Source organism: Sceloporus occidentalis, unplaced genomic scaffold (genome assembly GCF_023333645.1).
Source record: "Sceloporus occidentalis isolate IW3139 unplaced genomic scaffold, rSceOcc1.0.p SCAF_23, whole genome shotgun sequence".
In the NCBI taxonomy this organism is placed as follows: Eukaryota; Metazoa; Chordata; class Lepidosauria; order Squamata; family Phrynosomatidae; genus Sceloporus; species Sceloporus occidentalis.
The window spans coordinates 14,290,659-14,354,875 of record NW_028317003.1 but is presented as its reverse complement, the minus strand read 5'-3'; the positions used below and the strand labels follow the sequence as shown (position 1 = coordinate 14,354,875).

The following is a 64,217-nucleotide window of genomic DNA, read 5'->3' as shown; positions in this document are numbered from 1 at the left end:
TCATCGGTCTATGTTATGTTAGGTTATTGAATCCATCCGACCGTAACGGTGCTGCTATTCACTGCGTTAATGTGCAGACACTCCAGCTAGAAATCAGTTGGTTCATAGGAAAGCATTACTTCTGGTTTCTTCACAGCAGATCTTAATGACAGCATTGATAAAGAAACCAAAAAGTTGGTTTAAATGACATACCCAAAACTGACATTTTTCAAAAAAAAAATTAGCGTATTCGTACACTGCGCAACTTAATTAAATAACACAACTGCCAATATTCTGCCATAGCCCAATAGGGGAGAACGCGGACACGTGGGTGGGAAGTAATTTTGTTTTGGTCACGGCCAATATTAATAAATCTTATTTTGACCAAGCATCTTGTATCGTACTCTTTACTTAAAAAATGGTTCAGGGGATTCTTCTGGAGACAAATGGTAAAAGAAATCAAAGTTTAAAAATAAGGGGACCAACCACAGAAAGCAGGGACACTTGGCCCACATACTAATGGTGTCTATTTTGGCCATAGTTAAGCCCTTAAATGGCTGAATATCTAGTTGATTGAAGCCTAGAGCTCCTTTAGATTTAGAGCAAACATGTTTAAGAGTAAGACTGTTAAGCTATCCCCAGGATAGTGTTGGAATTGGTAGCTGTTCGATCCATTAAAACATTGTAAGAATGCATTTACTACAACAGCATCTAAGCTTTTGGTGACATTAAATGTGAAGGAAATTGGGTGCTTCAAAGAATTTGTCGCTCTAAATGTGTAAGCGTCAGCACTTTTTTTGTCAAAGCCTTAAACTACATTTTGTGTGATGTGGCCTGGTCATATTCTTTTATGACAATCCAAGTACACTGCGGGTACACCGGAAAAAGCCAACAAAAATGCTCTTAGGACACCGTCGAATTGCCTTAAAGTCTTCCTATTTATTCCATGACCATTCCAGACTAGTTATGAAAGTTTATTCCAGTGGTCAAGGATGCAAGAATACATGGGGTAATATAGAAAATCATTTTCGTCCCATTAATAAAAGGAGACACTATAGATTTGGCTGCGTAACACCTCAAGATTGTAATAATTTAAATCTTTTTTTACTATTTATGATTTATTATTGTGTAGTTGTATGAAAAGTACAAACCATCTTTGTGTTCCTTTTGTAATAATGATCACTGTGGTATCAGTTGATTGCCATTTTTTTTTTCCAAAGCTTATTTTTTTTAGAGTATTTATTTCAAGGAAAACAGGTTTTTGAGAGGATGACTGGTGTGCCAAATCTACACATTATGCATTGTAAAGAGCAACTGTAACCAAAGAAACTTCATCATTAAAGTATTTATTTAAACTAGCCATACTGTGTGCTTTTTTGTTTCAGTCTATTCAGCTTACACCTAAGAGGAGAGTTAACTTAATGACAAGGAATGTTTATGAAAGTTCTGAAAGGACTGCTTTTAGGTGGGAGTATCCTATGGGAGGCTAACCGGAGCTCTTCCTCTTTGTGTGGTTTTGTAAGAGTCGCTTTGTATGGCGTGAAGTTAGCCATGTTTAGGTATTGGGCTTTTTCCAGACATCTAGTGAAAGGAAAGCAGGCAGGACCCAGAAAAAAGCAGAAAGTGACTTGGGGAAGCAGAGCTTCTCCCAGAGACTCCAGGCTACACCAGCAGAGTTCCCAGATATGAGGTGGGGTGCTAACACATATATATATTCATTGCCGCGATCTTTAAAAAGTCTTACCTCACTCTTTCAACAGAACTGGAAATGCCGGGTTTGTGACAGATCCTATATTTATTATTTTTGAACTTTTGTATGGTGCCCTCATTACTTTTGGAGAAACAGAAAGGGCATTCTAGAGGGGGACTTAGCTAAGTTTCTTGGAACAAAGCACTTGAATTAGGACGAGTCATTGCTCTTAACTGTTCTATGCCCAAGCGGCGGCCTCCCAGGGGCTACACCTGTCTGAGGGTCGTCGTCGCTCTCATCCCCACCGCTCCCCGGCCACCGGGGGTCACTGCTTGGGGGGTGGGGACGGTCAGATGGACTGTTTTCCAGATACGTGTATAAAAGACAGTACTACAGATGAAGTGAAAGGCATTTATACATTTGGAAAAGATCACATTTCGTCTCAGGAAGCCCGGCTGGTCTTGGCGAAACGCGTTGGGGATTGGGACATTTTTGGTGAAAGCATTGATATGATTTATGTGCTGTTATCGGCTCTTGTTGCCAGAAATTCCTGTGAGTACATCTGCATTCTACTATGATCTCTCTCATTGTGCTACTGTGCCAGTAGTGTGTCTTCTTTGGTTTTTGATCATTAAAGAAAATACCTGAAAGACCCCTCTACGGGCCTGCGTACTACTTTCAAGATGTCAATTCATTATAAGCATAACCCACTTGATTGATATATTACGCTATTGTTTATTTTCTTCTATATTCTGTGGATCTCCATTTTGGCTGATTATATAATTATACTTGAATATGTTTTTATTGCAACATCTAATTAATTCTCTATTAACAATTTATATTCCACTTTTATTCATCCAAGTGTAGCACAGTAGCCTAATACAAATGCCATGTTACCCCGACAAGCTGTGAGATCATTCACACCCTTGTCTGCATCCTGATTTTTGTGATATAAAATTTGGTGTCTTAGTTCACTGCTGCACTCATTTTCTAAAATATAATATATGATGTGCTAACAAACACTTACCACATGGCTGCTATTAATAACTAGAGTTGGAAATCTTTGTTGTTTAAATGTTTTCTTCACTTCCTACTTGTGGCTAATGGATTTGTGTGTTTTAACATTTCTAAAATCCTATTTATACTTGACTATGATCTTTCTCAGCCAATCAGCACTGCCCGGGGGTGTGTCTTATTCTACTAGCAATCATTCACTAAGGCGCTGAGACAGCAGGCTTGCTAACGCAACCTTACAGAGATCATGACCTCACTTAACCTCTGCAGTAAACTCTGGATTCCCTCCAGCACTTCTCTTCTCTACAACAATTATTATTTCCTTTTTACGTTTGACACAGTAAAGGATGTCTTTCATATTTACTGCTAATCAGGCCAGTGTTCTCAGAGCTATCTGTCAGAGATAATCATACCATAAAATAGTGTAACATATTAATCACGCTAGCATTTTAATATATCACCTTATAGATCACACTTTTGTTCTCCCCAGGGGTTTCTAATCACATATTTAATATGTAAGAGACAAAATCCTAAAAACATTCACAAATACCTCAGGGGTACACGACTATTATCAGATGGTTAGAAACAGATTCATGTAACAGAGAATCTATAAGGCACAGGGCTGGATCGGGGAAGAAATGTAGCATGTTAAGGTATATAAGAGAGCCGTGCATATACACCTGACAGCCGCACACTATGATCTTACACTAATGTGGAGTGCAGCCGTGTGTCCATCCCGCAGCAGGTCATTAGAGCGCAGGATTAGGTGCATAAGTGACAGCAAAGGAGAGTGGGCTGTGCGGGATATAAGAGTACTTCCGGCTCTCCTATGTCAGCAAAAGCCAGCATCACTGTGATCGTGTGATCAGGCAATCAGTCATTCCCTATTGGTAATGGCATGGCTGACAAAAAAGAGTAGAGACCCTGCTGGTCTCCATGGTAAAACTGGTAAAATAACCCTTGGTGCTGAAGAGATTAAAATACATTATTAAATCTATAAGTGCCTTAGCTAAATGAACAGTCATGATGAACAAGCTACATTACAACAGTAACATGAAAAAAGCCCTAACAGAAGGAGAAATCAAATGAAAGGGCAGCTTGACTATGGGCGGGAACAGGCATACCTTCCTTCCTGGGCTATACAGCCCCCTTCACTTCTGCTGTTTGGGGCCAACTCTTTGGGAACAATTGACTTGGAGGATATAAAAGATGGGTGCTTGGCTTGGTACTTTAGTAATCTAAAGTCTGGGCTATTCTCTCCCTCTCAGATTAAAGTTGGTCTGTTTATTTGGTGCATTATGGTCACAAGGTTTTGGTGACTTTATGTGTCAGTATAGCGCTGGAGTAGGCCATCTTAGATATGACTTACTCATCGGGAAACAAACCTGAAAGCAAGGACACTCCCTGGTGCTTGAGCTCAGGTGATTGTATTCTTGTGGTTTGTTCAGTTTGCAGGAAAGATTTGGCCAGAAGATGCAGCTGGAAATTAGATCACACCTGTACCATGTGTGGTTTTCTTTAAGTGGTACCTGATTCAAGTTCATTTAAATTGGTTTGGAACCGTATATGTTGGTGTGGTAGTGTGCGGCTCTTCATACATTGGAAGCTGTAAAGCTCACTTCTATTGGGAATGCATCAGGTGGCACCCAGTCCCAGCCTGGAGACTTCTCACACCGGCCTCTCCCACAGGATTAAATCTGCCGCACTTTTTAAACTCAAGTGATTGGCATCCAACCTGTGTCTTGTAGGCAGAATTTTAAAGGCCTGACTCTCCACTCTTGTTTGGAGGCTTTAATCCCTTGGTGCTTAGTTTGGGGGAAGGGTTAATACACTCCATCACAGTTGGGATATGACTCTAACTACCCTCCCTAAACCAAAAGTGTCCCACTTTGTCAATTTGTAATGTTGGCAGATATTACAAAGTCAATTTTCTTGTGTTTGCTGTAGGAAGCGTTGTTAAAATGTTGTTTCCATGCTGTGTCCACTAACCAGTACATATAGGCACATTGGGAAAATTGTGCAATTGGATTAACGTTTAGGGACAGCAGTTTGTCAGGAGCCTCCGACCGTAGCTCTGCTGGCAGCCACCAGAACAAATCCTTTAAGAGTCACTGACTGACAGGGAAACTGTCCATGAAACTGGGTGCGTCATCGCATATCGCGTGCACTCTGATTCATAAAAGTCTGGTTAGAGAAGTGGAGATCTGTTGCACTGTTAATGAATAACCAACGTTTGAACGTTCAGATGGTGTACAGTATAAAAATTAACCACCTAGTTAGTAACACTGAACAATAATCTAAACACAAAACAATACTAACTAACTAACAAAAAAAAAGTACACTGTCAAATAGTATAATGTAAGCAGAGTGATATGTATAATCTAATTAACAATTATTACAAGTGTAATTATGAAAAAAAGGACAATGAGACTAGGATTGTACGTACATTTTTTTTCCTTCATTTTATGATTATCACACTTTATGGAATCAGTAACATTCTGGAGTCTGTTTACTAAATGTTTGTTTTTTAATTATTTATCATATTTTATATTGTATTGATTAATATTATTTATTTTTCACATTGAACCCATGTGCTGCGCCACAGCAGTAAGCTTCAGGCCCACATTAGGTGGCCCTAGGGCCACATACACATCTGCACGGCTCCAGTGCTGCTCGGCCTCCCCCCGAACCAGTGAAAGTTGCAGGTGAGGTAAGCAGGTGCAGGAGGTTGAATGGATGAGTGAGTGAATGTATACGTGTTTAGGGGCGGAAATGATACAGGCAGGTTGTTAAGGGGGCAGCGGTGGCAAGGGGAGGATTTGGCACAGGCAGGCTGCTTAAGTTGCAGATGGGGCACAGGCAGGTTGTTTCGGGGGGGTAGCACAGGCATGCTGCTTCAAGGGCAGAAGTGGCACAGGCAGGCTACCTCAGGGCATGGGTGGCGCAGGCAGGCTGCTTCAGTGGCAAAGGTGGCACAAGCAGGTTGTTTCAGGGGCAGAGGTGGCACAGTCAGGGTGCTTCAGGGGTAGAAATGGCACAGGCAGGCTGCTTCAAGGGCAGAGGTGACACAGGCAGGCTGTTTCAGGGGCAGAGGCCTACCATGTCAATGTCTGGCTTAGTATATAGTGATGGGGGTTATGCTACCCTACCATCAATGTCTGGCTCGGTAAATAATGATAGGAGTTATGCTGTACCATATCTGTTCAGTAAATGTTATTTATTTAAATCTCTGAATACTCTAGGTATGCCCCTGCACTAATGTCAAAAATTAAATCAATGGACCAATATATTCATTAAATAAGTAGAATAGAATCCACTTTTTTACGAGAATTTTTTTTACGAGTCTGCATGCTATTTTATGAATATGTTCATCAGTTAAGAGTTCTGCAGGCTTTATGACAATGCAGCAATGTCCATATATATTTATTTTCAATATATATTTATTTGCAATAAATATATACAGTTTAGACAAAATTTGGTGAAATAAATCATGATTGGCTAAAATAGTGACAGACCACCAGGCTTTAGTTTTTACTTATGACATCATGTTCTCTTTATCCATGTTGCTGTCTCTAAATAAATGTACTTCAATTTAATAAGTGAATTTTTTTAATTTAAAGAAACAGTAAAGCATAGAACAACGTGGAAAATGTAAAATATCACACAAAAAATGACCTCAACAATGAAAAAAGTGCACACAGCAAAAAAGACTGCAATGAATTGCGCAACACTGACTTTTATGCAACTGCTATGACTCATGAATGGTTTACTCATTCTGAGATATGAAGGAGGTTCAGTGATCGAGGACAGACATACTTTCTGGAAACAGGTCAGTAAAGAATGCTCTTAGCACCTTCCCTTCTTATAATCTATATATATATATGTTCTGAGCCTGTATTATTAAACTAAATAATAACCAAACCATTTTAATTCAATGGATTTATTTTTTCTCACATATGTTATTTTAACCAAGTACACCAAAGTAAAACATTTTTCTAGATTTTCAGAATTTTAACTTCTCTTTCACGCGCACAAAATGCCAGCCTTCAGTGCTCCCCAGAATAATGAAAACATACAAAATATTTTTTTTCTTTCTCTAGTAAATATAAATTTCTATTTTTTGTTTTCCTTAGATTTTCCAAAGAAAGAAATCTAACTTCACAAGATTAATATATATTACACTATGTAGTATTTAAAATAGACAAGAGCACTAATTTCCTGCATACATAATAAAATTTTTTTGGGGGGTTGGCTTCAATTATTTTATAATGTTCATATAATTTGTTTTTGTGTTCCAATACCATTTTGGAACAGAATTGGGATACAATGAATAATGCAAAAGAAAAAACATATTATATAATATAATTTTGAAAATATGTCCACGTCTTCCAAACAAAAATATGCAGAAATGTGACTAATCAATGTGACATTGTCTTGAAGCCGGTACACAGTGAAGGACAAAGTGGTCAGAAAGCAAGAGGACCAATATTAACATTATGGTTAATATGTATGCAGGGTCTATCATTATTGTATATTGACTGTAAATTAAATAGGGGATACCGAGCATTAAAATACGATTGATATATTTTTTAACAGACTTGTATTAACCTGGAAATAATCATTTTCCTTAGGCCTTTGAATTTCATATTAAGTCATTTGTCTGTCATTGCTGTTGCCAGGTTCAGATTACACATGACAGACACCGATGTGGATGCGACTTATACCTCAATGGATAAAATGCAAGAGAGCACGTATGTGATGTTTTCTAGCTGTGGGCTTTAATATGATATTGTAAATGTACTGCATATAAAACATGTGTTAAAAAAGTGTATAGAACATACACAATCAAAAAAAATATTGAGAGATAAAAAGCTACAAGTGACTGATTTTTTATTTTTTTAAATATATCTTAAGGCAACTATATATATAATGTGTGTATGTATGTATGTATATATATATATATATATATATATATATATATACAATACCTTTCAAACCTTTCGGGTCACTAAGCTGTTCATGGAAAACAACATGGAGGACATTTCTAGCTGTAACATAACTGCAAAAAGGCTTTCTAATGATCAATGTTTAAAATCAGCCTTTTAAACTTCAACTTGGATTAGTGAACACAACGTGCCATTGGAACACAGGAGTGATGGCTGCTGATAAAGGGCCTCTGTATGCAGGGCCGGCCCAAGACAAAATGCCGCCTGGGGCGAAGTTTAAAATGTCGCCCCCCCACCATTATCTACCCCCCCCCCCCGTACTTACCTTTCAGCAGTCCTACGCGAGTCTCCCTGTTCGGTCTCGGTAACGGCTTGTAATGCTGGGCGCCGGAAATGACGTCATCTTCCGGCGCTCAGCATTACAAGCCGGCACCGAGACCGAACAGGGAGACTCGCCGCAGAGGAGAGAGAGAGGGGCACCGAGCGGGTACTGACAACTTGGTAAGCGAAAACCACTCGGTGCCCCTCTCTCCTCCGCTTAAAAAAAAAAAAAAAAGGGCCCCTTCAAAAGTGCTGCCTGGAGCAGTTGCCCCACTCGGCTCCATTGTCGGGGCGGCCCTGTCTGTACGCCTATGAAGATGTTCCATTAAAAATCCGCCGTTTCCAGCTATAATAGTCAATTACAACATTAACATTGTCTGCACTGTACGTCTGATTCATTTGATGTTATTTAACGGCCAGCTTCTACTGTTAAAAATATATCCCTGATAATAGAATAGTAATTATTCATTCACATTCACGTACATTCATGTACATTGAAGTAGCTGGTCCCTGTAACAAATATTTTATATATATATATATATACGGTATATATGTTTCAAATGTATACTAAGCAACTACTTACTGTTTTATGAATTATTTTTCCAAGGGAAAACAATGTAATAATGGAAGAAAAACCAAAAGCAGTTGGACCAATTCAAATTGTAAGTTTCCTTCTTTCATTTGTTTGTTCTTTCTCTTTTGTTATTATTTATTGATATTGAATGCGATAAGCACAGCCATGTCAGTTTAAAGAAAGCTGGACATTTATCATGATAATTTTTTTTTAAATACAAAATTCAGCTCTACAGTGGTTAAAATGAAGCCACTTACAATCTAGAACTCTAGATTGTAAGCTTGCGAGCAGGGCTCTCTCCACCAAATGTATCGGTTTGTCTTAGTCTGTCAATTCTTGTCTTGTCATATCCCTTGAATTTATGTATTGTATTAAGCGCTGCGTAAACTGTTGGCGCTATATAAATAAAGGATAATAATAATAATAGAACTATATGCTGATAGAAACCTTTTACGATGTGTTGGCCTGAATAAAACAATCCATTTCAGAGAATTAGGCACTATTTATATTTATTATAACATTTTGTGCTTTGAGTTTTCTGTTATGATCCATTAATTGACTATTTTGATTTACAAGTTTCGATTCGCAGATAAACTGGATGTTTTTTATATGGTTATCGGATTTCTTGGAGCAATAGGACATGGTATCTTAAATCCAATGATGTTCATCATATTTGGCGGCATGGTTGACAGTTTTTTGTGCTTTAACTCATCATTGCAGAACTCAAGTGAGTAGCCCAAATCTATTGCCAATGAAAAGGTCAATTTGCCTGATCAACTGTACATGGCTGTGCAATGTGAGAAATAAAATTAAGTGGAGGTGATTGGTAGATAAGTGGAACAGCCTTCCAGCAGAATACTGTATTGGATGAAGACAATTACATAAGTTATGGTGGGTAAAGGTGATGGAAAACGCTTCCACTAAAATTTAAGGGTATGTAGAAGCATTATGAAACTCTCATCTCCAGACACCAGACAAGCCAGAAGGCTTGTTGTTGCCTCAGAAATCTCAGGGTGCTGCCAAACTACAAGGGATTCTGGGTAGACGCATGCAAATGAGGTCAACAATTATGACCTTTGCCTCTATATCTACTTTATACATGGGATCCCTCAAAAGTAATTGCCCGCTGTACAAGATAGCCTTTAGACAAAACTCAGGTAAGAGGTGCAGTAGCCAGATCACCACTCATGGACAGCTGTTTTTTTTTTTTGTTTTTTTTTTGGAAGCCCGAGGTGAGTGCTCCATTGGGTGCCGCATTCTGTGCACAAGGCAGCAGAAGCCAGACTACGATACCTCACAGAGAACTCGGACAAATTCCAACCCCCCCCATGGGAAGGTCGGATCTTGAGTCTCACCCCGAAGAGTGAGACTCCTTGCTGGTTTTGTGAAGAGAGGAAGGGGCCAGAAGGCTCCCAATCCTCCTCCAGCAAAGTCCAGGCTTCACTGCCTCTTAAAAAGAAAACAGTGTCCAAAACGTGGTACAAAAACGTGTGCCATAGAATTGTGAGGGCCAAGCCGTGAAATTTTAAGCCGTGAATCAAAAGGGGGACAAATTAATAGGCACTCGTGAAACGAAGTGAATTAAATAAATAAAAAAATTAAAAACTCATGGACAGCTGTTTTGTCCTTAATGGGACTCGTCAGCATGAGATTACAATACTTGCTTAATAGTTGAGGCATGGGGTAGCTAATAAATACCATTACATAAGTTATGGTGGATAAAGGTGATGGAAATCCTTCCACTTAAATTTAAGGGGTAGTAGAAGTATTATTAAACACTCATCTACAGACACCAGACAAGCCAGAAGGCTTGTTGTTCCCTCAGAATTGTCATGGTGTAGCCACAAATACAAGGGATGCTGGGTAGGCGCATGCAAATAAGGTCAACAATTATCACATTTTGCCCCTATATCCACTTTATACATGGATCCCTTGAAAGTAATTGCCCGCTGTACAGGACAGCCTTTGACAAAACTCAGGTAAGAGGTGCAGTTGCCAGATCACCACTCATGAGATTTCTCAGGGAAATACAAGCCTTCTGGCTTGTCTGGTGTCTGTAGATGAGTGTTTAATTATGCTTCTACATGGATGAAAACAAGTAAGACACAGAAAATGTTTTATCATTGCAGTCTGTTGCAAGTGTTAATCTTTTTCCCTGTAGTCATGGATGGTCTATAGTCATAAATTCAGTTATTCAGTGGATTTTGTAAATATCTCAGTATTCATCAACATTAAAAAATAATATTATGCCTTTGGTGTATTATGTGGTGATGAATATAGCAGTTTTTTTTAACAAATCGTTGATTTTATTATTTGCATGTTTTCTATAATTTGAAACAATCCTGAGACACATGATTGACAAATAATAAAATATTACTGAACGTTGGTCAAACTTACATTCAGTGCTCATAGTCAAGAAATATTCAAACCGACCTGTTAACACTTGATTAACAAGAAGATGTTGTTATTTACAGCTACATGCGCTCAGTTCAAACCATTATCAGAACAGATGACACTGTAAGTACATGTGACCAGCTTTAAAAAATGTAATCTAGTATATTACTGTTTCTACTTAAATGTGCAAAAATTTCATGAGTATCTTTTTAAAAAAAAAAAATTGTGTCAGTTGGTTTTCTTTCCTATTGCAATATTCTTATAAAGAGCCCCTAAGGCTGGATTATTTTATTTTTCATTTACATTAGTCTGAAAGATGAAATGTCCATAAACCTAGTACAAAAACACTCATGGAAACTACCTATGATTACATGCAGAAGCAATAACAATATGTGCATTTGGATTTGTACAAATTGGAAATTTACCACATTTTGGTAACTTTGGTGATTCGTACAAAGCCCCCCAAAAAAGGCCAGACCCCCCACAAATCGGACGGAAATTAAGCAAAAAGCTCTGAATTTTCTTCCGAAAATTGTAGGTTCACATTCACTAATAACTCTCTCACACGATCACTCACTCTCTCACACTCGCATTCTTGTTCACTTTCTCTCACAATCTCTAAATGTTTCCCTTCCTTCTCTGTCGACCACTTCCAATTCTGCCAACCACTTCTTTTACTGCATCTTCTTAATCTTCTATCTTCTCCCTTCTCCTCTTTATCATATCTTTAATCTGCTATCATCTTTGTTCGTCCACATTTCCGCGGACATAACCTGTGACCCGGCATAAATTTCCGCCAAAATGGCGGAGCTGTGATTATCCTCCAATCAGGGGGAGGGATGTCACCGAAGAAAAAAGATGAAGAAGATGCGGAAGAAGGTGCAGAAGCAGAATTGTTAGCAACAAGTTAAGAAATAGCCCAAACTCTCAGTGTAGATTGTAAGCTTGCAAGAGCAAGGCTCTCTTCTCATTCTGTGCTAGTATATCCTCAAAGCCTCAATTCAAAATTGGCCTCATTGTGAAAAGAGTTACATTCCAATAATTAAAAACACAACCGATCAAACATTTAACATTATTTTACAATAATTTTTTTAATCGCTGACATTATGCAATGAGAACTCATTACCTTTTCCATGCCTGTAGGAAGGAAAAATAAGGCACAGTGTTTGGGATACATTAAATTTCATTCTGACAAAAAAATGGCGGGATATTATTCATAAAGACATTTAATTAACATTAACATTTAACTAAATAATTTAACTACCCTTGATTTATTTATTTCTCTGAAATATTTTGATTTTCCTAGGTTCTCCTTGTATTATGTGGCCGTAGGAGTAGGTGTTCTAATATGTGGATATATACAGGTTTCATTCTGGGTTCTAGCCGCTGCAAGACAAACCCGAAAAATGCGGCAAATGTTCTTTCACTCAGTACTGGCACAAGAAATGAGCTGGTTTGATGTTGCCAAATCTGGAGAACTCAACACCCGTCTCACTGAGTAAGTGATTGCTGTTTTTTTTTATTCTAGAAAAAAAACTATATATTATATGGATCATTTTAATTATGGGGTCTTTTTTCCTAGAGACATCAATAAAATTAATGATGGAATAGGGGACAAAGTTGGCCACCTCTTCCAAAATGTTTCAACTTTTATAACTGGGTTAGCAATGGGTCTAATTAAAGGATGGCAGCTTGCATTAGTCATCATGGCTACAAGTCCTCTGGTCGCTATATCTACAGCAATCTCCTCTAAGGTAAGTTACCATCTTGTGTAAGGCAGACTGTTTGGGGGGCAAATATGTCAGTATGGGGCAAAGATGGCACATACATGCTGTTTGGGGACATTGACTAGTTGTTTAGGACAAAGATGGTGCAGCTCTTTTGGGGCACTGAAAAGCTGTTTGGGGACAAAGATGGCACAGACAAGCTTTTTGGGGCTTAAATAGCACTCATAAGATGTTTGGGGGCAAAGCTAAGACTGTGGGACATGATGCTTGGGGAGATAGGGGGTGCCCAGAGCAATTTTTGCATCAGTGCCCTGTGGTTTCTAGTTATGCCCCTGATCTCTTTCCTTAATTAATGTTCACAACTGTATCCTCAGGTAGGACTATATATGCCCTCTTTTTGATGCCTTTACGATGGATGCTCCCAGTGGAATAAGAATAAAATGTGGTTTTATATATACAATATACCGTATGTGACAGAGGTTTATTTAGTGTATAAAAATTTAGGAAAGTGACAGTTTTGCTTTAAGTTATTGATGATGCCAGGCATGCCAGCATTGGTAAAATTTTAACAAAGAATTTGGAATTTTTGCAACAAATAGGTAAAACATTAATGTAAGTCGTGTTTCCATTTATTGCATAGCAGTCTGTAGTTGAAATTGATACTTTGTATTGGGACAATGTAGCAAATAAACTTTGAAGACCTCAGAGGTCTCTTCATCACTTAGCATAAAATGTTTGGCAATACAATTGTAAAATTTCAAAATTCTTTTATAATGTTTTATGCATAAATTAGTTCCTAGTTTCCCTAACCAGCAAGGAGCTCTCAGCATATGCAAAAGCAGGTGCAGTGGCTGAAGAAGTCCTCTCATCAATAAGGACTGTTGTGGCCTTCGGAGGTCAAGAAAAAGGAATAAAAAGGTATTTCATTTACTGTTCATCTGTTTTATACATGTACTTGTGTGTTCTTTTTATAGCACCCATACACCTTCCGGTATACAGCAAGCTTTTTACAACTGGAGCCACATTCCCCTTAACCAGTCTTAACTTTTGTATCTATGTCTGGACATTTTTTGCAGATACACAAAGAATTTGGGAGAAGCCAAAATAATTGGGATAAAAAAGCAGATTGCTTCTCAGCTAGCACTTGGCGTGATGTATTTTATTATTTATGCTTCCTATGGGCTTGGTTTTTGGTACGGCACAAGCTTAGTTTTGGGAGGAAATGGATACACCATCGGTGATGTTTTTTTGGTAGGTTGGATTGCTTGAAACATTTGAATGAAGGTTTAGAATTTTCATATACGGTATTTTGTATTTTAAAATGTGGGTTTAAATAGTTTAGTATACTAATATTTAATAGCATTCACAAAAACAGAAAACATATTTAAGAACTTAAGACCTAACTGTCCCTCTAGAAGGGGGTCTTCTTCTAAATATGTGCAGGGATATTTCAGATATTTACTGTTCGTAAATTTTATTTATTAATTCAATTTTTCCCTTAACAGGTTTTCTTTAGTGTTGTGTTCAGTAGTTACTGCATTGGTCAGGCATCTTCTCACCTGGAAGCGTTTTCTGTTGCAAGAGGTGCTGCCTATAATATATTCAAGGTTATCAACCAGGTAATACAAGAGCATACAAAAATATTTCAGGCATCCCACGACATGTAAAAAAAATAAATCATAATTTACAAAAGGAGGTGCAGTTTTTAAAATCTTTACATTACATGTTTTATAGATTATGTGCTTATGCTTCTGAGAGGCTGGTATGGATGTTATATGATGATATGTGTGTTTGATAGCTACATAGAATATGATGGCAGATACAAGTCATTTGGCCCATCTAGTCTGTCCTTTTTCTGATAGAAAGACTCAGACCTTGACTAGTCATTGATTTCATCTTCTGCTGGGAGGATGTTCCACTTACCTACCACCCTCGCAGTAAAGTAAAACCTACTAATAAAATTCAGGAGCATAGGCATGTTGCCTCACAGATTAATATTCATGTTTCCTGTTGTCATAGAGCTGCACCATGTTAGTGATGAAAAGAAAATAATTTTCATTTGGAAAATGTTGATGCCATTATTGGCTGAACTGAATTCCATTAGATTCCAAGCTTTAGAGAATACGTAGGTCTCTTTTTTAGACATATTGGGTTTCCTATTGTCATTGTGATGCTGTTTCATTTTATCTTATTAACTCAGGTTTCTACGATTGACAGCTTTTCAAATGAGGGTTATAAACCTGATAACATAAGTGGAAATGTGGAATTTAAAAATGTTAATTTCTCCTATCCTTCAAGACCAGATGTTCAGGTAAAATTAAATCCGTAGCAGGATCATGTAACTAATTATTGTATGTAAAAAAATTTGCTATTAGAAGCTGATGTTTATAATTAAACTGAAATTATAATTTTAATTATTTCTTATTTATAAATAACCAAGTTATTAGTCACTTAACAGGGCTTTAACAAGCCTATTTTAAAGGGCATAATAGGGTTTAGAGATAAAATGTGGTAACAGTTCTAACCTTACCTTTGTGAGATTTACAAAGGTTTGCAATACAGCATTAAAACTTAAAAAAAATGTAAAACTTTGCAATCCAGCAATGGCAAGGTTAACTTCACATATGGAAGTTTTACACTCAGACACTTAAGAAATTACTACACACTTCCTCATCAGAGGTGAAGGGGACACTCCAGCCATCATATGCACTTTAATGCATGGGATAGCTGCGTGGTCCCTTTAGATTTACATGATGCCCCCCATCCAGTCAGTTCCAACACTGGCTCAGCAATCGCTCTGGGCTGGGGTCTCTTCAGAACCCCATGCGCATACATGGAAAGAGTGCCTATTGATTCAAATGGGAACACTTTCCTACCACATATATGTTTACACCTTTCCCCACCAACCCAGCTATTTTCCATACAGGAGATGTATGTGATGCACGTGATATATTTAAAACCATTCAGCTACAATACCGTTTGTGCCCCTTTGTTCCCTTTAAATATAACAGTGTTATGTACCAGCACTGTCACATTGTGTCTGGAAAGCCACTTTAAGCCTTCCTTACTCTAGACATCTTGACTATATGTAGATTTGGTAGAGGTCCAGATTCTTTATATCAAGCCACATAAGGATGTAGAAATGTTTTAAAATGCATTTACCATTTTCCTCACCAGTTTAGGAAAAATCTCCTCAACTTTCTACTGCTTAATTAACATCCCCATTAAACTGAGATGATGTAAGTCTGCATAAATGTAAAATGTAAGAAAATATGACACTTTCATTTTTTTTAATTAAACAGGTTTTAAAGGGTCTTAATCTAAATGTAAAATCCGGGCAGACCATGGCATTGGTCGGACAAAGTGGATGTGGAAAAAGCACAATAGTGCAGCTCTTGCAACGCCTGTATGATCCACAAGAGGGCACGGTAACAGTATTATTAATCCATCCACAGATTTCATAGTAATAAAATAAAAGCATGATAACAAATATAATGAATGTCGCATATACAGTATCTACTTTCTTTCTAAAAGATAGATTAATATATTATATTAAACCTCACAGGTGTTCCTCCTTATAAATGACTCTTTCTGGGACCCACATCCCTCTATCCTTAAGTGTTTATAGATTACATTGTGTAAATTATTCTTCATTTATGTACTCAAATACATAAATATTGCTATGCAATAAAGCCACTATATAGTATCTGTAAAGATCTCCCATAAGCACCACTTCTAACCACATGTGTGTAAGGGCAGTGTATGTGTATATATGGGCAGGCGCGTGTTAGGGCAGTGTATGTGTGTGGGTAGGCATTGGGCAGTATATGTATGTATGTGTGGGCAGGCATGTGTAAGGGCAGTGTATGTGTATATATGTGTATGTATGGATATGAGGCTGTAGCAGTACAACTAGATGAACAGGGACATGGTGGATGGGGGGGGGGCAAAATTGTATTCTGCCCTGGATGATTGTTACTCGTTACTCTGGTTACCCCACTTAAAATGACCCTTGCTGAGTTAAAGTTATTTAAATCGGAAACTCATTGGAGCTTTTCCCTTCATAATGTATAGGGATATCTGGGAATGAAAATCACATTTTCATGAATATGCCCTAAAGTGTGATGAAAAAGAAGAATTGTCTACAAATTAGCTACTTAATTATTTACTGGCTAGTTTTATACACCTTTTATTGTGTCATTTAAATTCTGAATCTAATTCCAAGTGTTTTGTCTTTAGATTTTTATTGATGGCCATGATATTAGATCCTTGAATGTGAGGCATTACAGGGAATTCATTGGCGTTGTCAGCCAAGAGCCTGTATTGTTTGGAACAACAATTAAAAATAATATTAAATATGGACGAGAAAATTTAACTGATGAAGAAATTGAAAGGGCTGTTAAGGAAGCTAATGCGTATGACTTCATCATGGCACTTCCCGATGTGAGTATGGACTACTGCAGATATAGAGATTACATTTAAAGAGGCATATTTTCACAAAACATGCAAACACCGCTTACCTGTGTTAAATATACAATATATTTTTAATGGTATTGTCACTTTAAGTGATTTATACAAGTACTACACAAAATGTGACGCTAACTTACACAAAAAACATACCTTTCTAAGTAACTGTGGTTCATGTGTAAAGTGCTTGTAAGTTTGTAACAGCCATTTTTAAATGTTACTGTTAAATACATAAATACATACATAATTTAACTTTCTGTCCACGCTGAAACATATGGTTAATCACATTCTCTCTGTGTATATTGCATGTGAAAATTTGCTATCTTTACAAAACCAGTTTTTCCTGCAAAGCCTTCTCTGCAGAAGACTTTCTCCAAACTTTCGTGTTGGACTGTGGATAATAGGAGTGATATGCTGCCACCTAGTGGCAGAAGTGTGCTGGTCAGAAATTTCATTAACCAGATTATTCTTATTGGTACTTTTATTTGCCTTAGAAATATGAAACTCTGGTTGGAGAAAGAGGAGCCCAGCTAAGTGGGGGGCAGAAACAAAGAATAGCCATTGCTAGGGCCTTGGTGAGAAATCCTAAAATTCTTCTACTGGATGAAGCCACATCTGCTTTGGATACTGGGAGTGAGTCTATTGTACAGGCTGCTTTAGATAAGGTACTACTACTACTACTACTACTACTAATAATAATAATAATAATAATAATGTATTAACTGAAAAACAACACATGCATTGTATACTACACACACTATGATCCTTGATGATTGAATGAAGTCCCCATCTGCCACGGTGTAAGACTAAAATGAGGTCCTGACCTAAGGGAGAATTGATATAAGTTGATTGCTGCCTGATACTGCTATGTGGACCTCATATTATTATTGTCTTTTTTCAGCTAATTTACATAGGGCTTGTTACATTAAAACAGTATAACAACACTAGGACTGGCAGACATCACGTAAAAAGGGCCCTGCTTGCAAGCTTACAATCTAGACGGGATGGGGTGTAGGAAGACACCAGATGTATGCCGCTCATATATCCTTGTTGAAGATATATATATTTATAGAGTATATGATGGTCTAAATGTTCTGGAAAAAGAACATTCTTCCCTTGTTATTGATATTGCTGAATGATTTGAAATCATGTGTTGAATATATAGTGAATATAGTAATCACCTCCAAACATTTAAGGATAAGTGCTTGTGTATTTAGGCTTTAGTAAAATTTTAATAGTAGCATTGTCATTATCTTTTTAATTTTTACCCAGGCCCGAGAAGGACGCACTACCATTGTGATAGCCCATCGTCTCAGCACAGTGTGGACAGCAGATGTTATTGTCGTAATAGAAAATGGAGCTGTGGTTGAACAAGGAACACATTCTGAGCTAATGGAGAAGAAAGGAATATACCATTCACTTGCAACTGCACAGGTACCATTCTTTCAGAAACACATTCAAGACTAAAATGATAAATAATTCACACATGGTGGATCTTACACCTTTCCTTTTCTTCAAACGTCCCGTAATAAACTGTACATCCTGAGATCCTAAGTAGCATGAGCTCAATGTAATATATGTTACAAGATTGATAACTATGTTTACAAATGTACTTTTATATATTGAATACTGCATATGCCAGTGTTTTACAATGGATTTTACTACTCGTTCCAGTAGAAGGTACAGGCAAACCGCATTTGAAAGATCGGGGCAGCTCCTATACTCTGAAACCATGCTAGCACATATTCATCTTAGGAACTGTCCTTGGTCTATTTCATGTGATCAGTAGGATAAACCAACCAGTGCCCAAAGACCTTCATGGGCTCCTTCTCACTTATGCTTCCAAAGGATGTCTTTGGCTCCTAGTCTCAAGCTTAGCAAAAGTGGCTTCACGATGATCATTTGAACTTGCAGTCTTTGCATTACCTGGTGCTATATTGAACATAGAAAAATGTTCTCCTATCGGTGATAATGCTAATATTTATTTTTGAAAATGTATAAAAAGTTATAAAGCAAACATCTGTGTGAGGGGACAGTAAAAATGCTGTTCTCGCTCCCCCAAATATAGTTCACACATATGACATGAAGTCTGCACTGTATAAATTGAGAACAGGTCTAAAATGGGGTCTATCGTGAGGGTATATGTAAACTGATGACTGTGTGTCTATCATGAATATATATTTCTGCATTGGACCAAAAGCAAAAACGCATGGCTCTAAAAGGATGAACGGATGAAATGACTTAAACTCCAATTTTTAACCTTGCTAAGACTTGTGAGAATGCGTAGATTCAATTGTGAACGTACTGAGCCTGTGGGCTCCATGGTCCACCATGGTGGGAGATTGTAATGGACCCTGGTGAACGTTGCTCCCAAGCTGAGTTGCCACAACAAAAGTGAATTTCTGGAGCTGAAAAGTTGTTTCTCCAGTCTCTTCTCTGGTGAACCCTTTAGGAAATAAACTCTAACAAGTGAAAGAAGAAAGAGGAGACATTGGTTTGCCTGTGCTTGACACATTTTAACGTAAAGTCTTATATTTCAAACTGCCTTCTAGACCATACAAGTAACAGAAAAGGATGACAAACCTATGCAAATAACAAGTCCTGAGATACACAGAAGGCCATCTCTCATGCGTTTGAATTCAAAGACTTTGTCTTTAAAATATGAAGGCATTGCAGATGCCAAGGGCATAGAAGAAGAAGAAGAGCTAAAAGCTGAAATTGAGGTAAACATTTGTAAATACTGTGGACTATTTTAGAAATGTTGCTAAAAACCTGAGACATATTATCAAAATGCTTATAAATGGATATATTGCTGCAATAAGAGTGGCTTTTTAACTGTTTCATGTATGAAGTCTGCCGAAAATCTCCAGTAACAATAATGAGTGGAAATTTGGCTAGTTCCCACTGTAGGTGTTGTAAGAGTCTATGGCCAACCAGATTCTAGGTATACTAGTCTTAAAATGTCAAAACCTATGTAAAAAACATTTTGATTATTTTTTAAAGACTAAATACCACTTGTCTGGTTTGGTTGATCTGTAAAGTGGTCCTTGAGCTGTCATCCATTAATGTATAAATGACAATGTCGACTTCAGGTATGGAACACAATTTTATTTATTCATTGTTCTAATAAAACAGTACTGTGTTAGCCACAGAAAGAGCGAAAGCAAATTTAGTAAATAATTAATAAAACCTTTACATACAATATGTATCTAGGCAAAATCCCAATGCTAGTATTTCAACTAGATAGTCTTGAAAGCTTGCAATCCATTATACATCACGTAGCTAATAAAGGAATCATCTTTACTAAATTTGAGATTATTTTAGCATCGGTGAAGGCATAATCTACATTTTATTAAAGACAGGAGGCGAATAATTTGCATAAACCTTCTTTACTGTACCACCAACAGCAGCAAAGAAAACTCAAAACAACAAAGAAATATAGCCAATGAATGACCAACATAACATATATAATGTCCCAACTGTCACTCCTCTTCCTCTTCTTTGATGCAAAAACCACAGTCAAATGGAACGTGAAAATCCAACGAATCAGCCGCAGCCGAACACGAACAGCTAAACAGCCGCCGGAAACTCTAGAAACCAGCCGGATGATGGCCATTAAACTGAAAGAAAGAGAAGCTATAACAGTAACTGAAGATAAGGAAATGTCAAAATATTCAGTTGTCAACAATGCAGAAATTACCAGTTGTTAACAATACAGTAAGAGCGCACAAATAATGGAACAATGTAATATAGGCAGAAAAACACCAAAATGAGTAAAAGAAAAGACCAAAACCTGACACAGCAGAAATAAATAGACTGAAGAAAGGTTACCCCAGAAAAGATATCAGGGAAAGGGAGGGGGGGGAATTATTCGCCTCCTGTCTTTAATAAAATTTAGATTATGCCTTCACCGAGGCTAAAATAATCTCACATTTTACCACAAGACAGGAGGCTTCATAATTTGCAGTTTTAATGCTCAATTAAAGAGGACGCGGCATGTGAAACCGGACGAAAGTAAAAGGAGCGAAAAGTAGATGCTCTGGACCAATCTGCCGATCGTAAGACATCAGTCAAGGAGGCACAAAGTGAGATAGCACCAGAGGCCACTGCCCCCCTGACAGAGTGAGCCCCGGACCTAGAATCAATGCCTGCCAGGTGTAACAGCCAACGCACCCACCTGGCGATAGTAGGAGAAGAAACAGGTTGGAATGGAGGGGCATAGGACAACAGGAGCTGACGACAGCTCGAAGAACGATGACTAGCCGTAGCCGAAAGGTACTGCTGAGTACAACGAGCCACACACAAAAGAGGATGGGAGGGAAAGTAGGGGTAAGAAACTTGAGAAATGAAAGTCTTGGTACGACGAGAGATGGAAAAAACTACCCCCTCGGGAGAGAAAGAAACCGCATCAGCATCAAACGCTCTGACATCTGAGACACGACGGAAGTAGAGGAGACAGAGGAGCAGCGCGAGCTTGGCAGACAGTTGTTTGCGAGATAACAGAGGGTTGTCGGGCCAGGAGCCCAGAAAATCCAACACCTTCTGGACATCCCAGAGATATAGGTATCTAGGGGCCGGAGGGCGAGAGAGACGGACGCCGCGCATGAGACGACAAACAAGAGGATGCCGGCCGAGAGGAACACCCTCGACTAAGGCATGAGAGGCCGAAATAGCCGAGCGAAAAACATTAAGGGTTCGATAAGATTTCCCCTGAGAAAAAAGATGGGATAAAAAATTAAGGATCATCCTGCCGTTCCACACACCAAGACACCCAAGATCGCCATGCACAGGCATATGTCCTTCTGGTGCCTGGGGCATCTTGTAACAATGTTCGAGCGTCCTCTGAAAGTCGTGACATATCCTGGGGACGCCGGAAAGGCTCCAGGCTATTAAAACCAGACGTTGCTGGAGAATGAGGGGGTGACACTGCCCGGTCGGGTCCAGGAGGAGGTGAGGGAATGATGGAAGTGTTAGTGGAGTCTCTGCAGACAACTCCAGAAGGGATGGGAACCAGGGTTGAGCCGGCCAAGAAGGGGTGATGAGCATCACCGACACCTGCTGCAGACGAATCATGTGAAGCGTTCTTAGGATCAGTGCAAAGGGGGGGGAAGCATATGATCCGGTCGGGGGCCAAACCTGAAGAAAGGCGTTGACTGCCGAACAGCCCGGGTCTGGAAGCCAGCTGAAGAAGTTCGGGAGTTGAGCGTTCAGTCTGGAGGCAAACAGATCCAAGATGAATGGACCCCTTAGGTTGAATAAACGTTGAAACACCCCACTGTCCAGCTTCCAGTCGCTGATGTCTCTCCAGTGGCGAAGTACTTTGCGAATCTCCTTCTTGATTGCTGTAATTTTTGAAAGCGGGAGCTTTAGAACTGCCGCTACGGAATCTATCTCGAATCCCAGGAACTGGATCACCTGAGTTCTGACTTCTCTTTGTTGATCACAAAATGCAACGCTTGGAGCCACGAGGTGACGAACGCCGTGTGTTGAAGAGAGAGGGAATCGATCTTGTGAGAAGAGGAGAATGTTGTCTAGATAGACGATTGATTGAATTCCGTGGGATCGAAAGAAAGCCATGACGGGTTTCATAAGTTTGGTGAAGCACCACGGGGAGGAGCTGAGGCCGAAGGGTAGGCAGGTGAACTGCCACAGAGTGTCGTTCCAGAAGAATTGGAGGAACTGGCGATGGCTTTTGTGGATCGGTACCGTCAGATAGGCGTCCTTGAGGTCCAGGCGCGTGAGCCAGTCTCCTTCTAACAGAAGATCTCTGAGAAGATGGATGCCCTCCATCTTGAAGTGCCGGTATGAAACGAATGCGTTGAGGTTCCTTAAATTGATGACTGGACGGAACTCTCCTGATTTCTTGCGGACTAGGATGGCGGTCCTGTGACGGGTTCTATGGCGCCTTTCTGGAGGAGGAGTTGCAATTCGGACTCCACTAGGGCCTGTTGAGAGAGAGAAAGGCGGAGGGGTTCGGGAAGAAACAGTTGGACCGGCGGCATGACAAAGTCGATCATGAAACCTAGGACAGATTAAAGAACCCATGGGTCTTGTGAAATGAGGTGCCAGTTGTGGGAAAAGAGAGATAATCTGCTCGCAATCTTTAAGGGGAAAGAGAGATTTGAAAGTAAAGGACTTACATTTAGAAGCTCTTCCCCGGGAGGAACTGGTGAAACCTCTCCTGAAGGCGCCTCTGGATGATGGAAAAAGAGCCCGTATTTGGTAGGCGGGTTGATGAGTCTGGTAGAAAGCTCGGGAGCCTCTGGTGGCGGAATGGCTGGCGGCCCGGCTCCTCGGTCGTCCAGCCATGCCATAAAAACGTTGGCCCGATGAAAATGCCTTCCTGATAGAGGTCTGAGCCTTATTGAAGGATGTAAAAATATATTGTTAAGCTCTTTGATGAACGCATCACCAAAGAGGAGGCCTTCGGCAGAAGGACCCATTTCCTTGCTCCCGAGGTCCATGAGGCGTAGATCCAGTCGAAGGAGGGCAGCACGGCGACGTTCCGTGGACAAAGCCACGTTGGCGTTGCCCACTAAGATAACACACCGTTGTATCCATTCTCTGGCTAATGGTGCATCCATTGGGGTACCTGACATAACTGCTTTGTCAGCCATGAGATATAGTTGTGTCAGAGGACCTGCAATGTCCAACAATTTGTCTTGGGCCCCTTTTAATCCACGTTCTGCCCCTTTCTTAGGGTCCCGACCTGTTTTGGCCATATAAGTTGCCATGGTGGGATCGAATTCAGGTGTCTTTAACACCTTGTGTGGAATAATCGGTCTTGGGCATTCCGCCCGAAGCTTATTTCGTACCTCCCTCTCCACAGGCTTCTGAATCCACTTCACAAGGAAATTGGATATGTGCTCCGGGGGCGTCCATTCTGCGGAGCGAGGATGTCGGATTAGTTCTGGGTCAAACCAGGGTTCGCTTGCAGCATCCAAGTTGGCGGAGTCTCCTGTGACCGTAGGATTGCCTGTATTGGATGAGAGAGCCGTCTCGCCGAACATGCGAGAGGTAGGGAGGTCAGGGGCATCGTATTCAGATTCGGAGTCGTGTGAGTCTCCTTGCCACTCGTCTACTAGGGCATAGGAGCCAGCAGCCTCGTCATCCTCAGATGAGGAACTATGATTAACAAAATAATAATGAATAGAATAGAGACCAAATATATAGGAAAAATATATAAGAAAGAAATAAAATAGAGAAAATGGACAAATTAAAGTAATAAATTGTGAATATATATATGTTATGTTGGTCATTCATTTGTTGTTTTGAGTTTTCTTTGCTGCTGTTGGTGGTACAGTAAAGAAGGTTTATGCAAATTATGAAGCCTCCTGTCTTGTGGTAAAATTAGCTTTCTTGCTTAAAGATAACCTTTTGGTGCCACCTATTGGTCGATATGTTCATGTGCGATCTGAAAGTCCCATCTAATTTGGTCCAAAGTGTAGCTCATGCGCTTGATTTCGCATACCTAGTTGACTAAACAACATAGCTGCATCTCTGTACAAACTGCAATGTCATAAAAGAATATTACCACTTTGCTCATAATTGAATATATACAATATCTTACATCACTGAACAGTGTTTTTCCCAAGTTTATTTGTTTTTTACAGTAATCGCTGTTCTTTTTTTTTTTATTTTTTTAGAAAGATCTTCCTAAAGTTTCCTTTTACAGACTCTTGAAATTAAATAAATCGGAATGGCCGTATATTCTCTTGGGAACGCTTGCAGCAATAATTAATGGAGCTGCTCACCCTGCTTTTAGCATAATGTTTGCCAAAATTATAGCAGTAAGTATGTAATATATAGAAAAATAATCACAGTGATAGATGACATACCTGATGAATTAATTTTCATTGCATTGGTTTGACAGATTTTTGGCACAAATGACCCAGAGAAAATTAGACAAGAAAATAATTTGTATGCCATCATTACTGTTCTCATTGGAGTGATGTCTCTCTTTTCATATTTTACACAGGTAATCATTTCTACATATTTCTGTTATCATTCACACACACAGGTCTTCCACATACAAGAGCAGCTAAAGCTAATCAATAACTGTGGTACAAGGAAATTGAATTGTGTTGGCTGTTAAGAAAACAGCATTTTGTTTTGCAGGAAGTAAAAAAAAAACCCAAAACAACAAGTCTATAGATTATATTATTATTATTATTATTATTATATTTTTAAGAGCTATCATATTCCTTAGTACAATTTAAATATGAGATGCTTAACAACTACGTAAGATTCATTTACTCATACAATACCAACAGAAGCTGACGACCCTTCATGTGACCTTGCAATCTAGCTTTGTGGTACTTTCATACAAAGCTCAAAAGTAAAAATATATTACAGATGACTGCTGCTAGTTATGTGCTTGGAGTAGCAACTCATCCCATATGAAGTCATCTAACCAAAAGTACCACTGATTTAGGGATATGGAGGCTTATTCTCTGTCAGAGCATAGCTAGTGCCCTCAGCCCATCTTGACATACCTTCTCTATAGAGCACTGGCTGAAGTCAGTGATGTATTTACTTTTGGTGCTGTCCTAAGACTGACCCTGGACAGTGCCCTCAGCCACCCCCTCTGCATGTCTGTGTGGGATAAACAAAAATCATAAAGATCATAAATAAGCTTGTAACCCCAGTGGCTATGTGCGGAACTGCAAGAAGACTTAAAGCAATGGCCCCAACTCCTCAAATCAGAGTACCCCATGGGACTATTGTCCTTACATCTCTTGCCCCCCCTTTTCTGGGACTTATCTCACCCTGTTTTTCTAGAAATGATGTCTAAGTATATCATCACAACACCAGGAAAGAATGGTTTCTCACAGAAACATCATTTTATCTATTAAATACCATGATGGCCCAAATGCTCAAACAGTTATACCCTTAAGTAATTAACAATAATACTACAAAAATACAAATTAAATAACAACTTTTGCTCACCATGTTAAATTTATATTTTGAAAACTGATGATTTGATTCTGTTTATCTAGTTATTACACTGCTTTCTTGTTTCTACCTATTCTTCCAGGGATTTATGTTTGGCCGATCGGGTGAAGTGCTTACAATGAGATTAAGACAAATGGCATTTAAGGCAATGTTGTGGCAGGTAAGATGGAAACCATATTCTTGCAAACTATATAATGATGTATGTATTTTTAAGAATGACATTATTATTTTTCAATACTCTAGGACATCTCCTGGTTCGATGATAAGAAAAATAATACAGGCGCTCTAACAACCAGACTCGCTACAGATGCTTCCCAAATACAGACAGTACTTACTTTTTCTGTTTATTTTCATTCTTTTAAATGAAATGTCTTTGCTTATCTCAGGATATTTAATAAGTTGCAGGAAAGCTAGTATATCCAAAACATTGAGGACTATCAAAGACAGATATGATTTGTACAGGGTGGCAAATATGTCAGTTTTAAACCATGGCATTATATGTAAAACTTCACTTGACTTCTTAGTGAATACTATATGACCTGAAGAGTGGGAACATCTCTATATAAAAAGTAGCATCAGAAATATTTAGCACTCATGGTCCAGGTTGCCTCTGAAATTGACCAAACTATCAACTCTGCTTAAAAATCAACCCTCTATATATCATGTGCAAGCAGCCCACTGATAACACATTATTTTATTCTTTCTGTTTGACTTTAGGCAACGGGGTCCCGGCTTGGTTTAATTGCACAGAATTTGTCCACTATAGTATTGGCAATCGTAATTGCATTTGTCTTTGGCTGGGAGATGTCGCTGTTGATTCTTCTCTTGGCTCCCATCCTTGTTTTTACTGGTTTGCTAGAGACGAGGGCACTTGCTGGGTTTGCTAATCGTGATAAGAAAGAGCTTCAATATGCTGGAAAGGTATATATAATATATATTTTAAACAAATCCTGTCCCATCCCTATTCTCTCTCTCTCTCTCTCTCTCTCTATATATATAATATTGATTTTAATATTGCACAAAATACAGTGTATTTTTAATTATTATTTTCAATGCCGTGCCATATACTAAATAGAACTACACATTTTAAATATAATAACTGATGGGGAAGTGAATGGTCCCTTTGTTGAAATAGAAACAATGATGTAATATTATGGCTTTATTGTAGATTTACAGAAGTCCTCCTCCAAAGTACAAGAGGAATTAATTTATACTGGACCTGTCACTTTCCTTTAACCCACTTGTTATAATTGTATCAATTAAATAAACATATACAATGTTTTTTCAAAATTAAAATAGAATATATATATATATCTATATAGCTATATCTATATATATAGATATATAGATATATATATGCCATATATATGCCCACCTCTCCCTAACTTTATGCTAGAAAGTTTCTCTGGGAACTGAAACCCTGAGCAGGACAGGGACAGATCATAATGCAGTACACTAGGGGAGAGAACTCTCAGAGGAGCTAGTGGTGGTCAACCCTTGGAAGTTCAACATTATGTTCGTGAGCTTTCACTCGGCTTGTTATCTGCCATATTTGACATTCGCAAAATAAAACAAATGCATCCGTTTTGGTTTGAATATATTTTTTTATTTCTTTAAAAAATGGATAGATTGCAACAGAAGCTGTGGATAACATCCGAACCGTTGTGTCATTAACTCTGGAAGGAAAATTTGAAAAAATGTACAGTGAGAGTTTACAGAAACCATACAGGTCAGATTTAACTCCCTACCGAACACAGTAGGGATTATTTCTTAAGAGCATTTCTAGTGGTCTTATCCCTGCAGCTACCAGTGGAGTGTTGCTGGTTGGACAGTTCCATGGGTTTTCAAACTTTTTAAGAGAATTGCTCTTTATAAGTAAGCTCTTTATCGTGCAAGCTAACAGTGGGTTAACACATTATTTACAATAACATAATCATTCATTAGCGCCAAGAAGCTACATAGCAATGGAAATGAATTCACATACATACACCATACAATATGGAAGACAATTAATATTATAAGACATATGATATGATAACATAAGCATGTATATGCAACCATATATTAAATGCTCCATAATTGATTATATGTTAAGCGTTATATGCACATTGGGCTGGATTCTGTTAGATAAAATGTATAATATTTATTTTTTTATTTTTTTTCTATTGGATTCAGAGAAATAATTGATATTCTATTACCTGAGAAGTGTATTTCCAGTAATAGACTATGGCCTAAGACTCTTGATGTGGTAATTATGCTCTTTGCCTGGATATGACACACTGGGTCTGGGCCCAATAGCTTCCCCCATCTACCATTATTGCCACTTATGCAGACAATTCAATGTATAAGTGCTGCCTGCTGCCAAGTACACGTGGCTGCATGCTGCCAAGATTTAGTAGTGCGATGTGTGGCCGCCTGTATATAGTACACCTATAATAAAAAGCTACAGCCTCAGTAGACATTGCTACAGTTTTCTCATAGTTGTTTAGGTAGAATAATTAATGTCATCATATTTCTATTTAAAACAAATAGGTCAACCCAGCACATTTTCCGTTATAAAACAAAACCAAATAATGGGTGATACAACATAGCAATCAACATATTATCGCAGCCAATTGTTTCTTTATCTCCCCCTTTGACTTCCTATTCTTGGGGATTATGTAATCCAGAAAAACAACCCCCAAAGTCAACAGCCTGTGTGGCAATAAATTAAACAATTTTAATTTTCCTACCAACACTTGTCAAGTGGTTTCTTAAATCTGTATGTTTCAGAAATTCCCAGCGCAAAGCTCAGGTGTATGGCATTTGTTTTGCATTCAGCCAGTCATTCATACACTTTACCTATGCTATATGTTATCGTTTTGGGGCATATATGATTGAAATTGGAAGGATGAGTCAGGAGGAAACATTTCTGTAAGTATTAAGATCCCTTTCTCATTACCTATTGAATTCAATTACACACAGATGTGAATTCTATTACACACGGGATAATTGATTACCATACGTAACACTAATCACGTGTGTCTTAAGTTCAAACACGTGGACCACGTTAAAAGAAGGAGAAGAGAGATCTAAGAAAGTGGTATGAACCAGCCAAGGCTCTGGCATTTTTAGGTGACAGGGCTGCATAATATGATCTATTATATGTCTGCCCACTAGCTGAGTTAGAAAGGAATTGAATCGACCAATACATTTCTTTGCATCACTATACGTGTTTATTTTTTCCCCAAAAGTGTATTTTCCCTGCTAGCATATGGAGCTATCTCAGTTGGGCAGACCTTGTCCTTTGTGCCTGACTACGCCAAAGCCAAATCTGCAGCATCCCATCTTTTTCACTTGTTTGAAAGAAAGCCAGTTATTGACAGCTACAGCCAGCAAGGACAGAAACCAGTAAGTGAATCTGTCTAGTCTACTAAGAAGTAGTTTTCTGCTAGAAAATGTAACATACCTGCTTTAAAGGGGTTTTTACAACTAAATGCAGCATTAGAAACATCATTCCTAGTACTGCTGGATGTCCAAATCCTTTCCAGAAATAATTGCATAAAGCTGTAAAATTTGGCCTACATAGTTGTTTACCAGTGGAACATATTGTCATAAAAGAACTAATAAAAGAGCAGTATATGTATGTATATAAACTTTTTATAAAATTTAAAAAGTGCTATAGAATGATTGAACGTTTAATGGGTAAACTAATCTAAAACAGTGTTTTTTTCACTAATAGTAAAAGTGTCCCTACTTTGAGAATGTATTTATATTTCTAGGATAAATTCCAAGGACACTTAGAATTCCGTGACGTTTGCTTCAATTATCCATCCCGCCCAGATGTCCCTGTGCTCGAAGATCTGTCTCTTAAAATCAAGAAGGGGCAAACAGTAGCATTTGTGGGCAGCAGCGGATGTGGCAAGAGTACGTCTATTCAGCTGATCCAGAGGTTCTATGACCCACGCCAGGGAGAAGTGGTAAGAGCAGCCTGCATATTTTTTGCTTCTGTGATACATTTTCATGCAAGCAAAATCTGTCTGATCTGGCTTATTGTAGCGTTTTACTACCTTTGGGCCTGCAGTGAAGCACCTTCATTATGTTTTGGCCTAATGGTTGCATTGTGGTTTTAAGGATCATAAACATGGTGCAAGTGAAGAAGAACTGAATGTCAGCTAACAAAACGGTAGTCACACTGGTGTAGCCATTGGCAGAAGGTTAGGGTATATATAGTGTATGAAGTGTAAATATATATATAAACATATATATATATATTATACACTTATGATTCTCTGCGTTAATATTCCTCATCTTTGACACTTTGCAGTTATTTGATAACATGGATGCTAAAAGTCTGAACGTACAATGGCTTCGTTCTCAAATGGGAATTGTGTCCCAAGAGCCCGTCCTGTTTAACTGCAGTATTGCTGAAAACATCGCTTATGGAGACAATACCCGCGCTGTGTCTATGGATGAGATACAGCGAGCCGCTAAAGCAGCCAATATTCATTCTTTCATTGAAGGTCTTCCAGAGGTTAGAATCAATACTTTTTAAAATAAACATTCTAATGTTTTTTACGGAATTGATATAGATTGATATGGCTGCCAGCTTCAAGTAGCTCTTGTTTTAGCCTTTTCCAGGTGAGTACCCCTAAATTGATTGCTTAATGGTTTTGTTTTTACATGTTTATAGACTGATTAATTGATTGACTGATCAAATAGGTAGATAGACAGCATTACTATTTATAACAGTTTAAAATAAATTAATAACTATTCCTAATGCAAGGCTACTGGCTTCTTCAATGTAATCTTTTTTTAATACTAGAAATACAACACATCTGTGGGTGGAAAAGGAACGCAGCTTTCTGGGGGTCAGAAGCAGAGAATAGCAATTGCCAGGGCGCTTGTACGTGCACCCAAACTGCTTCTTCTGGATGAAGCCACTTCCGCATTGGATAATGAGAGTGAGAAGGTAAACATATCATTAACCAAACACAAGTTATGTGTTTTGGAGGTTATTTGTCATGTAATTTGCAAATTTAAAGTTTCTAATCTAAGCATATTTTGAACAAATTTTAGCTTGTACAAGAAGCCCTTGACCAAGCAAGAGAAGGCAGAACCTGCATTATGATCGCACACAGACTGTCCACAGTACAGAATGCTGATGTTATCATTGTCATGAAGAACGGGAAGATAATTGAACATGGGAATCATCAGCAGCTTCTAGCAAATCGGGGAACTTACTATCACTTAGTGAATGCACAAACGATAACCTAATATAACTAGTAGAATGAAGTTAGTTGATGAAACCTAAAGTCCTTAAAACCAGTTAAGGTACTTGAAACAAAGCATATAACAGAACAAGGGCACTATAGTTTATAGAGTTTTCTGTGAAACGTTTGCAAGAACAAGATCTGGCTTAGTGAAGGAAAAAATGAGGTTATGTTTTGGACTTTGAGATAGATACATGGTAGATATCTTGGAACAACCTTATGCTGAGGAGTATGTTCCTTTCGTGATATCTGGGCTTAATACGTCCATGAGTGTGTGACTTCTAAACACACATCATTTTTTCTAATGAGTAAATGGGTATTTGCAAATCTACCTTAACCCAGCTCTAAACCAAGTCTAGTAGTTGAATATCAGACATGTTTAAAGCAAATGAGGTACTTGGAAAGATCAGAGTCACCATGCATTTGCTGCTATGTCACTTGAATAAGTATATAACAAATCAGCTATGATTTTTTAATAATTTTTTTTTAAAAAGCTGATTTATGCAATATATATTTTTACTTAAAGTGAATCTCACAATGGTTGTCCTTAAAGTGAATCTCACAATTATATTTTTTAATAAATACACTTCCCAGACTTATAAATATAATAAAACATTTAGGGCAAAGTATCGAAATGTGTTTTCTCACCAACACATTTATAACTGGTAAATATTTCAGAATAAAAATATTAACATTTACAATATATTTTAATGTAACAAGATTAGGTTGTAATTTTATGAACCATATAATCAGTTTTTCTCGATGAATTTTCAATTTCTATATTCAAAGTAATGCAAATTAATTCTACATTTGTTGTTATCATTTAAATACTATTAATATGTTTTATTGATTGGTGGTTTAACACTCATGATCGACTTATTGCACATCAATTAATATTGTTGTGGTTGAACAAAATTGTGGTATTTTGGATCCATGTGATATACATTTGCACCTCTCTCATTGCACAGCTCACTTACTGTATGGGAACTTAGGCATCACTGAGCAGAGCTGAGTGTAGCCACGGTAGGTATACATGCAGCAAGAGTAGTGCACTTAATACACAATATAAACACAATATAAAACCTCACCTCACACTGTTTTTTCCCCCTGTACATGGCATATTAGTATTGTGAGTAAGGTACCAAGTAAAGTGTGATAGGTAGGTTTCTGTTACTTGAAGTAGAAGGGTGGCAAAAACTTGCATAAAGTTTGCATGTTCCTGTTTTTCCACACAGTACATTTGATGCCATTTGGGGAGCATATTTGTGTAAGGACATTTGATGCCATTTGCAGCATAAATATTTGCACCATCATATTCTTTCTATGTAACTCATCTATAGTGTGTTCCCTTCTCCAAGAAGCTTTCCAGTCTGAGAGAACTAGCACAGGATCAAGGGTGAGTGATAACTCATGAAACACAGTTCAGCCTTTTTAAAAACAAAAAATACATATATATTATTTACATCCATAGACTAATAATAATAAAAGCATGGTCGAGTTCCTCTTTAAAACAAGATCCTAGGTTTCAGCTAGACTTGTGCATTCGTCTTCGGGCGAACATGAAAACGAACACGAAGAGTCAGTTTTTTTGTTCGTTCCGAAGAAACGTAGAAGAGAATACAGTGCCGGTAAAACGTAGGCGAAGACGAAGACACACACAAAGAATCTTCGTTATCGTCTTCGTCTACTAATCTCCCCGGTCCCTTCCCCATCTAGCCTACCTTATCTTCATGGCATCGCGGGAGTCGACCGAAGCGGAAATCCGCAGGTTCGCCATCAGGGGTTACAGGGCAGTGCGAGTGAGCCTATTGGTCAACTGCAGGGTCTTCCTCTGGCATCAACCAATTGGTTGATGCCAGGGGAAGACCCTGCAGGTGACCAACAGGCCCACTCGCACGGCCTTTTTAACCCCTGCGATGCTGCGTTGGATAACGGGAGCAGAAATCCGTAGGTTAAAGGGCCGTGCAAGCTACCAATAGGCTTACTCGCACGGCCCCTTACCACTAGTTGCTATGCAGAAAAGAAAAAAAAAAACCTGGGACCCTGCTGCAACAGTTAAAAGTCCGTGCCAGCCACCAACAAAGTCGCTGGTACGGACATTTAACTTAGCATAATAACTTATTATAACTTTGGACACAATGCTGCCCTCTATTGGTACGATACATTGAGTAACATAATAAGTTATTATGCTACTCAATGTATAACCAACAGAGGGCAGCATTCTGTCCTAACATATATTAGCCATATATGCTAGTGTGCTCATTTGCATTTATTTAAATAAAATATATTCCCATGATCCGCTGGTCTCCCCGCTGCATCAGTTAAATGACCGCACTCGTGGACGTTAATTCTGTCGAACTTGCAAACTCTTTTTTTCTATTTATTTTCGGGGTTTTTTTGTATTAAACCATTACACAAAAGGATCATGGGAATATATTTTATTTGAATAAATGCAAATGAGCAAACTGCCACATATGGCTAATATATGTTCAGACAGAATGCTGCCCTCTGTTGGTTAGATACATTAAGTAGCATAATAAATAACTGGATTTCAAGCATATGGAACAATGCTACTCAATGTATAACCAATAGAGGGCAGCATTCTGTCCGAACATATATTAGCCATATGTGGCAGTGTGCTCATCTGCATTTATTCAAATAAAATATATTCCTATGATCCTTTCGTCTAACAGTTTAATACAAAAAAAACCCCAAAATAAATAGAAAAAAAAGATAGAAAATAAATAGAAAAAAAGAGTTTGCAAGTTCGACAGAATTAATGTTTAACTGTTCCAGTGGAGAGACCAGCGGATCATGGGAATATATTTTATTTAAATAATTAATAAATGAAAATGAACACACTGCCACATATAGCTAATATATCATCGGACAGAATGCTGCCCTCTGTTGGTTATACATTGAGTAGCATAATATTCTGCCCGAGAATATATTAGCTATATATGGTAGTGTGCTCATTGGCCGCCAGCAGGAGGCCTCCTGCTGGCGACCAAAAGAGTTGCTCATACGGACATTTGCGCGTTAACCGTGTATTAACCCATTAACCGGAAAAAACTAAGAAAAAACGAACACGAAGAATGTCCACGAATATTCGCCCGAAGAGAAGACAGGAACAGGCGAATATTCGCGGAATACGAAGATTTTTTTTTGCCGAAGACGAAGAGCCCCCTGGTGCCCAAGTCTAGTTTCAGCATTAAATCTAATTGTTTTTCATACCATTGTTCAGTAACTACAAGATACAAGGAGTGTGCTGCCATCTAGTGGAAAGTACAGGTGAAGTGTAGATAGATCCCATCATAAATTTCATTTGAGATAAAGTTTGCTCCTCCAGTATTTAATTTTTTGTAAAAGTCTAGTAGTTTTAAAACTCTATTAACCAATGAAACAAAAAATCCCTTAAAATCTTAATGTCTTAAAGAGGTCATACAACAACATGATTTCTAAAGTTATTTTCTAACAAATAACATTTATCTCTGGCAGTTACAACTTCTTACAGGGTGTTCAAAAATGCTTGTTGGCTTATTGATTAAATCACAAAAGATCCCACTGGATGCCAACCTACCGTGGCACCATAGTTGGGTTTTAGACCGCTTGCTTAGTCGTCTGAAATTTATGAAATATACTCAAGAATTTGTTAGATTTGTTTGGATTTGTTGGCAGGAAAATAGAATTAGATTGTAAGTGTGTTGTGAGTGTATTGAGGTGAGATGAAGAAACATTTTAACCTCATTGTATTAACTATACATTATGCATGGTTAATTGTCTTTTGCTCTCCACCCTGGACTTGTTACCAGAACAGTTAATGGCAGTCTTTATATGTATACCAGGAAGCTTTTTGGGTTTGACTCTGAGTCTCTCAGCTTCTCTCGCCCTCTTTCCCTAGACAAGGAAGTGGCATTTAGCCACTTCCCTATGGGGGGTAGCCCTACCCCTGTGCACAACCAGCTCCACCTCCAAGCATGGCTAATCCCACCTACATGTATGGTAAGTATGGCAAAGCCCAGTGGCGGCTGGTGGGTAATTCCAATGGGGCTTCGCTTCTGGCGTTGTTAGCCCGGCCTCCCCGCTTGCGTCAGTCACTGGGGAGGGCGGAGAGACTCCGGGCTGGGCGTTGAGTGTGTTGGCTGGGTGGCAAGTGTGAAATGCTGCCCCCCCTTCACTGCCTGATGTCACCGCGCTCTCCCGGAAACTCATGCCCATGCTGCCACGCGAGAGCTGACCTCCAATCACGAAGGAGAAGATGCAAGACCGCAGACAAGCTAATAATAGCTAATAGGCTGCGGCGTCCAAAAACATTTCTTGGGGCTGCAAAGTGACGCCTCTTCAAAAGTGCCGCCTTAGCTCCATAGCAGGGCCAGCCCTGCTTGTGAGTGGCCCAACACCTTGAAATCAGAGGAGCCCCAGGGGGGGCAATTGCCCCCTGTTTTTTATTAGCCCTGAAAATTACACATAGCTAGAAAGAAACATGTATTGGCTCTCTCTGCTCCTTGATTGTGTTCTGGGAGATGTACAAATTATTCTGGAAGATCAACTGCTATATGTAATAATTCCAAAAAACCAAGCAACAAAACAATTAACATTAAGTGCCTTCCATTATTTCTTACAGCAAATTCCTTTGACTATAAATTATAGGTTGCAGTATATTGAACTAATAACACCCACAGCACTTCAGAGCAGAGCGAGTTATTAGAATCCTTGAAGAAAGTGTGAAGCCTTGTACCTTTTATAGCATGTTTTATGAAATGTTTTGATACTCATTGTCAACACAAGTACTATAAAATTGGTTCATCTTATTCATTAATATTAAACACAAATCATTCATTACAACTTACATGGGGGAAATTTACTAAGCAATCCACAGTAGATTTTCTTTCAAACAGTAAAAAAAAAACTTAGAAATAAATGTATTTTTCAGCATTTAACACAATATGCATTGCTGTGAAAAAAACAAACCGTAAACTGGCCTCAGCAAAAGATGTATGGCTGATGTTTATATTGTAAAATACAAAAGTTTAACAAAAAAGCCCAAGGGTGTATTTTTTTCTCAGTTGGTTATGTATAAATATAAATATATATTTTTTTACTTCGCCAAGAGGATTGTAGATAAATGCAACCACCAACATGCAAGGAATCGGCATAAATCCTGAATCTAAGACAAGACCAAGGATTGATTAATTACCACCCTTAGGATGTGATTGTTAACATAGGAAAACATTTCTTTTGGGGCGGTGATTTTGCATATTTTTAATCACAGTCCTAATTTTGATTCATAGCTCTTAAATAAGAGAAAGCAAAGTACTTTAACCACTTTGCCACCTTAGAATGTAATATGACATGCTATAAAACAGGCCCTAGATGATGTCCTATGGGTTTTGTACTGCAGCAGCTAGTGACATCCTATAGGATGATCTCTCGCACTCTCTCCCTGCACGCTGCGTCTATCTGATGCAGCGTTTAAGAAGTGACATCACATCCACTTCCCACATACTGGATCAGTCTGCACACACAGGATGGAGTAGTAGAAGTATTATTAAACACTCATCTACAGACACCAGACAAGCCAGAAGGCTTGTTTTTTCCCTCATGGTTCTGCCACAACCACAAGGGATTCTGTGTAGGCACATGCAAATATGGTCAACAATGATCTCCTTTTGCCTCTATATCCACTTTATACACGGATCCCTTGAAAGTAATTGCCCGCTGTACAAGACAGCCTTTGACAAAACTCTGGAAAGAGGTGCAGTAGCCAGATCACCGCTTATGGACAGCTGTTTCGTCCTTAATGGGACTCATTGGATACTGGCGTAATAGTTAATACACACAGGATGGAGGAAGAGAAACACTTGTCACAGTTGCAATCCCTCGCACCCCCCTTGGTAGACAGAGGATAGCCGCTGCTTACGCTCTGTGGTTGCTGTGGCGACGCACCTCAGCTTTCCTGTACAACCGAAGCCAGCTTCTTCCAGGAGGTGAAGCTGTACGGAATGATGTCAGCAGAGGGCGCCAAATTCAAACATAAAAGCCCCCTGTTCCGCACTTACTTCACTTAGCTGTGTTAGCATGCTTAGCGTTTTCTGTACCAGCCCTGTTTTGATTACCTGGTCTTTGAGGCACTGACAGGCTGCTTAGTGGTGAGGATGGCACAGATAAGCTGTTTGGATGCGCTAACAAGCTCTTTGGGGATACTGACCAGTTGTTCGGGACAAATATGGCACACGCAAGCTTTTCAGGATCTAGAATGACACAGACAAGCTGTTTAGCGCACTGACAACCTGTTTGGAGACAAAGATGGCACAGACAAGTTCTTTGAGGATAAACATGGCAAATATAATTGTTTTTGGGCAATTGTGGCACTTGCAAGCTGTTTGGAGGCAAAAGTGGCACTGTGAGACATGTTACAGTACTTGGTGAAGTCAGGGGGTCGTGAGGCATTTTTTGCACCATGGCCCTGTGGTTTCCAGTTACACCCTTGGTTCCATACCACTCGCTCCATAATAACAGTATGCACCAATCTTAATATCTCAATATACTTCAAGACACAGCTACTTAGAGCCAAAGCAGGAAACATATATGGTCAAGTAACCCTCAATACAGCTTACAGCAGGGACCTGGGATTTTGTGTTACACCACTGTCAGGGATATGAAACTTACCTGCGAGCTCACTTTCAAATGATTCAGGATAATTAAAGCAGATCAGCCTTTGGTTTTGGTCTTGAAGCACTGTAAATCAGATCTGGATATCAGAACCGGATACCAGATCTCTGGGGCCACTTTTAATTTCTGGGCAGGGAGACTGGCATTTGACTCTATCCACTCCATCTTCCCTGTATGTGGCTAGCCCCATCTCTTGTCTTTCTTGCTACTTAAGGAGAAGAAGTCCCAGTCATCACCTCTAGCAAATGCAGGGGTATGCATATAAAATACGGTATATTGTATTAATACAAATGCACAATACAAGATGAACCAGGCATGGAGCAGTCACTGGGCTCAGCTGATTTAGTCCCAAGCCAGCCTTACCCAAAGCCAGCTTGCTCATACAGTGCACGGCCGGGGCATATCCACACGCTGCACCCAATCTTCCACTCCAGCATTGGACATTGGCTAAATGTGCCAGATGGCCAGTTCAGGTCTTCTAAAGTGTATAACATTTTATATATATATATATATATATCTATATATATATACAGTGGCGTCGCTACAGGGGGGCAAGGGGGGCAATTGCCCCCCCTAGGTTAATCCTTGCCCCCCCTGTTGCCCCCCTGCCGAATTTGGAAAAAAGTCGCAATGCGACTTTAAATCCTGTCTTTTTTTTTTTTTAATGCGGAGGAGAGAGAGGGGCGCCTAGCAACCGCTCGGCGGCCCCCATTCTCCTCCACGAGGCCTCTACCTCCATCGCGGTGCCGGCATTTCATCCTAAGCGCCGAAATATGACGTCATATTTCGGCGCTCAGCAGTGAAGCAGCGGCCACCGCAGCAGAGAACGAAGACAGAAGCCTCGTGCTCCCGTCGCTGGACCTAAAGGTGAGAGAACTACAAAGGGGGAGGGTAGATAGTGAGAAGGGAGAGGGGTTAGAAAGTGAAAAGGGAGGGAGAGGGGGTTAGAAAGTGATAAGGGAGGGAGAGGGGGTTAGAAAGTGATAAGGGAGGGAGAGGGGGTTAGAAAGTAATAAGGCAGGGGCGTCCAACATGCGGCCCGTGAGACCTCGAGGTGCGGCCCGCGTAAGATCGCCAGCCAGTGCAACCGATCTTACGCGGGCCGCACCTCGAGCATGTACTGGCTGACTTGGAATGTGATTGCTAACAGCAATCAAAGTCCCACCATGCCTAGGTTCCAGCACTTACACATCCGACCAGTAAATGCTGGAACCTAGGCATGATGGGACTGTGATTGCTGTTAGCAATCACACTCCTATCATGCCAAGTCAGCCAGTACATGCAGAAACCTAGCTAGCTGCCCCCTTGTGTATTGATGCTGCCAGCAGTATGGGGTCTGCACATCACTTACAGCCACCCTGTACCAGCATGTACTGGCTGACTTGGCATGATGGGAGCGTGATTGCTATCAGCAATCACAGTCCCATCATGCCTAGGTTCCAGCATTTACTGGTTGGATGTGTAAGTGCTGGAACCTAGGCATGATGGGACTTTGATTGCCGTTAGCAATCACACTCCTATCATGCCAAGTCAGCCAGTACATGCTGAAACCTAGCTAGCTGCCCCCCTTGTGTATTGATGCTGCCAGCAGTATGGGGTCTACACATCACTTACAGCCACCCTGTACCAGCATGTACTGGCTGACTTGGCATGATAGGAGTGTGATTGCTAACAGCAACCACAGCAAGCACAGTCCCATCATGCCTAGGTACCAGCATTTACTGGTTGCCTGGGTATGATAGGAATGTGATTGCAGTGTGGACGCCAGGGCTGGCTTTGGGGTATGCAACCTGTGATCTATGCGTGTAATTTAGGGGGTTTTAAATATACCTTTTAATGACGTGTTTTTTTGTGAATTCCAATTGATCTATACCTGCAAAGCTGGGGTTGTGTGTTATTCTGTAGATCCATATCTGCTATGCTATGTTTCCATACATTATTTATGTATACCTTCAAATACAGGGTTAATATGTCTTATTCAGTTGATTAATACCTGCAATGCTGTTTCCATGTATTTATTTGATCTATACCTGCAATGCTACGTTTCATATACTATTGTATACCTGCAAATACAGGATTTGTATGTCTGATTCTGTTTATTTGAGATCACAAGTGAATTTCAGTTGATCTATACATGCAAAGCTTGGTTTGTGTGTTAATGTGTTGATCTATACCTGCTATCGGCAACTGGGGGTAATGTTAATATATATGGGCAGCAGGGGCATCAATATACAAGGGGAAAAAACACTAAGGGGGGTATAAACGACAATGCAGTGTGAAAAATCCATCCTGATGTAGACGTCTGTGACGTAGATTGTGTCCTGCTGTTTGTGTGTTTTTGGTTATCAGTGTAGCAGAGCCTGTCCTCAGTGTGTGTGTGTGTATAGGTGTTGGTGTGGCAGAGCCTGTCCTGGTGTGTGTTTGGGTGTTGGTGTGGCAGAGCCTGTCCTGGTGTGTGTGTTCGGTTGTCAGTGTGTCAGAGCCTGTCCTGGTGTGTGTGTGTTTGGATGTGGGTGTGGCAGAGCCTGTCCTGATGTGTGTGGGTGTCTGTGTGGCAGAGCCTGTCCTGGTGTGTGTGTGTGTTTGGTTGTTGGTGTGGCAGAGCATGTCCTGGTGTGTGTGTCTGGGTGTCGGTGTGACAGAGCCTGTCCTGGTGTGTGTGTTCAGTTGTCAGTGTGGCAGAGCCTGTCCTGGTGTGTGTGTCTGGGTGTCGGTGTGACAGAGCCTGTCCTGTTGTGTGTGCGTCTGTGTGGAAGAGCCTGTCCTGGTGTGTGTGTGTTTGGTTGTCGGTGTGGCAGAGCCTGTCCTGGTGTGTGTGTGTCTGTGTCACAGAGCCTGTCCTGGTGTGTGTGTCTGGGTGTCGGTGTGACAGAGCCTGTCCTGGTGTGTGTGTTCAGTTGTCAGTGTGGCAGAGCCTGTCCTGGTGTGTGTGTCGGGGTGTCGGTGTGACAGAGCTTGTCCTGGTGTGTCTGTGTCTGTGTGGCAGAGCCTGTCCTGGTGTGTGTGTTCAGTTGTCAGTGTGGCAGAGCCTGTCCTGGTGTGTGTGTTTGGTTGTCGGTGTGGCAGAGCCTGTCCTGGTGTGTGTGTCTTGGTCTCGGTGTGAAAGAGCCTGTGTTGGTGTGTGTGTTTGGTCATCTATTTCCTGGCACTTAACTTACAGTAGGAATTATTTAATTTATATTTATCCAGAGATAAAATGCTCTCCTGAAGTTGTAGTGACTTCAGGGGACAAAACGTTCAAGGCCCTGAAATCATTTAGTGGAAAAGTTATTTATTGTGTTATAATATTTATTTCAAGGATTAGTCACACTCAATTGTGGCTTCAGGCTTCCCATGTTGAATGATCAAGTATTATTTTAGCCCAATAACAAAAGTATAATTCCATAGCACATTACTTTTGGAAGTTATTAATGCCCTCCCAGTTTGACTGTGGTATCTTGTGTGCCCCCCCTATATATTGTTTCTAGAGTCGCCGCTGTATATATATATATATATATATATATATATATATATATATAATGGTTTATTATGCCATCAAAGCTACAATGTTTTTTAAATGAGAAACAAAAAATGTAACAAAAATAAACTGCTTTAAAAAAGTTTCTTTTCTTTCTTGTTTCTTTATTTTCGTCAAACTATAAAATCCAGGCTGTTTTTCTACACTCCTGAAATGCTACTGAGACATTTATAACATATTTTTTAACACAGAGAACATTGTTATAGATGATAATTACAAAGACACCCTCTGTAATGATAACAACACAAAGAAGGGCAGATCTGTAGATAAGAAACGAGAAATACAAAATGTAGAAATGAATCTCCATCGCTCAATTTCTCAGCAATGACCCGCGTTCTCCATGAACTCATACATTACGCTACCCGAGCCTGCAGGAATTTGCACGTGTAATTCACAAAATATGACAACCAGATGAACTCTACAAAAATTACAAGGGATAAGGATCAGGTTCCTGACCAGAGTCTTTCTGGCTAATTATTGTAAATTTTGCTAGATACTCACCTCCTGGCATGACAGATCCAGAACAGGAGAACAAAAAGTGAATGGGGTCAAAGGCAGACTATAGAACATTTCAAAGTACTTGTGTCTAGATTATGACATCTGAATTTCTCTGTGCTTTCAAGCTTTGAGATACGGGCCGCTCTGCATGAACTGCCGAAATTCATTAAATTGCTGGCTTTTCTTTCCTTTACGTATGTGATAAATATACCTGGCGGGTTTCTTCAGACACGATTCAATAAACCTCAATCTGCCTGAATCCAAAAGAATAGATGGATTATTAGACTTTTATTTCCTGAAAATCTGTATTTAACATATGCTAGTCTGATATTCACAGCATATTACATTTGAATATATACATACAGTGCTGTGAAAAAATATTTGCCCTCTTACCGATCTCTTTTGTTTTTGCTTATTAAATGTTTCAGAACTTGCAACTATTTTTAATATAAGACAAAGACAGGAGTGGACACAAAATGCAGCTTTCAAGTGATTATTTCATTTGTTAAAGGTAAAGGGTTAAACAAAATCCATCACCCCCCCCCCCCCACAATCCAGGAGGAAATATTTTACAAATTCACAAAATTGCCCTCGTAAATGTCATGCCATATGGGACCCATGGTTAGACGTGATGGGGCAGCCAACTTGAAACATAAGTATCATACTAGGAATATACTTACCATTTTTGGGCAATAATTACATAAGCCTTTGTCTGCCACCTAAGCAAATATATATGTTCCCATATCTTGCTATACAAATTATATGGTTGAGATGGGCATAGTAAGGTTTACTGTATATTGCTTTGCAAACCCCCCTCTACTACTCTATAACTATGTATATCACCGAATACACCTTTCAACTCATACATCAATTCAGCTTAGAGTGGACTCCATACCTTGCTATGGATATTTATTACTTTTTAAATGGGATGGGGGGCATGCCCTCCATAGGTTGTATGTATATATATAGATATTTGAACATCCAACATAACTGGAAACTCAATTGGGGTAAGGGGGTAGATGTGAGCACTGTACACCCGAGGATTAAATTTCCTTCTAACCCCACCCCAATGAGCATATAGGAGGGGAAGGGGAGATAAGCACCCCTCACTTCTCAATATTACAATTTAAAATGTTTGTAATTAATATTTTTTTCTGGTTATTGCTGTTTGGGGTGAGGGGGCTGACTGGCATTCACCTTTCATATCGCAGAGGATGGGAGATTAAACAGCACCTATGTGCCAATTCCCAAGCCACTCACAAGCAACTCACAAGCAACTCATGGGTAAATGAAATCACCCATTTCTATTTTCCTCCATATTTTCCTGTTTACTCACGTCAGTTCTCATATCCATTTTTCGTCCACCTTATGCCCATTCTCCTGTCCATCCCCTTAGTGAATATTGCCCTCATTAGGGATAACTCACTACCACTTGCTTATGTTCTCCCATATTCCTACTTTTACTAATGCCCAACATGCAGCGGCTGAGGATTTAGGTATAAAATATAGCAGCCGGAAAGATGCCGTGATATATACGTTAATGTTGGTGTTCATCATCGATGGACTGAGGTTGATTGGTAGCCCTGGCACTTTAACGTGCAGCCATCAGCTGAATAGGCACAGCCGCATGGTATGGTAACTGTATACTGACATCGCATTCGGCCGCACGCCGTATGGACCCGATCTCCTGTAACAGCAGTATCAGAAAGTATGCAGCCCTAACTCCACCAATTTATGAATAGATCCAGCCTACATCATAGGTTTAAATGAATTAATAAAGCATTTAATGCAAATAAAAGGATGGAATCTAGTTGAGAAGTTAAAATGAAAGCCCTGCTATAAGTACATGGAGTGCTGACCATTTGTAATCTGTCTTCAGTTGTTAAAGGGAAATCCCAGCCATACACGGGTCACTAGCAGTACTGCTTGAAAGCCTTTTGGCAATGGAGGGGGCCTGTCAATCATTATTAAATCCTAATGCTTGAAGGGTTTGGGATTAGCGCTTTTTTGGGTGTATGATATAATCCTATTATGCCACTTCCGACTGGAGTGTAAAGTTCACAGGGGTTTCTTTAAGTGAACGATTCATATTCATCAATAGCATTAGTTCCGGGGATAGACGACTTCCAGCGCTTCAGATGCACTGCACAGCAAAGCCTGCTAGAGAGTGATGGGTGTGGTGGTGAGAATGGTATAGAATCCCAGTGACCGTCTATTTTATACATAACTTCCTTGTACATATTTCATACTCAGCTGCTGTATGTATGTATGTATATATATATATATATATATATATATATATATATACAAATATGTATGTATTTATATATATATATTCATTATTTGGATAGACTTTTAAAGCACTGAGGTATATTAACAATAATCTGAGAGTTTCTGCAGCCTGCCGAAACGATCCAGACCCAAGTATTAGTGTATATATATATATACTTGTATAACTATATCTAGCCACAGTCACACAACGTATAGTAACATAATAATTGTCCAACGTGCATAAATAATATCACTTTAAATAAAGGATGAATTTGGCAATTCGTTCTGTTATTAGGGCCATATAATTGTTTAATGGGCAATTTGTCCTCGTAGCAGGTATTGTTAAATCCGTTCCTGCTGATCCCCCGCGGCAGGGGTGTTGTGGGGTAGCAGCAGCCGCTCTGTGCTGCAGGGGGCGCTGGGGAGTTGTGTCTGGGCACAGAGGGATCAGTGCAGCTCCCTGGGAATTCCTCGGCCAACAAGCCATGAAATGTTACTGCCTAATTATTCCTTTACCCAGAGCCCATTAGAAATGATCCGCAAAGAAAGAAAATTTAATTAGCGATCAGCTAGAACAGTTTAAGCGTTAGGAGGGGGGGAGTCAGCTGGGAAAAGGAGGTGGCGATGTCATTCTTAAGTAAAAGATAACTAGTCTAATATTTATATTACATAAATGAGGAGCAGGGGTTACATGCTCTTTATGTGGTTCAGTAACTGAGCCCTAATAACTAAAAACGTCCTGAATTTTACCATTTAACGGCTTAGTTGAAAAGTCTGCAATAGAGTAATAGAGATAATTCCAATATATATATATACACGTTAACCATAAAAAAATAAATAATTTCCAATAAAGAAAAATAAATTTTTACGTTTTCGAAACTAATAATTATTACAATAAATGGTAGGTATCACAGGGTCAAAGTCTGACATTCCATGTGCTGTCGCGATCACGATCCTCTTGGCTGGATCAGAGTCATGGGAGTCGTAAATCAGTAAATCAGTAAAGCCAGTGGATGCCTGCAGAGATGCAGTCTCGTAATATGTATTTATTTAGGTACGATGATATAGTAGGAGTTCCAGTCTCAATGAATGCTGAAAACCTTGAGGTTTTTTTTTTTAATATGTGCTGTAATCCAAATGTATCAAAAAATGCTTGAAACGTTTTGGAATTATAAAGATCAGAAAAAAAGAAAAATATGAGTGATGTCATAAAACGGTATCTATCTATCTATCTATCTATCTATCTATAACACAAACGATTGGATGACTAGAATTTTTTCCATATACAGGTATATATATATATATATGTATATATATTTATATATGCTGTATATATATATATATATATATATATATATATATATATACACAGCATATATAAATATATATATATATATATATATATATATATATACACACAGCATATATATATATAATATATATTTAATGAAAAAACGAATTTGTGTTTTTAAGGCCCTATCTGGTTTAGAAAAAAGAAAAAAATAATTAATTATTATATTATTATCATATTAAGAAATTAAATTGTGTGGCGTTAAGTGTTTTGTGTATGTCTGACAAGTACATGTGGGTATCAACGCAAAAACTCCTTGGGCAGATCTTTAAAATTGAAAAAGACATAAATCGGCCGCTAGATGTCTCTATTTCTCTTACAAGATAGCAACATTTTATATCTCTTTTTATTTTTATTTTTTATCTGTATCATAAACAAACACCTGAGAACAAGCTTGTTATAGTTTGTGAAAATAATCTAATGTCCTTTTTTGAATATTCAGTTGATTAAAGTATACAACTGAGCGTGGATGAATGGATGTTCCCTAAGAAGTGTAAAGTGTGTGTAGATATAAATATAGATAATAGCGTACATTATGTACATTAGACAAATTATAATATTTATATAAAATGTACAACTATACACAATATATATATATATATATATATATATATATATATATATATATATTTACCTTGGCTGATTGATTCAAGGGCATTTGGAGACAAAAGCTTCCTTACAAATTTTTAATAAGTAAAGAATGAACGAGGTTACCTTTAGTTAGTAATGAAGGCTTTTTCATCCGTTAAGGAAAAAAGGGAATTGTTCTTCATTTCCTTTGCATCCCGTCTGGATTTAACATACAAACAGGGCCACAAGAGCAAAGGAACTCCATCCTTTGTAATCATAATCATCAAGTAATAACAAGTGATCTCTGCTCACTCCTGCTGGGAGACTGAGAGATAGGTAGGTACATACAGAGAATATGTTTTTTTCCCCCAATACAAAGTTGGGCTTTATCAGTTCGGTTTATCTGGAGAAGTGAACCTCTCCTAGCGATTTAATTTACATTTGAAAGCCAGAAAAGAATATATTCAGTTTAGAATACATTGCCACTGTTCTTCAGACATTGCACATTATATATCTGGTAGAAAAACAAAATACATTAAATAATGAATGTAAAAAAACAAGTTCTATTTCTAAGTGGCAGCTGGTAGATTATGTGTTTTTAATACATTTCTGATTTCGAAGCGATTAAATTTAAAAAATATTAAAAGATATAAAATTACCAAAATTAAAAATGTGTATTATTGTAAGCGCATATATATAAATGAGTGATGAAATATCAAGGTCTAATTAAGGAATAATCAAACATAGTAATAATAATAATAATAATAATAATAAAAAACTATAATAAAATAGAATTATACAACTATATAAAAATAAAAGTTATTTCGGTAAAATTAATTTTGCATTTAAAATAGTAAATAATTTCTACACACTTTGATTTTAAATGCAAAAAAACCCCAAAACGTACCATATAAAAATAAATATTATAAGGAATGAATACAATGTAATAAGGGAGACAAACAGAATCTAAGCTACTGAGAAAGTTTCTTGATAGACAACAGTTTGACCCTAGGGTCAACAGCTACTTTAACCGGGTTCTTGATCTGTGGGATGTGAGGCCATATATCCCGAAGTTACTTGGACAGTTGAGTGGTTTAAGACAATGTTCATTATTTTGGTACCGACTTTTCGTAAATAAATAAATACAGGGATCAGTACTGCAACAAAAGCGACGTATTCTTTTGTGTAATACTGTACCACCCCACACCTTCTGCTGCTTCTTAATGAGCAATAAAATACTTTATAGCAGGACTGGCGATCAGGGTGGAGGTGGGCGAACATTGTTTAGAGGGCGTCTGTGTTTCTTTCCTTTAATTCATTTTTTTTGCTCAAATTATACCATAAAAACCATTTCCGCTAATAAGAACTGAAAAATTCAAACTACGACCGAATTCTAAGCACCAGGAATATCGCTCAGTACTATAGTATATATATATGAAGTACATATTGCTATTTGAAATGTTTTCACACAATTTAAGTGAGCATTCCCTGCTTGAGTGAATGTTTATATAAAGATAGATAGATAGATAGATAGATAGATAGATAGATAGATAGATAGATAGACAGACAGATAGATATACGTACTCACACATATGCAAAATATTAAATAATCAATGCGATTATGTATTATTATTTGTTCCAGCCACATTTGCTTTTTGATCAGAGAGGATGCAGTTACAAAAATTGCAACAAAAGAACACAACATTTTAAAAGGAAGAGAAAAAGTAAAGATTGGGTTTATATGTATTATCATATAGCTACACAGAAAGTTTGCTTATAAACAAAACAGGTACAAAAAACTAATTAAACAAATATTTACACCCATACATATGCCTTGAAGAAGCCAAACACAAAAGCGTTTCATCGAAAATTGACCCCATCCCAAATAGGGATTTATTTAGCGGTTTTTATTTTTAACGCTTAAAGATTGATTAATTTAAGCGGTCATGTATCTATGCCATGATGTATAACTAAATCATGGATGACAAATGTCACAACGTGTTTGCGCTCAATTACACCGCTGGTTAACCCTATTTCTAGATTTTTAGGGTTTTCAGAAATATGTAGTATTTCAGTGATTTTTTTTTTCTCAAAATCATAGAAAATATAGTGGGTCCGATAGGATTTTTTCATTAAACTACAACTGAATAACATATTTTTTAAAAATTGTATTATTCGTTTTATCAATGATGGTTTGAAAAAGTAATACAATTATGTATTTTTTAAAATATAAAATTTAAATTAATGTAAGTAATATGTGATGTCTAGTTATACCATGTGGGTATGATTATGCAGTTTGAATGCTATAATAAGGCTGTAATTATTGTTGTCTAATATGTAGGTGTGATTGCAAATTACATTTACATATATCAATAATAAATACAATTGTTATCTACCTTTACTCCTAACCTTCGAAAGGCTAATTTATTATTTCGCCGAAAACAGAAGTATTTCTCAGAAATAGCTCACAGATGACACAGAAAATAGTTAATACATTACTTTTCCTGGTAAAATAATATTAAGAATTTCTGACAAATAAAATAAATACGTTGTTTTCTTTTACTGAGTTTATTAATACCATTATTTAAAATATTACAAATAAAACCAATTACATTTCATGCATTTATAATGCAATCTAAAACGTCCCAGCGAAAGGTTTTTTTCCATTTCAATGTGAAATATCCAAATTATTTCAACATTACAACGAGTAGTAACAGTCTGCAAAATCTGCAAACTTTGAATGTAGTAGTGTTGGTTTAATCAGATTATATATGGAACATTCATTGATGCTCTGGATTATTAGCAGTGAAACACACAATCCAAAAAAACAGCTAATTTTCACTTGGACAGTTTATTTAATACGGGAGTTTTAATTAACTCACTTGTAATTAAATAAATGAATGCTCATTAAGCTATACCTGAACTGCCCATATGGAAAAAATACATGCTCCATTAAATTAAAACGCATTCAACATTATATCAAATATTATTTGCTTAATTACAGAATATGCGGATCTAAAGTTATACCAAGCAAAAGAAAAACTAACTTCTCAAAGTGCATGTAACTGTTTGAGATACACTTCAAGAAACAAATCATTAAAATGCAGGGAACTGCACCAATAACTCTTTATTGCGACAGAAAAAAATCAGTTTTACTCCTATATAGTCTCAAATATTTAATTAATATACAAGAAAAATACTATACAAAAAATGTCTCTGGGAATGTTCCTCTCACCAATATATTCGTTTGCGCAGCCTAGTTTCCCCACGTTTTAGAATAAAATTGCTATATTTTTTGGAGAAAATCGATTTTTTTTGTAAAATAATGTGCATTTTGCAAAAAAAAAAAGTCTGCGAAAATAAAAGGGTAGGAATTTGGTTGGGGAAATTGTCAGGTTTTGTCATTTTTCGGTTTGCTAAAGGTAAAACGATTAAATCATAATTTAAACGATTTTGTAACGTTCTGAAAAATAATTTAATTAAAATTATGTGTTTGAAAATGTTATAATTTCAGGAATATGGTAAATAATTGAGGATAGAGAACTAATATCTGTCCTGTAAGCTAATATGCTGATCCCCCTTTTGGACTGTGATTTAAAGAAAGTCAGGCTTCGCTTTGAAAATGTAACTTTAAAATCTGTCAAAAGGACCGTTGGTCAGCAGAGTGCTGGGCTTACTAGGCCTGAATAATGCAGATCACTGACGTAAAAATAACTCATCAAGTGCAGGAAGAAGTGCACCTTGTTATCATATCACTGACTGACAACAGGTTTAAAGTTTGCAAAAGTAACCGCATTATTTTTAACTGTTTCTTTCTAGTCTACAAAACTAGCTGCATTGTCCTTTAACTGATGTTTTTTTCTGCTAGTTAAATGTTTTTTTTCTCTCTTAAGTCTAGAAAAATAGCTGCATTATTCCTGAACTGCATTTTTTTCTAGTTATACATCATTTCAAAATTTTGCAATAAGGCGAAATGCTTCATGGGAATGGAATTTGTAAAAGTTCACCAAAGCTGCAGGTCTAACTGAATAAATGTGATTAAAAAAAACTACTAATAAAATATATGTATTTAACCCGACATTATTTAACCCCTGAGATGCCAGGAAGGTAAGTTAAGCAGCTCAGGGCTGTGGCATTGAAATGCTTTGTTATAATTTCACAAATGTTTAACTAGGCAATTTTTTGCCAATATTAACCATTTGGGTGCCAGAGTTCTTCCAGAGCTTGTACATCTGTCCTCTCTGGTACTCAGCGGGTTAAAAACTAGTCTTTTGTTTGTTTGTTCTATGTGACAAAACAAATGAACATAAAAGCAACAGGTGTAAACTTTACCAGAGTTGGTGAACTAGAACTACAAAATATTATATATAGAAAATGCTTCGTTTCTACTGTGACCTGACAAAGCAAAATAAATGTGAAGTTATTTTCGAGTCGCTGGATCTTCTCCTTCTAATCCCTACTGGATCAGGTCTGCTCGAGATCATTGTGTCTTTAACTACCTTCTTGTCCATGTCAGGCAGGCTGGGAGGAATTTGCTTCCAGATATCTTAAAACAATTCCTTTTGGAAGGACTTTTTGTTGTGGTGAATGGGTGTCATTGGTAGAAGAAAAAGCTCAAGCTGTGGGGGAGCCCTCCAAGTGTCCAGAGAACAATGCATGCTGATTACATGTCCGGGTCCCAAGAGTTACAGAGTGACCAAAGTGGGGTGGGGGCGAGGGGACAGGGTGATCATTTATTGGGGTGTATGTTTGGGGGGTTTGAGGTTCCTCACTCCAATCCATTCCTGTCTGTGGGGTGCAGGAGCTCCGGGGAGTGACAGGGCGGGCTGGCTGAGGGACTGTGCTCACTGTCGGTGTCGCTGCCCTTCTTGCCCCCGCTGCCCGGCCCGGCTGATCCCGCCCCTCCCCCACCACCCCCGGCGCTGTGTGTCTTAACGTGCTTGCTGAGGTGATCGCTGCGCATGAAGCGCTTGTTGCACACGGGGCAGGCGAAGCGCTTCTCCCCGGTGTGGGTGCGCAGATGCCGCTGCAGCTCGTCCGAGCGGGTGAACCTCTTGCCGCAGAAAAGCCAGTTGCAGACGAAGGGCCGCTCCCCGGTGTGCCAGCGCAGATGCGCCTTCAGGTGCGAAGTCTTGCCGTACACCTTGCCGCAGCCCGGGATGTGACAGCTGTGCAGCCCCTTCCTCCGCAGGCTGGCCCCGGCCGGCCCCAGTCTCTCTGCTTCCTGGCAGTTGGGACAATCACAGGTGGCCCTGCCGGAGTAACGCCTGGCCGAGGAGCGGGGGGAGCCTCCCAGGGGCCCTGTTGGTGCCAGCATGGTGCCGGCAGAGAGAGGGGAAGATGAGGGGTCTGGGTAGGAGCCGGGGCCGATCACTGGCTTAAATCCGTCCATCAGGTGTTGTCCTGCAGGGCTCAGTAGGTGACCAGCAGGTGTTCCCCCAGCTCCTCCGCCTGCTCCTCCGCCACCACCCCCAGCTCCTCCACCTCCTCCTGAGGTGAAGTGTCCCAGACCGGCTGCGCCGTAGTCCGTGCCATATCCGCCAAGGGGCGAGTGCAGGGAGCCTTGGAGGGCCCCTGGGTGCAGCGTTGCCCCAGCCCCGGGGCTCTGCACATCGATCCAGCCGGCGCCGACCTCCCACCAACTCGATGCTCCTCCTGCAGCCGCTGCGGCGCTAACCTCTCCGGGGTGTGAGGGCTTGAACCAGGACTCGTAAGGATGCGCCATACCCACCCTTGGGTAGATGCTCTGCAGACCGTCAACTGAAGCGTGCACCTTGGACAGGAATACGGGCTGATGGTGTGAAGCGGCTGCCGCTGCTGCTGCCGCCGCCGCCGCTGCGGCTTCCTGAGATCCCCCGCTCACCGGGAACACCGAATATTCGTTAGCGAATGGGGAGGCGGCCGATACCGAGCTACTGCCCCCTCCTCCTCCACCACCTCCCCCGCCACCTCCACTGGAGGAGGTCAGCGAGAAGGCGCTGGAGCCCGGGGACCCCGCACAGTTGAAAGAGTCCGACACTAGGGCAGCGGCAGCGGCCGCAGCAGCAGCAGCAGCCGCCGCAGCAGCCGCGCTGGAGGAGCCGCTACCACCGCGGGACGAGCCCCCGAAACCAGACAGCGAGCCAGAGCCGAGAGTGCAGCTCCCGGAGGAGGAGGAAGAGGAGCGCTTCCACGGGTGGAAACCCTTCCCGAAAGAGACCGAGGTGTCCGACAGGGAGGACGGGGACGGGCTGGGGCTGCCAATCTTGTTACAGGTGGCGGCTAGCATGGCCAGGGGAGTGGATCCCAACCGGGGCTCTTCCTGAGAGGGTGCAGAGAGAGAGAGAGAGAAGAGACACGAGTCAGTAAAGTCACTTATATCACCCATACAGAGTAGTTTGCCACTTCATACACGATCTTCACATACAACAAATAACACATTCAACAATACATTAAAAATGTAGACTCATTACGGTATTCTAGAGACCTTTTAGATTATTTAGAGAATATATATATAAACAATTTACAATATATATACATATATATATATATACATATATACACTCATATGCATACAAAATAAATCAGACGTGTTTCTTTCTTTTAAACATCATTAATATCCGAATGCAAAACATTTTCGTTCTAATTCTAATAATAAAACCGAAATCTCCCATCACAATCAGTAATTGTTACAGATCTTGTTTCCTTCAAATATTTTTGGTCTTGAAATCATCTTGCATTTCACAAATTTGTACACATTTCGCATTACAAAGTTATATTTTTATGTATTCGAAACCGAAACAGAGAACTACTCCTAAAACAATCAAGAAAGTTTCCAAGGGCTACACTGTTTCACGTGAAATGAACATACAACGTTTAAGACTTTAATAACTACACAAAATATTAATTTGTAAAAAAAATAAAAAATATTTTTTTTAGGAAAGAGGGTAAATTAAATCGAATCGGTGTAGGTATCTGGAATTTAAATGAAATTGATTTAAATTATTCAATAGCTTTGATCAGAATAGATGAACCCTTTCAGATTCTGTATTGATCAAATTGCCTTTCCATCAATTGGATCGCTTAAAAAAAGTTGCTCCGGTTCTATATTGTAGATCCGAGTTGATCACGATCTAAAACCTCTGTGCATCAGGCCAAGAAAAATAAAAAAAACATGAAAAATAAAGTAATAAAATACAAAATAATATTAACTTTAAAAATAAAATTCTGAATATTAAATAGGTTTAAAAAGAAGAGGATTTCACGTACCTGATTAGAGAAGACGGCTGAGAAAGATTATAAAAGCCAGCCGAATTTATTAAGAAATTCACAGTGAAGCTTTTCTGGAGTCATGTAAGAAGCCACTTCTCTCCAGAAACGTGATGAAAGCTTCTTGGTACAAATGCCCTTAATACTTTATCCTGACTCAAAGTGACTCTGCCCCTTTTTGTCTCCACTCCCTCATACTAAAGTACTCAATAGGAGACTGATAGCCCCTGTCTGGACCAGGGCTATTTTAACCCCTCTCCAATAGGCAGTTAGAAAAAAAGGGAAGGAGAAAAAAAGAAAAGAACTAATTAAACCAGCAAGAAAATCCTTAGACTCACCCCTAGTAGAGAAGTTGCCATCACAAAAGTGCCCTCAGAGGATCTTTTTTATATGTATAAATCAGAGCAGTGTTTTTTTAGAGGTGTGCAATACAATGATCAGATCCGCCCATCCCAGCACAATTGTAGCTCCTCTCTGGCTTTGAAGTACCGCTGACTCCCCGACAGCCAATCAGAGGTGCCGCTGGCTCGCTCGGACCTGCTGCTGAGTGAGGTCATCCCCAGTCTGAGCACTGCCCCTGGCACCCCTCCCTCTCCCCGGCAGAGGGGGCTCCAGAGACAAGAGGTAGAGAAACTAATACAATAACATTTCCCCAGCGGCTTCCTGCTCCCTCCCTCCGCCTCGATCCACTGCCGGCTCCCCTGCCCAAGTACCTTTTTCTTGATCCCAGCACATTTTGTGTGTGTGTGCATGTGTGCGATAATGGAAAATCTTTATGAATTTACTGATCACTTGTTGGATATGGAGTTAAAAGTCTCCTCTGTAAAGAGTTAAGCGATATATTCTTATACCTTTTAACACACACACATACATTTATAATTGTATATATATATATATATATATATATATATATATATATATATATAAATACATACAATTATTATTTTGTTTTGCTGCTGGGTTATAGTCTAGTGACTATTTCTCAGTGTAAGGAAGAGTAGTTTGCTCATTCAATAACGGGTGGAGTGGAACAATAACCCAGCAGTACATAGCGTTCTCACCAGGCATCAGGTGCTAAAGAGGTTAAATTGTTTGCAAATTGTTTACAAGTAACACTTCTACAAATTATCCATCAATCATCTATTATCTATCTATAAATGATCTATACACAGGCTCATATATATCGATTCTCTATCATAGGTTGTCTATGCTAATTATCACATAACACCTTGTATGCCGGTGTGTTGAGTAAGTATCGCTTACTACTTGAAGGGCTACTGTTTCATTATTATTAACCGTTTACTTGCCACCATTGCCATACGTGTTTTTCTCTCCCTCAACCCCTTCTTTATTTGCACTTTAGTTTTTATCCTCCCAGATGGACCCCGTGGATATTGATTAGGGGTGAAAGTTATACTGTCATGGTTGGAATGGCAGTGGGAAGTGAATGAATGAAGCGCCCTCTCCCCTTGCAGGCGGAGGGTTAACAGAAGAGCCGTGTTTATCTGTTCGGGCTGTCTCACTGATCCCAGCCTGTTGAGAAGGCGTGTCAGGCCGGCCCAGAAGGAGGAAGGGGCGGGGCGAGGAGGGGACTGCGTTTAACAAATAAAAAAGAATTAACTTCATTGCTTTGCTCTCCTTCTGTAATGATATTCATTCCCACAATGTAATGCACACTTGTTTAGATTTGGAGGTTTAACCTCTTCGCGGCCAACAGCCTGATGCAATGTTGCATAGCATGCCAGCAAAAGGGGTTAACTCCTGTCAATACTATCGAAACCGAATAAAGAAAGATGGTTTTGTTGTTTATTCGAACTGGAAGGAAGTTTTCATTTAACGGATACAACCAACGTGATCAGGATTTATTACCGGCGGTAGCTGTGATTATTAATTAGAGCATCTGACCTTTGTTAATTATAAACGATTATCAGGAGCATTATTTTGCTTTCCACTGCTTGTCATATTAGATTGATTATAGAGAGTAGCATAAATAAAATACTTTTCATACAACCATCCCCAAACAGGGCTTCGCTGTGCATCTATCTAGAAAAATAGTTATTTTGGTAAAGAATTGGCCTGATCTATTACATATTAGTATCTATCTATCTATCTATCTATCTATCTATCTATCTATCTATCTATCTATCTATCTATCTATCGTTCATTCATTTTATTTTATTTATAAACATAATAAGAACATAACACTGTAAATACTGACAAACTTTTATCTCTTTTCTTTTAGAGCTCTTGTGTAAGTATAGATTATTTATATATATATATATATTATATGTAGATATATATACATATATATATATATATATATTAAACATAATATATGAACACAAATAAGGACATAATATATACACAATAAATAGAAATACACATATATACATATATATTACTATTTATTGTGTATATAGTAATATATATAGGTGTGCGTTCTTTAATTATATATGTAAAGCTGAGAGTTGCGGAGATATTGTTGCATAAAAACCTGTGTTTCGTTTCCAGTACAAAATTCCGCACCATTAACATTCTGTGAGCATCTACAGCATAAATTTCATTTGAATTTCAAATTTAATAAACCGGGAGGTTTTTAATCATCCCCGGTTTTATTTGTTTGATATTAACATGCTTATTGACCGGGTCTGTTGACCAGTTTGATCATTACAGGACAGCAAAAAGTTAATTAAAACGACCACAGCTCCTTAATCATATCATCTGTCTCATCCATGTCCTTCTCTTTATTACAGGGGATGATGGATAGTATTCCAGATTAATTTCTCTGTTTCTTCGATTTGGACAACAGCTTTTGGGGCCTAATTTACATCCAGCAAACAACCTTTACCAAGAGCAACATGTCTGCACCTTGTACCAGTCTCAGTGTCAGTCAGCCTGATGGCTCTGGACTGCCAGATCGCTAACGAAATTTAAGTTCAATGAATGGCAACCACCAATCAGCCCTGATTAGATCCTGTATGTCATCATATCTAATCAAATCTGTGCTTCAGAAATATATAGATCAGAAATATATATATATATATATACATACACACAAATAAGTTACCTACCATTTATACCTAGATATAAACATACATTAAGCTCTTATATAAATGAGTGTATGTATATATATATATATGTTAAAAATTCTGATTGTCAATCTAAGTTCTGAAGTGATACACATATATTAAGCTTTGTTATGTACCTGACTAATAGTCCGAGTCGTCAAACTGTGTGCCTTGTAGTTCGTGTCTCCGAATCCGAATTGAATGATTCCACCCCCGATGTGAAGGATTTCTCAAACACCAACACCAACACCAAGAGATTTCCTGCAAAAGGGGTCTTCCTTGTATGTCCCGCTTGTGCACACACAAAAGGGTTAATGAAAGCACAATTCCTGCAGTACATCCCCAGCAATCTCCTTCCTGGGTTCAATTAAACTGATTTGCTCGTGTTCAGCATCTCTTACTAACCTTGGCAAATAATCACATTCTACATGAGCGATCATTGCCTTCCTTCTCTCTTGTTTCACATGCATGCTAATATATATATATATATATATTTATATATATATATATATAGTATATATTATATATCTATTATATATATATATATAGTATATATTATATATATATTATATATATATATTTCTTGTTGTTTTTTTTAAAGAAAAAACATGCTTTCTGAAAGGCTCCTGCAGTCTATATATGTTGATATCAGATCTATAGAAATCAAAACCCTAATTTGTCCATATGTTACCAGTACTATAAGCCCAAACAAGGGGTAATCTAAAGCAGGCATTAAGTAGCCCAGACTCTCTCTGCCATAACAATAAAAGTATACTCTATAAATTGAATAATATTGAGTCCACCGTGAGCTCTATTAAGCATATACCGGGCATAATATATGCCTGACTATGTGTGTATGCACTCACTAAATTAAGCATGTACATTTAGTAAGATTAAAAGCTCAGCTATTAACTTATAAGTCTACAAATCATATGACTGGGACCTAACCAGATAAGTCAATACAAAGATGAATAGAAGTGAACTGCCAAAAAGTCCTCACTGGGTAGGACATGTAGGTCTTTGGGTTTTGATACATCATATTCCACTTTTTTTTTCACTGTTCACACATACGCCGGAAAAATAGTGAATTCATCTCCTGCCCATTATTGATTTGTGTTCATCCTGCTCTTAGAGGGGAGGGAAGGTATCCAGATTACCCCTCTGCTCCCCCAGACAGGTCGACAATTGTAATCGTAGTTTGGGAAGATAAATGTTACTTTGGGGATTGGGTTTAATTACAAATAATCTAAAAGCTGTTCTCTGCCTTCAGATTTAAACACACATATGTTCAAATAATAGGTAATCCCAGACATTTTGTGGGGACATAGCAAAAGTTTGGAAATGAAATAAAAACAGAAAGGGGGTATTTACTAATCAAACTAAAATTGCGTGTTTAGCACAAAAACTATCAATTTGTAACAGAAGAAATGTATCCATGTTAAATGCTGTTTCCTTACTGGGCATTTAAAAAAAATCAATGAACATGATCTGGAGAAAAAAAAGACAAGAAAAAACATCTAGATGTTATTAGAGATCTGTATATACAGAGGTGACAGGTTACAACACAGTTTTGTGATCCAGTAGCTGAATATAATATAAATTAACCCACTGAGTGTCATACAATTCTAAAATATTCAACACACTCCAGAAATGGTTAATGTTTACCTCCCCGTCTCTGTTCTGGATCACAGAATTATATTTGTATATCTATATATTATCCTATAAAAATATAAAATATAAATGCATCTATATCTAATTGCATATGCACGTGCATGTGTGTTTGTCTGTTATATATATATATGTATATATATACCCATATATAAATGAGTATTTCCTTACAGTGTTCTAGAAATGCACCAAACATCCAGTATATCTCACAGAGCATATTTAATAATCCAAGGGGCACCGCAAAAGTCTTTTGCTTTATAAACCAGTTCTAATTACCTGCCAGAGCAATTAGCTGACTATCAGGAAGAAATTAGATCGCTCAATGTAGCATAAATAATGCGAATAATTTCGTAAGTATGGAAGCGAGCCCTGGATGGGTATGGCAGGCTCAGGGTGTAATGTCACGGTCCGTACTAAGCCTGCACAGGGGCAATCCCATTCCTTCCAGCGGCTCTGGACCAGGACGCCCAAGAGGCTGGCTGGGAATCATGGGAGTGGTAGTCCACAGCAGCTGGTCTCCCTGGCATGGAGATGGACGGGTTTCGGATGAGCTGGCTGGGATTCAGCACTCACTGCATTTCCATCAGACACGCAGCTCATCCAGATCACAGTAATTAACACACAGACACTTCAATGGCAAAACCTGCTTTCCAGATGATTTTTACAATGCAGCTTTATGTCACATTTGGCAGTTTCAATAGCTGGAGTAGTTTGCTGGCTGAGCTTTAACTATCATCTGTTGAGCATATTTTGTCTTCCTCTAAATGACCGAAAATCCATATCCGAAGCTCTCCATTTAACTCTTACTGATGAATGTGTTCGAACTGGATCAGAGGAGCTGGACTATATCTGACAGTATACACACCGCACTGGGGACACCGGCCAGATACACAATCTCTCCTTAGTCCGGCCAGTACTCTAAGGGTTAGGTATAACGTGCAATTCTAGTACAAAGTGGCGCAATAAGCTGGGACATTCATTGGTTGCTGCTACGGTGATTGCTTCACCCGAGCTGCTTTTTATATTCATTCAAAAGAAATGTTATACTATAATTGTTCAGTGTGTGAGTGTTTATGTACGCATATGTCCAAAAAGATAATTGCACAAATAATCTCAATACACACTGATACATTGTATATGTTCTGGGAGTACTGTAGGATATTACAATATATTCTGTTCTTTTTATACGTTCATTTGCCTAGATTTCTCTACATAGTACACACACACAAATATATATATATATATATATATATATATATATATATATATATATATATATATATATTTAGTCACACCAGGACTTGTGCCACCCTCTGCTGTTGAGTCTGCTGTAAACTCTGGTAAGGAAAAATCAGCTGGTCCTCAAAGGTAGGTGGTTTTGGTGTTTTATTTGTAATTCTAACCTCAGAACGTGATGCAAAAACATTTAACCATTTGTCAATACCTTCCGATAAACATATGGAGAAATGCAGTGCTCTGTAGTGGTAGCCCATCAGCTTCTTACAGATGGCATCTCACCTTAACTTTTCAGACCAAATCAGGTGCTATAGGCACAATCTGCACTCTAAAACTTTACAGTATGTTTTTTTTTTACTGTATTACAGTGCAAATAAAAACATAATGATCGATATATTTTGGGCATCATAATTAAGACTCTCATATCTGCAGATACCAGATTTGTAATGGTGCATGTGAGTTGCCAAGTCAAGCATTCTTTAACTAAAAGGTAATGCAATATAGATATATAAGGGTATATCAGAAAGTAACTAATACCATTTAGTTTGTTATTTGATTTTTGTATTTGACACAAAGTGTGTTTCCATGCCTTGATCCACTCTTTTCTTCAGTAATCACCTGCATGATTGGAATAGTGGTTGTCCATATAACCAATGCAAATAGGCCTTTATGAAAAAAAGTATTCCCTCAAAAGGAGAGATGCTCCCTTTCTTTCTCTTTCTTTCTTTCTTTCTTTCTTTCTTTCTTTCTTTCTTTCTTTCTTTCTTTCTTTCTTTCTTTCTTTCTTTCTTTCTTTCTTTCTTTCTTTCTATCTCCCTTTCTCTCCTTCTTTTCTATTTCCCCTCTTTCCCACTGTCTATCCTTTGTCTCTCATAAGCTGAATCCCTTTTCTGTCTTCTTATCTTTCAGACCCAAGTTCCAAAGAACATGCCATAACACAAGGGTTTTTCTAGTTAACCAGTGTTTTGATCAGTGGATTAGTCACTGGAATCTGTCACCTGTGCCTAAGGAAGAATATCCTTAAATCCTGACCTCTTAGCAGCCCTTGAGGCTCTGAATTGCATTCAGATGCTTTAAACTGCTGTATAACACCATGGGACTAACATAATAGTAAAGCCAGGTTAAAAGTTCTAGAAAATAGAGTTTATGTGGACATATTTCTCCAAGCTGTACCAATAGAGTGCTAGCGCGTGTTGCTAATTTCTATGGATATTCACATTTATTTTACAATAAACTAGTATCACCCTTTGGATTAAAAAGTTAATTACATTTTCTAGCAATAGGCTTGAGGTTTTAGTATTCTTTTAAGTATCTTTTTCAAAATTAAAAAAACAGCAAAAACATAACAAAAAAATAATAAACCCCCTAATTAATGCCACCTGCATCCCAAATGCAAATGTGTTTCCTTGGAGTCCTTTTGAATATATTATTTTACTTGATATTTTTTTTTCTTTAACACAGTTAAAAAATAAACTCACAAATTCCTTTCTTGGGGTATAGTCTGAAGATACAATCGGATAACTGAAATATGCACATTATAATCCAAATAAACAATGTGAGGTCAGTGGGTAATGAATTTATTTGTATAGGTCTATGGGAGGACACAAACAATCCTGTTATCAGTGGATGTCCCCTGGGCAGTGTTTCACATGGAGTGGTTGGTATAGTCAAACAGGGACAGAATAATGACTGAATTATGTTTTACTACGCAGCAAACCAAGCGTTTAACCTAATAACTGCAGCATGATTCAGATAAGCAGGAACACCTGTAAAAGTAAGTGTTGGATTCAGTGTAAACAGTCTAACATATGCCAAGTCCCCTGTGAAATCAAATAAGATGGAATTGCTTGAGACACTCAAAATCCACCCAAGCTAATCTTGTGATCATTGCCACACCTTGCAACAATTCCTCTTTACCAGAGATTGTCTCTCTTTGGGACCTTAATCTTTCTGTCCCTCTTTCCTCCCCTGATACCCCTTTCTTCTAGGAGTTCAGAATGTTTACGGGTTATGAATGTATCACTGTGTTCCACAGTAGTAAAATTTACAATGGCCTGGCCCCCAGCTACACCTTGGACACATGAAATGTTGTGAGCCTACATGGGAATTTCCGGGCTCTGGCTTCTGAGGGGAGTGGCTTCATGATGGGAAGGGGGTGGGAGGGGAATAGGGTGGGGAGTGGGCGTGTCTAAACATTGCTACCGCAATCCGGAGATTGACCCAGAGTACCGAAGAAGCGGCACTTCACCTTCACCATATATTTCCCAGATATGGTCGTATTGGCAATAGCTTGCAGTTGTCATTTAATTTAATTTTCCCTCCTGTACTCTGTTAAATACATTTAGGTTATTAAATACTTATATTACATCTCCTTTCTCTGTTATTGGCCCAAAAGGTTTGAGTCCAAAAAGAGGCAACTAATATGAGAAGACAAAGTCAGATCAAACTGACATTGATTTCAATTGCAGCTGTATTCTAATTTGGCTCATTGAGATCTGTTCACCAAAGGGAGAGTTTTAACTCCCTCAGTTTTTATTATGAAAGGCCAACATTGGTTTAATGCATAATTCAATACTTGATGTGACGATTGTAACTTAACTATGCTTTGTTCAGGGTTATCCAAGCTCTAGGGTCGACCTTTTATAATGTATAGTGGAGTTAAAACCCCAACTCTAGAACTAATTCTCTCGTCAATTCTCCCTTTAATGAAGAGGCCCGTCTATCTTTTCAGCCTATCAAACTCAAGCTTCAACTAAAGACTCAATCTTTCTCATAGGGACTTCACCTTTGAGCAGGTATAATGGGCTCTCTAGCATGATTTAAAATCATGTTGGAAGCATATGAAGCTTTATAACCACAAGATCATGTTATTATGAAGCATAATACTAGGAGCTGTTAGCTAGAGTCAACATGCATTGACTAAGCAGTTAATTACCACCTTCCACAGTAACAAACACTCGTTTGACAAACCAAGACAATATCGGCTATGCCTGTAAAATAGAGATGTAAAAAGGAGATACAATCAATTTTAACTAGTGTGTTTGTGCATGTTTCGAGTATCATAGAATTTAGAAATGTTTTGTAATACCCATGTATTGCTTTTACATGACATTGTACACATGCAGACAGACATGCACACGTATTTTAGACTGCATGATTTAGTGAACAAATCAATGAAGGTTCTCAACTGTTAAAATGTTCTGAAATATTTGATTAAACAACATGTCTACGTTAATGTTATTTTACAAGGGGGGGGGGACATTTTCTCCTGAAAGATAAAAATATATTCTTTTTGGCATTGTTTGCAACAGAGAATAGAAGCAGAGAGAATTGTGCTAAATGTTAACATCTGATTTCATAACATGTGTTGTATATGGGACCCTGCACAATGAATCCTCAAAAATGTATAGGGTTAAAAGGGGACTGTTACCTGCACAACTTTTAAATTACACAATAAATTTATTAAAATTACATATAGTTTTTATGATAAGTTTTTCAGTTACTTGTAAACGATTATTTTAAGTAATGGAAATTGAGATCTGTATGTGATGTGACTGCATTAGGTCAAGGTTATAACACTGAGCTAATATATAAAACATTTTTATATTTTCTACATAAGTCATCATTTTTTCATTGACATTTGAGAAGCTATCGTCCATATATTGAATTAAAACTTTCACCAGGAATAGTGAAAGGTAGGATCAGTTATAGACTTATCAGAAATAATAGAATCTAAACCTGTCTATAAGGGTAGCTTCCAGTTTCTCTGAGTTTAAAAGAATTTTGTTATGTGATAGCTGTATTGCATGCGATCCGAAACACAATCCTCCTGTGTACAGCCAGTCCCTTGTTTTGTACTAAATTATATGTTCCTGAGTGACTCCATCGCTCCAACTTATAATTTGCTCTATGACTCCTTTGCTGCCAGAGTCAGTAGCGAATCAATGTTCTTGAGTATATCACTGTCCCATATATTACAAGAGTCATGCATTAACTTAAATTAGGTTTCAGCAGTATTCTGTCTTTAAGCTTAAATACCTATGTCTTATAAAGAAGTGCAATGGCTTTCTTTCATTTTTCAAATGGTCTTTCCCTTTCATTTTAATGGCAACACAGATTTCAACTATGCTTAAGGTGGATGAAGTTCATGATATTTCTGTAAAATGAAAAAGGAGACAAAGAGCAAATGTAAAAAAATGTAATTCAACAAAAAAGAAAATCATACAATAAAATGAAGATATACACAAGCTCCATTTAAACATGTTGTAATGCCCAATTGGCCATTATGTTATTTCAATTATATTTTTATAGAAACATACATGTACAATATAGCTGCAGCCCAACAAATGGCACTCTCCTATGCCTAATTTAAATCCAACAAATATAGTCCAGATTATCCAATCAAATTTGGGGTGGGGATGACATTGCACTCTTCTTTATTTACATATTCCTTAAGAACAAAAGGAGATACAAAAATGTCACAATATCACTGACACAGTTGTGTGAAATAAATCCAAGTTACTCAGAATAGAAATTGCACATAAATCCTTCTGGATACTCCTGAATCTTTCCTTCTTAAGTGCTGGGAGCCTTTGTTAAAGTGCCTTGTGCTTCTGGTCTCTGACCTCCAAACTGATTTTTGAATGTGCAAATTGACAAATAAATAAAAAAAACAATACATAAATAAAATAGGATAAAATAAATGTCCACAGGGTAATTGTCTGCTTCCCTCAACATGTTTTGCCATCCTTTTTATCCTCCCAAGAAAGGAGGAAAGCGGACTTTAGGTCAGTGATATT

General features: G+C 38.6%; 2 protein-coding genes across 3 annotated transcripts; one reads left to right on the top strand and one right to left on the bottom strand.

Moving 5' to 3' along the window:
* The first annotated feature begins 8,573 nt into the window (after positions 1–8,573).
* LOC149300851 (ATP-binding cassette sub-family B member 5-like) lies at positions 8,574–31,323 on the top strand. The gene is made up of 26 exons (XM_089484885.1): positions 8,574–8,612; positions 9,101–9,251; positions 10,999–11,041; positions 12,225–12,416; positions 12,501–12,672; positions 13,439–13,563; positions 13,722–13,896; positions 14,151–14,264; positions 14,846–14,956; positions 15,948–16,073; positions 16,885–17,088; positions 17,607–17,777; positions 18,385–18,546; positions 19,665–19,823; positions 24,759–24,902; positions 24,986–25,090; positions 26,150–26,227; positions 26,311–26,394; positions 26,785–26,988; positions 27,696–27,796; positions 28,840–28,980; positions 29,301–29,457; positions 29,829–30,026; positions 30,374–30,580; positions 30,872–31,018; positions 31,126–31,323. Exons 1-26 carry the CDS (start codon positions 8,574–8,576, stop codon positions 31,321–31,323), a joined length of 3,708 nt encoding a protein of 1,235 aa, XP_089341011.1.
* A 19,643-nt stretch (positions 31,324–50,966) lies between these two features.
* On the bottom strand, positions 50,967–53,805 carry LOC149300850 (transcription factor Sp8-like). Of its 2 annotated transcripts, none has more exons than XM_089484915.1 (3): positions 53,785–53,805; positions 51,683–52,499; positions 50,967–51,643 (listed from the first exon to the last, which is right to left on the bottom strand). In XM_089484915.1, exons 1-3 carry the CDS (start codon positions 53,803–53,805, stop codon positions 50,967–50,969), a joined length of 1,515 nt encoding a protein of 504 aa, XP_089341041.1. The 2 variants fall into 2 exon arrangements, with proteins under 2 accessions (XP_089341041.1, XP_089341043.1); XM_089484917.1 differs by having other exon boundaries at positions 50,967–51,640.
* Positions 53,806–64,217: the final 10,412 nt, after the last annotated feature.

Bases quoted from the DNA above. Each gene is read 5' to 3' on its own strand.
- LOC149300851 (XM_089484885.1), top strand. From the start codon at position 8,574: ATGGAAGAAAAACCAAAAGCAGTTGGACCAATTCAAATT. The intron at 11,042-12,224 runs GTAAGTACATGT...TGATTTTCCTAG, and splicing joins TTATCAGAACAGATGACACT to GTTCTCCTTGTATTATGTGG. The intron at 24,903-24,985 runs GTAAGTATGTAA...TTGGTTTGACAG, and splicing joins TGTTTGCCAAAATTATAGCA to ATTTTTGGCACAAATGACCC.
- LOC149300850 (XM_089484915.1), bottom strand. From the start codon at position 53,805: ATGGCAACTTCTCTACTAGGG. The intron at 52,500-53,784 runs GTGAGTCTAAGG...GCACCCTCTCAG, and splicing joins TGGCAACTTCTCTACTAGGG to GAAGAGCCCCGGTTGGGATC. The intron at 51,644-51,682 runs GTGGAGGAGCTG...GAGCAGGCGGAG, and splicing joins ACACTTCACCTCAGGAGGAG to GAGCTGGGGGAACACCTGCT.